At 39.8% G+C, this 72,089-nt stretch overlaps 2 protein-coding genes across 2 annotated transcripts in view; one reads left to right on the forward strand and one right to left on the reverse strand.

Annotated features, from left to right (window-relative positions):
• Positions 1-21,806: 21,806 nt before the first annotated feature.
• Positions 21,807-31,435, forward strand: NDUFB4 (NADH:ubiquinone oxidoreductase subunit B4). The gene is made up of 3 exons (XM_027845234.1): positions 21,807-22,012; positions 28,391-28,537; positions 31,264-31,435. Exons 1-3 carry the CDS (start codon positions 21,839-21,841, stop codon positions 31,324-31,326), a joined length of 384 nt encoding a protein of 127 aa, XP_027701035.1. The 5' UTR covers positions 21,807-21,838; the 3' UTR covers positions 31,327-31,435.
• Positions 31,436-60,124: 28,689 nt separating this feature from the next.
• HGD (homogentisate 1,2-dioxygenase) overlaps positions 60,125-72,089 on the reverse strand; it is a 90,717-nt gene continuing 78,752 nt past the window's right edge. The window contains exons 13-14 of the mRNA XM_027845129.1: positions 67,538-67,719; positions 60,125-60,756 (exon numbers count right to left, since the gene is read on the reverse strand). Of these exons, the coding sequence (XP_027700930.1) occupies positions 60,607-60,756; positions 67,538-67,719 (332 nt within the window). The 3' untranslated portion in view covers positions 60,125-60,606. The remainder of the gene's footprint in view (positions 60,757-67,537; positions 67,720-72,089) is intronic.

The raw sequence follows: 72,089 nt of genomic DNA on the forward strand, positions 1-72,089 counted from the left end.
AGAGGCCATTAATTTGGAAGATCTGCCTAAGATTCAGCTTATTCCTCTGCTAAAAGCCCGGAAAATTAATGCAATCAGGAATTGCACGCTGTTCTTTCAGAAAAGCAGCCAGAACTGTACCCATTCCAAAGCCAATTTTTAACTCCAATGCCCTCAGCATTTTCATTTGCTTAACAAGGTCATTTTATGATATAATTATTATTATTATTATCACTTTTTAAGGAAAAAGTTTCTGCTGGGACACAACATGGTAATGTAATGGAATGAATGTGTATCTTGATGACAGGATAGAAGAAGATCTTTGATGGTTAGAATGATTAGGTGATGAAGTTAGAATCAGAGGATGATGGTTCAAAGCCCAGAGATGTCATGTGCTATCTGGGACTTTGGGGTAAACTACAACCTCTCTTGGCCAGTTTCCTGAACTGTAAAATTACAGGACTAGACTAGATGACTCCAAAGTTTCCTTCCAGTTCTAAATCTAAGATAACATGACCTGGGTTCAAATCCCAGTTCTCTGCTTACTCTCCATGTGACACATGCTTAAATTTAAATTGGGCTTTAATTTCCTCATCTATAAAAGGAAGGGGTTGAACTAGACAATTTCTTCAGGTTCCTTCCAGTTCTAAGTTCCTTCCAGTCTAAATCTATGATTCTGAAGGAATAGTGTGGTAGTAGAATGAAAAAAAAATCATTGGACACATGGTCAGGGAACCTGGTTTCTAGATCTGGCCCTGCCAGTCACTGTCTTTGTGATGCTAGGCAAGTCACTTCTGAGTCTCAGTTTCCTCATCTTTAAAACCAAGTGGTCAGGCTAATGATCTCTAATATTGTCTCCAGCCAGAACATTGAATGGCCTTAGAGTTCTGATCCTTTGGATCTCCTGATTTCACAACAGCCTCCCTCTGCTGATTTCACAACAGCCCCTAGACCAGATGATTCCTAAAATCCCTTGCAGTGATCACAATTCCAGAGTATCTAAGACCAAAGAGAGGTTACAGATTCCTCATTTCATCGGCTATTTTGCATGCAGCTGCAGATACATGTACAGATGACTACTGAATTATAAATATTATCCTTGTAACCCAAACAGGCTGCCCTCTCTCTTAGAGCATGAAAATGATGATGACGGGTAAATTCCTGCCCTAATGTACTGTGATTTTGGTGAAAACATCACTCCTACAATTGCCTTTTTTGCTGACAACAGGCTCAGATTTTCTGACTTAAGTCGCTTGTCGAAATCACTTTGGAGAAATAGTTCCAGAATCCTCCTCATCGCCTGGATCCCCACAGTCCTCTCCTCATTTGTATGCTGACTTCCAGCCTAACAGAATGCATCCTGCCTCGCCATTTCAAACCACTCTCTATGGTTGCCGGCTAGCTTTTCATATTGGATTCGGTGTCTCCTTACTAGCACATTTTATTTATTCTGGTTGTCTGTCTCACAGCAGATTCCCAAAGCCTCCTTTGTGAATCAGTGATCCGATCCTTTTACTGAAATATCGAAGGCATCACCAACTAGCCAGCCTCATCCCGACTCAGCACATCGATGATTTTTTTTCCTTTTTTTCCGCTGATTTCATTACATGTTATATTATTGTTTTTCTCAGAAGAAGAAATAGAAGTCTGCATGGAGAATTGAACTGGAACCTTATTTTAAATTCTCCTATAACAGATTGAGAGGGAGCCATGGTCTAATGATTAAAGCAGATGAGGAAAAATTAAAGCAGATGAGGACTTTTGACACCCAGCTGATTACAGGTCGCTAGGGTTCAGGAATTTGCCCCATCTCACCCTGCTAGATTTATAAAAATCATGATAAATGTGCTGAGCTGTTTTTGAGGATTATGTAAGGTTTGGAAACATTTGAAAAACATTCTCAGATAAAACAATTGGGCCCGGAGAAGGATGAAATATTAGAATGAAAAGCTTTAAGACAGGATCTAAAATTACTTACATGAGGTGTTTGGATTGTCTGAGCAGTTCAGGTACAATGAAATTACCACTTCCTTCTTTTTGGCCACCATAATTCTAGATGTTTCCTTCCTTTCTCCTCATCATAAACAAACAAACAAAAATCATAGAGCACATCTTTTTCAGTTTTCTAGGCAGTTTTCTTTTTCGATCTGGACCTGTTATTTGTTGGTATAAGGATCTTTCTAGTGAGGAAATTGCCCCTACCGATGCATCTTTTTATAAATAAATATTATCTAATTCATAAGACTTTCAGAGTTACCTGGGCAACTAAGAGGTTAAGTCACTTGTCCAGGGTCACACAGATGGTACATGTCAGATATGACCCAGATGTTCCTGATTCTCTAACCACTATAATATGCTGGCTCTCTTTTCCAAACTCATTTTACACTGATTACATTTCAGGTTGCAAGCCACTGTGAAAGACTAACTACTAAGATGTTTTAAGATGTGGTCTCTATGGCTGGGGGAAGTGGGAGTGTCTGTTAGGGAGACTGGATCCAGTGGTCCTCTAGAATGACTTATTTCAGTACACATGTAAATGAATTCAGCTTTTATTTTAAAAAAAAATGTGGTCTCTGTGACAGAAAAGCTATTTTTCTTGTCCATTACTTACTATCGCAGATCAATTTTTTTCGTGTTATAAGATATAAAGGTGGCACACACCTGGAATCCAGGCTACCAAGGATGTGGAGGCTGACGGATCATTCAAGCTCTGCAGTTCTCATCTGCTACTGGGTAAGACAATCCAGAGCCCACCCTAAGTTTGGCCCCAATATGATGAACCCCTTAGAAGGGGTAGGAGAGGAAGTAGTTTGGAGGGATGCCTAAGAAGGGAAGAACTAGCTTATGTTAGGAAAATGGAGCAGGTTAAAACTCCTGTGATAATTAGTAGTGATTATTATGTTTCTATTACATTTCTAGTCGGGGCAAGATAAGAAGACCCAGTCAAAAAAAAAAAAGCACTCCTAAGCTTTGGAAAACTTATTACTCTGGGAGGTTACCTAAGTGATGAGTCATCAGAGAACCAGCAGAGCAGGGCTTGGAAAGATACAATCATCTATGGGGCTCAAGGTATTTCAGTCATCTTTGCTCTGCTAATCAATTGGGAACTAAGGCAGCCAGCAGAATAGAAGCATGAATGTAAAAGATAGCCACTGAATGTTCTAGCAATCCTGGGTCCTTTCATCCTGTTGGGGTTTGAAGGGCATCTTCAATACCAGGATAGTATTATAAATCGGGAAGATTCTCTAGGTCCATGAGGAGATGGGGCTCACCAGAGAGGGAAAGAGTTGTTTTGACTATTTACAGGCTCTGGTGTAAGTACTTAAAGTTTTGTTGCTGTTGGGTTAAATAAAACCTGTCCTGTAAACAATGTGCTGTTAACATGAGTATCTGCATGGGAATTGAGATTTGTTTCCCTTTTGGGAGGGAAACTGACACAAGTCAAATTCACATGTTCCCCGGAAACTCTGGAAGTATGAGCCAAAGAGAGTGGTTTATACGAGAATTCAGTTCATGTAAATCCAGAGCTTGGTTTGGGACCATGGATTATACGAGGAGAACAAATGTTTGTTGGATGAAATGGCTCCTGGGCACTTTTGCCCTCCTCTTTATAGGGCTTTTTTTAAAAAAAATCAATTAAACTTTTCTAATAAATGGCAACCATCAAAATCAATGACTTTATTTTTAACCGTTCCCTACATTTTAGAGCCAACAACTTTTTAACACTAGATTGATTTAGAACTGTTGTAATTGTACAGTTTCATGTCATCGTCATCCTTTCTTCTCGTCTGATAGTTTGACTTCTATAACATCCCTACTCTAATGCCTCATACTAGTGTGAAGATGATTCTGGGTTCTCTAAGCTTATGCCAGCAGAACACAAGTTTTGACAGATTCCACCAAGTGGCCAAAGCTTCAGGTACAGTCCTAGCAGCAGACTGTGTCTGCTGTCTGACAATCAGCCTAGCCAGATGCAGAGAGGAGCATCACCAGAAGTTGGATAAGTAGAGGATCAATTCTTTGGCCACGATGATCCATGAAACAAAAATAGTCTAAATGGGGCTCAGTCCTTTGGGGACCCACTTCAGTTTCTTCCCTAAGAGCCTTCTTTTGCTCTGGAATCATGGCTATCTTGTTAAGTTGCTCATGTTTTCGATGTTGCCATAGTATAATGTTCTCCTGGTTCTGCTCATTTCACTCTGCATTAGTTTGTTACAGTGGGAAAAGAGGCAGAGGATTCTAAGAATCAACTAGTTACCTCCCCCAACATTAGCTTATGTGATAAACTTTGTTTTAACTTCCATAAATAGAACAAAAGAAAGCCAGTACAACACACCCTCCCCTTAATAAACAATAAAAACACAAAAAATGTTATTTTTAAATGCTTGTCCTTGTAAGTGATCATTTCTGATATTTATTTAGAACAGTCATGCCTAAGAGTTTTTGCTCCTCTCCTCTACTTCTGACCCTCAGTTTCAGGGTGGGGAGGGGAGGGAAAGAGAGTACACGTGGGTTTATTATAGGTCAATTTTTCAAAATTCTGTGGGCTAAAGGCACATAATAAGGTGCATGCTGTTTTACAATTAATTTCTTTTCAATTAGCAGGATTTATTTTCTCTCCCTCCCACCCCCACCCCCCATCAAAAAGAAAAACAAAGCTGGAAAAGAGTGTGGCAGAAACTAGGCATAGATCAAAATCTCACACCATATATCAAAATAAAGTCAAAATGGGTTCATGATTTAGATATAAAGGCTGATACTGTAAGCAAACTGGGAGAGCAAGGAATAGTTTACCTATCAGATTTATAGAGAACAGAAGAATACATGACCAAACAGGAAATAGAGAACATTATGAAAAGCAAAATGGATAACTTTGATTACATTAAGTTGAAAAGTTTTGCACAAACAAAGCCAACGCAACCAAGATTAGAAAGAAAGTAGAAAATTGGGAAACAATTTTTTATAAACAGTCTCTCTGATAAGGGCCTCATTTCTAAAATAAATAGAGAATTAAGTCAAATGTATAAGAATACAAGTCATTCCCCAACTGATAAATGGTCAAAGGATATGAACAGGCAGTTCTCAGATGAAGAAATTAAAGCCCTATATAGTCATATAAAAATGCTCTAAATCACTATTAATTAGAGAAATGTACATCAAAACAACTCTGAGGTACCACATCACACCTATCAGATTGGCCAACATGACAAAACAGGAAAATGATAAATGTTGGAGAAGATGTGGGAAAATTGGAACACTAATGCATTGTTGGTGGAGTTGTGAAATGATTCAACCATTTTGGAGAGCAATTTGGAACTATGCCCAAAGGGCTATAAAAATGTGCATACCCTTTGACTCAGCAATAGTACTTCTAGGACTATATCCCAGAGAGATCATACAAATGGGAAAAGGGACTCACATGTACAAAAATATTTATAGCAGCTCTTTTTGTAGTGGCAAAGAATTGGAAATTGAGGGGATGCCCATCAACTGGGGAATGGCTGAACAAGTTGTGGTATATGAATGTAATGGAATACTATTGTGCTATAAGAAATGATGAACAGGCAGACTTCAGAAAAACCTGGAAAGACTTGTATGGTCTGATGCTGAGTGAAGTGAGCAGAACCAGGAGAATGTTGTACACAATAATAGCCACATTGTGCGATGACTAATATTGATGAACTTAACTCTTCTCAGCAATACAAGGATCTAAGACATCTCTAAAGGCCTTGTGATGGAAAATGCTATCCATAAAGAAGAACTATGGAGTTTGAATGCAGATCGAAGCATACTATTTGCTATTTTTTTCCCCCTTCTGTTGTGTTTTGTTTTCTCTTCCTGATGGTTCCTCCTTTGGTTCTAATTCTTACTTACAACATCACTAATGTGAAAATATGTTTACTAGGAATGTATATGTATAGCCTATATCAGATTGCGCGCTGTCTTGGGGGAGGGAGGTGAGGAGGAAGGGGAGAAAAATTTTAAACTCAAAAGCATATGGAAGTGATCGTTGATAAATCAAAATAAATTAATTTTAAAAAAAAGAAAAACAAAACCCTTGTAATACATAAGCATTTTGAGGCACAAAAAAAAAGAAAATTCTCACATTGGCCTTGTTCAAAAACCTATGTTTCGTTTTGCATACAGAGCCTATCTTTTTTCTGTCAGGAGGCAGGTAGCATTCTTTACCACACATCCTCTGGAATCAGAGGACTGTAAAGTTGTCTTGTAAAGTTGCTCATGTCTTCAATGTTGCTATGGTATAATGCTCTCCTGGTTCTGCTCATTTTACAATGCATTAGTTTAGACAAGTGTTCCCAGGTTTCTCTGAAATATTCCCTTCATCATTTCTTATATCACAATTGTATTTCATAACATTCATATACCATAATTTGTTTAGCCATTCCACGGTTGATGGGCACCCCCTTAGTTTGCAGTTCTTGGGCATCATGAAATGACTTGCTGTACATTTGTTTTTAGCATATAGATCCTCCTCCTCTTTTTTTGACCTGTTTAGGATGTGGACCCAATGGTATTATTGATGAGTTAAAGAGTATATATATATAGCTTAGTAACCTTTTGATTGTAGTTCCAAATTGCTTTACACAATGGCTATTTCAATTCACACCACCACCACCACCACCACCAGTGTATTAATGCACCTATTTTCCCACAGTTCCTCCAACATCTGTCATTATCCTTTTTTTTTGGTCAACTTTGCCAAAATGATGGCTGTGAGATAGAAACTCAGAGTTCTTTTGCTTTGAATTACTCTAATTTTCAGTGACATGGAACATTTTTTTTTTCATGTGGCCATTGGTAGCTTGAATTTCTTCTCCTGAGAATTAAAGGAGTTGGTTTCATTGTGTCCCTAAAGGCAACAAAAAGCATCACTTCATGGGACTAGAGATACACTTCAAAAAGTGAAAGTCTAGTTTAGCAATGCCTTCTTATTGCTGGATAAATGGAGAACTTCGTATATGAAGGTCTCACATCTACAAATAGCAGATGCTTCTTCAAAAGAGGCAGGAGGTAATGTACATAATAACTGAACAACGTCACAAAAAACAAAACTGATTTTATTTGAACAGGAAGTGATGACTGACATGGAGTCATTTCTTTTAAAAAATATTTTATTTTCCTCCCAATTACATGTAAAATACTTACTAACATTTGTTGTTTTTTTTAAAGTTTTGAGTTCCAAATTCTATTCCTTCCTCTCTCCTCTCCCCCCTCCCTGAGACAGTAAGCAATTTGATATAAAGTCATTTCTGAATCATCTGTCTGTGTATGGGGTGACTTGTTAGAACAAAGATCAAAATCAATATACAATTGGAAGAAAGAATAAAAATGAACAAAAGATATCACACGCAACTCAGGCAATTCCAGCCCTACCTTATTTAACCAAAATATTTATGCTAAAAAAATGAAAGATGGGAGGATACCAAATACTTGGGGAAAATTACAGACTTTTTTTTACTGAGTAAAAGTTCCTGAGAAAATAGCAATGAATATCAATGTATATCTCTACTTTTTTTAATCCATCTACACAAAAATTATGAGAATCTATATATGTTTCAATTAAGGTCATATTTGTTTAAAGAGAGCAAATAAATAGGCAGGTCTTCACAAATTATATTCTATAGGAGACCACAACCTGACAGTCATATAATTGAGAGAAAGATACAGAGACTATAAAAACTTACTGGGCTTTTGTTGTTGTTTCAATAGTGTCCAACTCTTCATGACCCCATTTGGGGTTTTCTTGGCAAAGATACTGGAATGGTTTGCCATTTCATTTCCAGCTCATTTTACAGATGAGGAAACTGAAACAAACAGGGGTAAGTGACTTGTCCAGGGTCACACAGCTAGTAAGTGTCAGAGACTGGATTTGAACTCAGGAAGATAAGTCTTCCTGATTCCAAGTCCAGTGCTTTATCCTCCGTATTACCTAGCTGCCCACTGGGCTTATTGTTTGACAATTAAAAAGCACTTGCTTTGAAAGAGCAAAATGCAACTTGACTTCTTCTCAGTAAGGTATCTACTGTGCATGTCAAAATCACAAAAGATCCTTGAAAAATATATCAACAACATACTTTTGTTCATCAGCTCTTGGATTATTAATAGAGAAGGAAATAAAAACAGGGGAGTGCATGCTCAATGAAAATGTTTGCCCATGTCATGGTGGCTGTCTAAATTCCACTATCAAATTTGAATCCAATTGGAAAAAGGGTTTCCCTATACATGGTGAGGTCCTCTAAATGTCTCTCTTTGTGTTTGTGTACAAATCCTCTTTGTATTGATTGTATCTATAAAACCAGAATGTTGTGGAGAACCCTAAGTGGGATCCATGAAAATTCAAGAGATTGTTAAACTATCTACGTAGGAAAAACAAAATGGATAAAGAATGCCTATTGTTCAAAATAGCTATTTAGTTGACTAGACAATCAATAGAGCTGGTCCATCAGTGCATGTATCTTGGGCAGATGCTGGACAATGGACATGGACAACGAATTGGGTCCAGAATTGGAAGGAGGAAAACAAACTGGATTGCTTTTAGGAAATTCCTCTAGTATGCTTTAAATGGTCCCAAGCTTCTCCTCAAAACAAACTCATCTTTTTTACATCAATATTCTTCCAGTGATGCTGAATGGCTACAAGTAATAGAATACAACAGTCTCTGAAAAATTAAAGTTTTGTGTCACCCAAAGAGCAATGGAGATGCCCTCGGTAGAATGTGCTGCCAAGGAAGAATTACATCAAAGTGCCATATAGGAGACGGTGAGATACACGATAGAAAAAAGAGGTGAGCTGTTCATGTTGCAAGAGTAAGGGATGACTCACACTCCATATGCAATGTTGGTATCCATAACAGGTCAAGAATTCTAGAGTTAGGCCCCCAGAATGTTGGGTGGACAGTTTGTTGAAGACTTATGGAGAGAGTATGGATAGCAATTGAGCAGGATGAGAAGATGTGACTATATTATAGCCACCACAGGAAGTGGACTGTCATGAATGAGATCCCAAGTCCATTGAAGTACCATACAGTGCTAAATTTGTACCCATCAAATCTGTCAGTCTATAGAAAACATAAAGACTGAGTGCTTTAGGGTTGCTAGAAATCATCTTTGCAATGGGTATTTTGGGCCTGGAGTTTAGAAATATGGAACTTAGTGACCTTTTTCAAGAAAAATTCCCCACAGAATAAGATGTAAAAAAAATTATAATTTCTTTAAGCCAAGAGTAAATGGATTTTGTTCCAAACTTTTTTAAACTATGGAAATTTGGTAACGAAAAGTCAATTATTTCAATTATACTCTTAAATGTCAGTATTATACCCAAAGAAGGAAGCTGTGATATAGTCACAGCTGTCACAGTCTTAACCCTCTTTTATGTTAGTCCAATAAGCCTCAAGAAAATATCATCTTGCACTTGGCTATTTATTGTTCCCTTCATGTACCAGTCTGTGCTTTATAGAAATTACTTTAGTCATGAGAACAGATACATGCTGACACTACCGTACGATTTCCTTCACAAAATGCAATATTCATCAGGTTTTGGATATTGTCTACACAACAGATGTGCTTCAAAATGTACCGTGTATATTGTAGGCAGAGTTTTTTTGGTAAGGAATTGTTTTTTGTGCGGTTCTATATAGAACGCGCAAAATGGAAAGAATGAGCGATATTATTCAGGATGTCCCAAAAGTCTACTTCCCCTTTGATTTATCTCGTATCTTTCTTTTGATCTATTTCCATCAGGTCCCTCCCCTTCTCAAAATTTTTCAATAGTTCGCTATTGCTTACAAAATATATGCAAGTTCATGTTTCTAGAATTCAACGGGGCTATGTGTTACCTGTCTGACTTTGTTTCTTACTAGCTTCTTGTACAATCCTTACTAAAGCCTTGCTAAAGCCAGCTCCTCACTTACCCAGCATACATCATCTTATTCCAAACTTTGTTTGTGTTATTCTTTTTTTCTACCAAATATTCTCCTTTCTCTCTTCTCCATCCCTTCATAGCTTTCACAATCAATTCAATTCCTATCTGTCTTGGGAAGCCTTTCCTATGGATGACAACCTCCCCCTTTTGGTCCTCAGATAGCATTTTTTTTTTTTTACCTCTCTATGTAGGGGCAGCTAGTGGCACAATGGATAGAGTGCTGGGCCTGGAGTCAGGAAGACTCATCTTACTGAGTTCAAATTCAGCCTCAGATACCTACTAGCTGTTTGACCCTGGGTAAGTCACTTAACCCTGTTTGCCTCAATTTCTTCATCTGTAAAATGAGCTGGAGAAGGAAATGATAAACCATTCCAGTATCCCTGCCAAGAAAACCCCAAATAGAGTCACAAAGAGTTGGAAATAACTGAACATTTACTTATTACATAATGTTATAATTATCTGTTTGTGTTTTATCCCCCCAGACTATAACCTCTGTCCCAGACCAGTGCTTAACATACAATAGGCCCTTAATAAGTGTTTATTGAATCAAAATTTTAATATCCTTATTTCTCCCATTTTTGAACTCTGAAAGCATATATCATTGGTATCATTTATTCTGCACTTACTCATATATTATCTGATATGGTTATATCTGTAATGTTTATATCCCCAGCTTAGTACGATGCCTGACACATAGCAGGTACTTAATAAATGTTTATTGATTGGTTGTATGTCTTTTCTACCTAACAAAGTTCTAAGTTCTTCTATAACCTACAATGCTGGGTATATAGTGGGTGCCTAATAAGCACTTATTGAAATCAATTTAATTCACATCTTTTCATAAACTATCTTCAGTTTCCTAGGCTGTTTTTTTTGTTGTTGTTGTTGTTGTTTTTTTGGTCTGAACCTGTTATTTGTTGATGTGAAGAACAGATTTGGTGTTGTTCAGTAATTTTTCAGTCATGTCTGACTTGTAGTGACCACATTTGGGGTTTTCTTGGCAGAGATACTGGAATGGTTTGCCATTTCTTTCTCCAGCTCATTTTACATATGAGGAAACCGAGGCAAACAGGGTTAAGTGACTTGCTCAGGATCATACAGCTGATAAGTGTGTGAGACTAGATTTGAAGTCAGTAAGATAAGGAAGACTCTAGGCTTGACACTCCAACCACTATTCCACCTAGCTTCCCCTCCTAATTCAAGTTGGCGGCTATTTTATAATTCATAGCCTTTGAGAGCTGCCTGGGGAACTGAGAAGTTAAGCCACTTATCCCGGGTCACATAGGCATCAGGGGTGGGAGTTGAACCCAGGTGTTCCTGACTCTAAAGCTAGCTTTCTATCCACTGGAACATGTTGGCTCTCTTTTTCAAACTAATTTTACACTGATTATATTTTAGGTTGAAAACATGAAAGGAAGTACTTTAATCTCCCTAGCAACATCCCTTAAAGTCCCATTCGGGGCTGGATTTTTAATGGATTATCCTTATACTGTAGCTGGCTAAGCTTGCTGGATTCAAGGAATATTTCCTTTTGCTCTCTGGGATATACTGTCCGCCTCCAGACCTTTGCTTCTGGCATTTCTTGGCCTAGATCCTGGGATGTATCTTACTTTGGAATCTATAGCCTTGTCCCCACTGATCACAGCCCTTAACATGAAACTCGTTTGCTATAGATGCAGCATTATGTGATGGAAAGAAGGACTAGAGGCATGGAACGAGCATTTATTAAGAGCCTACTTTGTGCCAGGCACTGTGCTAAGTGCTTTACAACTACTATCTTATTTGATCCTCACAACAACCCTGCAAAGGTAGGTGCTGTTATCATCCCTATTTTATAGTTGAGAAAACTGAGGCAGATAGAGCTTAAGTGACTTGCCCAGGGTTAAACAGTTAGTAAATGTCTGAGGCTGGATTTGAACTCAGATCTCCATGATTCCAAGCCCAGCATTCTATGCACTGTGTCTTCTAGCTGTCTTTAACATTGGGCTGGGAGCCTAGAGTCCCAAATTCTCTAGTTCTGACTCTGCTACTTGGGCTGTATTCTCTGGACCCCAGATTCCTCATCTGCAAAGTGAGGGGATTGGATGAGATCATCTCTAAAGTATTTTCACTGTTAAGATTCTATGACCCTGGCATGAGCTTTTCATATCCACACGGGTACAGTGGAAGAAGAATCTGGGTTCAAATTCCACCTCTATCCTTTATAATCTGTGTGATATTAGACAAATCACTTAACCTCTGTTAGCCTGTTTCATTATCTGTAAAATGAAAGGGTTGAAACAGATGCTCTCTTGGGCCCTTTCTGTCTAGGTCATAGAAATCCACCATCTAGTAAACACTATCTCTTGCTTTTAAATGATACATGTCCAGCACTGTGTTTGAAATGCTGGTCAGATTGTGTCTTGCAACACAACTCTGGACATTTTTATTGGCTGCACATGAAATATACATACATGAAACCCTTTCCCTACTTATCTCCACCTCCTGCCTTCCCTGGCTCCCTTCAAATCTAGCTTCTTCTGGAAGCTTTTCCCAATCTCCCTTGATTCTTATGTTTTCCCTCTGTTAATTATCTCCATTTTTTCCTGTATATAGCTTGTTTGTTTACACTTAATTTCCACATCCGTCTGTCCCATTAGATTGTGAGCTCTTTGAGAACAGAGACTGTCTTTTACCTTTCTCTGCCCCTAGGTACGGTGCATAGTACCTAGCACAGAGCACATGCGTAATCAGTCTTGACTTATTGATCGACTGGTTGGCTGAAATTTCACCTGACTCTAGTATAGTGGGCTGTGCCTGACTAAGGTTGGTTTCCTAGTACAGGTATACTTCGTTTTATTGCACTTCACTTTATTGAGCTTTGCAAATATCTCTTTTTTTGCAGATTGAAGGTTTGTGACCATCCTACATTGAGCAAGAATATTGGTGCCATTTTTCCAAAAGCATGTGTTCATCTGTGTCACATTTTGGTAATTCTTGTTCAAACATTTTCCTTATTATTATATCTGTTATGGTGATCCATAATCAGTGATCTGTTATGTTACTATTGTAATTGTTTTGAGGCATCACAAACAGCACCCATATAAGCCTAATCGATAAACGCTGTATGTGTTCTGACTGCTCCATCAACCAGCACTTCCCTATGTCTCTCTCTCTCCCTCTCCTTGGGCCTTATTCGCTGAGACACAACAATATTGAAATAGGCCAATTGATAACCCTATAATGGCCTCCAAATTTTCAAGTGAAAAGAAGAGTCAATAGATGTAGCAAACTTCATTGTTGTCTTATTTTAAGAAATTGCTACAGCCACACCAACCTTCAGCAATCACCACGATGATCAGTAGGGGCTCTCAATAACAAGGCAAGACCTTCTACTAACGAAAAAATTACAACTCCATGAATGCTCAGATGATAGGTGGCATTTTTTTTTTTAGCAATAAAGTATTTTTTAAATTAAGGTATGTACTTTTTTTTTAGACATAATAGTATTGCATTCTTAATAGACTGTAGTATATTCTTGTTGTTTGTTCTTCTTTCTCAAAGAGGACCATGACATCAGGAAGGTGATGCCATGACAGGCAAGTGAATTGGATTTAAGTGAAGGCTGTGCAAAGTCACTGGCCTCACTCCCTCCTCCTGAAACATCTGGGTCCAGCGGCAAGATACAGATCAGAACAACTGGAGATGGCCCTAGACAAGATCTTGGCCTTTTTAAGCTAAGGTCTTCCCCAGGTCTCAGTTTGTCTGAGGCAACACCCATTCAGTGATTAAGGCTATGTAAGAAATGAGGCAAAAAATGGCCTCTTTTACCTAGTCAAAAAAAAAAAAAATCAGTCTAGGAAGAGACCCTCAGGGTTTCTGGCCAAAAATAGAAACAATTGCTATTTGTCCTCACTCTGAGCCATAACATCTACATGCACTGGGAAAGAGAGCAGGTGAGGGCTGACTTTGATGATTCTGAATTCTTTCCCTTTATGGTTGGCTCTCAGATCCTGGCTGGTGCCATGAGTCTGGATCAACTGTATAGGTTCCTGGGATCACAGATGAAAGGGACCTTAAAAGTTATCAAATCCAATCCTATTACTCCACAGATAAAGAAAAAAGAGGTTATATACCCAGGCTTCAATCTTGGGGGAACCTATCCCAAAGAGAAGCTATCAGACATTTCCTCACTCTTTCAGGCTCAATATGCCCCCATCCAGAGTAGAAAAACAAGGAAAATCTCTTAAATATAACTTTGGTCAGCTCATGTGTAGGGCCTTCCCTAATAGAGATTGCCAGAGTCCCTTCTAGAAAAATTACTCAATATACATACTAGATATCTGGACAGCTATTTATTATCTTCCCACAAAAGAAATATTTAAAACACAAAAATCTCTTAAGTATGCATTAGCATATACTTAAAATTATAATCCATCACCTCTATTATGGTCTCTGCTGGGAAATAAGAAAGATTCTCAGGAAACGTATGAGACCGTTGAACATATTTCACTTCTGTTCTGTCTGCACTGTCTAAGTAGTAACTCGAGGTCCAGATATATTGATCAATTCGGTCAATAGCTTGGGCTTCCAGTTTCTAGGATGACCATGGATGCTCATTTCCTCATCAAAGAAGGGGCACAGTTGCAGAAAGTACCTTTCACCACCAATCATCACCCTGGATCTCCTGAACTCTCAAAATTTTTGAAGTAATCACCAAGGCTAGAAATATCCACCTCTCAGGATCACTTTTTGGTCATTTATGATCAAGGACAGAAACACAAGGCAAAATAGGCAGCGAGGAATTTAAAAACCAATCTAAGGTCTATTAAAAAAACACATTCTCAATGCCATATGGATGTAGCTTCCATAACTATTGCTGGGGAGGGGTGAGAAATCACTTCCCTCCCCTTGGAGCTAGCATTGGCTATGTCCTAACAAAGAGGCTACTTCTTTCTTTATTTATTTATGTATTTCTTTTTTCTTTCTTTCTTTTTTTTTTTTTTATGAGGCAATTGGGGTTAAGTGACTTGCCCAGAGTCACACAGCTAGTAAGTGTCAGGTGTCTGAGGCCAGATTTGAACTCAGGTCCTCCTGACTGTAAGGCTGGAACTTTATCTACTGCACCCCCTAGCTGCCCCCAAAGAGGCTACTTCTAAAGAGAATGGAAGCCATCTGTTGATTATTTCCTATTTATTCAATCTATTGCTTGTTTGTATATAGTTGTTTGCATGTTTTCTCCCTTACAAGACTGGAAGCTCCTTGAAGGCAGGTCTTTTGTATTTCTTCATGTCTCCAACCCTTGGTACAGTATACCTTTATGTACCTATATGTACCCTAGGTACAGTACCTGGCACATAATAGTGCTCAATAAATAATGCTTAAATAAATAATAGCACTTAATTAATTACTGATGAACAACTTTTCTCACTCCTATTGGATGCCAGAGTGGGTGGCTTTTCCTGGCTTAGTCGCCAATTTCCTTTGACAAAGCCCCCTTACCTGTCACAGGGACAAAAGGACCAATGCAGCCTCTGGTTGAGCATTTCCTTTAGCAACAGACAGTCCCTTTGAGAGTAGCCCAACTGTGCATGCCTAGCTTCACCAGAAATATTCCAATCCAACCCAATTAACTTAAAAAGAGGCAATGTGTTACACTAGAGGAAACACTGGACCTGATGTCATAAATCACCTAGCTTTAAGTCTTGCATCTAACACTATCTTTGTGATCCTTGGAAAGACGTTTTACTATTTGCATGCTCAATTTTCTAGTCTGTAAAATGAGGACAATAATACTTGCACTACCTACCTCATGGAATGGCTGTGAGGAAAGTCCTTGGAAAAATTGTTTGTTTTTTTTAAAAAAAAGCATGTAAATGCAGACTATTATTATTCCCTTGTATTTTTAAAGTCATTGGCTGATAATGTGTTCAACTTCTGCTTTTCTTACTAAATTGTATTCTCGAATGAAGGTGAAAAACCTACCTTACATTTCTTTTGTAGATCTACCTGAGAATAAATGTTTACTGACTGACTTGTGTAGTGCTCCGCAAACTGTGAATGCCTTAAAATATTTAAATATGGTATAAAAATATTAAATATTTGATGCTGATGGGCCCTCATCAGTGCAAGCACCTGCAGTTTCTGCCATCCTTCTCTACATAGCAGCCCTTTCCTAACTTACATACAAACACCCACACACTGTCTAATGTTTCCTTGGCTGCAGTACTCATTTCATAAGGAAGGCCCTTATTGGCCCAGGTGTCAGTCTGTTGCCTGCCACTACTGAAGGCCCTAATTCTGAAAGAAAAACCTAGAGTTAGAAGGGAACTTATTTATAGATCCTAAATCCAGCCTCCCACTCAGAGCAAGCATGTTTGCTATAGCATCCTTGACAGATAGTTATTCAGCCTCCATTTAAATGCTGTCACTGATGGGAGGCTCACTATATCAAAAGACAATCTGTTCCATTTTTGAACAGCCTGAATTGCCGGAACACTCTTTGAGAGAGTTGAAATCTGTCTTCCTGTAACTTCCACCCACTGGTCCTAGTTCTGGCCCTGGTGGCTAAGCTGAATGAGGCTTAGATTAAACCCAGAGGGGGAGAAGGAGACTGGAGTTAGCTGTGCTGTTTTTGTTCCTTCTCCTTTTTCCTGGATACAGATTTTTTTTTTTCCAAAAACTTGCTGCCTGGTGGGGGCTCAAACTTCTGGCCCAACTCCAAGGGCTCTCATTCATGGCTCTTGGCTGGTGGCAAGGCTTGAGCTTGTAACTCCAGGACTTACACTTTCTCATTACTCATTGCTTGGAAAATAATTTTATCTTGGCTCTCTCTGGTGGCTGCAGAGGATTAGAAGAACCCCAGGGAGACTGGGTTATGGGACAGCTGATGAGTTCCATGAGCTAAGATCAATCTGCATAGTAAAAATGACATGATGCCGTGGATTTGTCATGGGATGGGGAGAGGGGTTGTACCTTAAATTTTAGGCTAATGAAGATGAATCTTGCTGTTTGGTTACTCAATTCCCCTTTTCTCTCAACTTGTTTTTTACTGTTGCAAACTTAAGAAATAATTGCTAACACTTTTGAGGAGGGATAGGGTGAATGGAGAGAGAGAATAGAATAAATGTGGGGAATAGGATGGAGGGAAATACATTCAGCAATCATAATTGTGAAAAAAAATTTGAAGCAAGTTTCTCTGATAAAGGCCTCATTTCTCAAATATATGGAGAACTAAGTCAAATTTATAAAAATAGAAGTCATTCCCCAATTGATAAATGATCAAGAGATATGAACAGTTTTCAGATGAAATAACCAAAGCTACCTATAGCTATATGGGAAGGAGCTCTAAACTGCTATTGATTGTAGGAATGCAAATTGAAACAATTCTGAGGTACTACCTCATACCTATTATGTTGGCTAATAGGACAGAAAAGAATAAAAATGTTGAAAGGGATGTGGGAAAAATGAGATGTTAATGCACTGTTGGTGGAGTTGTGAACTGATTTAACTCTTCTTTAGAACAATTTGAGACTATGTCCAAAGGGTTATAAAACCATGCATACAGTGCCAATACTAGATCTATATCCAAAAAGAGATAAAAAACAAAAAGAAAAAGGACCCATATGTACAGAAATATTTATAGCAGCTCTTTTCCAGTGGTAAAGGACTGGAATTTGGGAGGATGCCCATCAATTGGTGAATGGCTGAACAAATTGTGCCATGTGATTGTGATGGAATACTATTGTACTATAAGAAATGACAAGCAGGATGCTCTCAGAAAAACTCGGAAAGACTTACATGAGCTGATGCAAAGTGAAATGTACTGTGTACAAAGTAACAGCAATACTGTGGGATGATCAGCTGTGAATAAACTTAGCTATTCTCAGCAATACAATGATCAAGACAACTCTGAAGGACCTAATGATGAAAAATACAGGTTGAAGATTTTTTTTACTTGTTTTATTTTTCTTAGCTTATGTTTTCTTTCACAACATGACTATTAGGATATGTTTTGCATGACTACACATATATAATCTATATCAAATTGCTGACTTTCTCAATGAGGGAGGTAGGGATGGAGGAAGGGAGAGAATTTGGAACTCAAAGTTTTAAAAACCAATGTGAAAAATTGTTTTTACATGTAATTGGGGAATGCTAAATAGAGTTTTTTAAAAAAGAAATAATTGCTTTCCTAGTAAAGTTCTGTTACTAAAGGGCAGCTGTGTGGCACAGTGGATAGAGTGCTGGGCCTGGAATCAGGAACTCACCCTCCTAAGCTCAAGTCTGGCCTCACACAGCTAGTAGGTGTGTGGCCCTGAGCAAATCACTTAACCCAGTTTGCCTCAGTTTCCTCATCTGTAAAATGAATTGGAGAAGGAAATGGCAAACCACTCCAGAATCTTTCCCAAGAAAACCCCAAATGGGGTCATGAAGGGTTGGACAAAGCTGAAAAATGACTCAACAACAACAACAAAGTAAAGTTCACATGTCCCTGACTGGCATTTAAGACTTTCTGGAATTTGGTAAAAGCATGCTTTCCCAACTTATCTCATGTTGTTCCCTCCATCGAAGGCTAAGCTCCAGCCAAACTGGACAGCTCTGTGTCTATGAACATGCCTGATGTTTCTGGGTTTTTATAACTCCGTGCCTCTGTCCAGTCTATTTCCTGTCACTAGAAAGTGCTCGCACCCCTTCCTGGTCTGCTAACATCCAAACTAACCATCATTTAAGGTTAAAAAGTAAGTGCTGCCGATTTGGAACTATGCCCAAGCTACACCTCAAAGAAACCAAAGAGAGAGGAAAATGAGCCATAGGTACAAAAATACTGATAGTGGCTCTTTCTATGGTGGCAAAGAATTAGAAATTGAGGGAGTACCCATCCACTGGGGAATAGTACATGTCTGTCTCTAAGGTCACAAGATGCAGAACTGGGATTCCTTGGTTCTCTGACTCTTCACATTCTCCTGTGCTGCTTCTGCAGATTTATTTTGTGTGTGTGTGTGTGTGTGTATGTGTGTGTGTGTACAGAAAAATAATAGAAAATGATTAAGGGGGATCAAAGAAAGGGAATAAGCATTTACTAAATGGCTACTATGTGCCAGGCATTGTGCTAAGAGTTTTTACAAATATCACCTCATTTGAGTCTCACAACAAACCTGGGAGGAAGGTGTTGTTTTTATTCCCATTTTACATGTGGGGAAATTGAGGGAGACAGCAGTTAAGTGACTTGCTCAAGGTCTTGAATCTAGTAGGAATCTTTGGCTGGATTTGAACTTAGGCCTTCCTGATGCTAGGCCTTCCTGATGCTAGGCCTAACACTCTAACCACTGTACCTCTGCCTCCAGGATTGGGAGGTAGCCCTTTGATGTAGGGCTTGAAGGCAGTTAAGTGGGGAAGTGGATAGAACACAAGGCTTGGAGTCAGGATCTCATCTTCCTAAGTTCAAATCTGGCCTCAGACACTTGCTAGCTGTGTGACCCTGAGTGAATCACTTAACCCTGTTTGCCTCAGTTTCCTCATCTGTAAAATAAGTTGGAGAAGGAAATAGCAAACCATTTCAGTATCCTTGCCAAGAAAATCCTAAATAAGGTCACAAAGAGTCAGATACAACTTAACAACAACAGGGGTTCTAAGAGGTAGAGGTAAGGAGGGTTGTGTGGTTTGTCCTTTTTTCTCAAAAAGGAGCATGACATCAGGGAGACGATGACGTGACTTGCAATTGACTTTGATTTGAGAGGGAGGGCTGTATAAAGTCACCAGCCTCACTTTCTCCTCCAGAGCCATCTGAGTCCAGTGGCCAGATGTGGATCAGGAGGACTGGAGATGGATCAGGATGCAGTGGGAGACCCTGGCCTTTTTAAGCTAAAGTCTTTTCAGGTTCTCACTTTGAGTGAGTCAAAGGCCCATTCAGTGAATATGCTTCTTTAAGAAGTGAGTCAAGGGATGGCCCCTTTAATAATAATTTTTAAAAAATCAAACAGGGAGGGGAAGACCCTCAGGGCTGCTGGCCAAAAGAGAAACAGTTACTATTTACATTCACTCTGAGCAAGGAGGTCCCAAAAAAATAACCATCAAGTGGTGCTTGGGCAGGGACCTATTGTTGTCCAATCCACGAGATCCAAAGTGAATTGGATTTAAGGTGTGGTCTTTAAAAAAGAAATCTAGCCAGTAAACCCCAAGTTAACTAGGCAGCTTTCAGTTATCAAAATGTACCTTCCAAAGGTAAGGAGGGAGTGCGTATTAGACATCGGATATAGAGTCAACTCAATAAGTCAGTAGGTCATTAAGCATTAATTAAGCACCTACTCTGTGCTAGGCACTGTGTTAAGCACGTGGGACAAAAAGAAAGGCAAAAGAAGTCCCTGCTCCTCAGGAGTTCCCAACTGAGGTATGAAAGGAGGAAATGAAATGTCACATATGAAGACAGGAAAGTTTGGTTGGAGCATATGAGATGGAATAATGTATAATCAACTCGAAAAGCTAGGTTGGAGTCAGATTGTGAGGGGACTTTGAATGCCAAACAAAAAAGTTTGATTCCTTTCCTAGCAGCAACAGGAAACCTTCAAAGCTTCTTAAACAGGAGAGCTACCTGGTCAGATCTGTGCTTCCGGAATATCAGACTGACAGCTTTGTGGATGATGAATTAGAGAGGGGTAGAGACTAGGTGAATGGAATCAACAAGATTTGGCAACTGACTCGCTGTGGGAGAGGGGTGTGTGGAGTGAGATGGAGGAGTCAAAGACAAGCTGAGGTTGGGAACCTGGATGACTGGAAGACTGGGCTGTCCTTTACAGAAACAGAAGCATTAGGAGGAGGGTAAGTTTAGAGGAAAAGAAAATGAATTATGTTTTGGACATTTTGCACTTGAAATGCCTAAGGAGAATTTCGGTGGAAAAGTCCAGCAGTATATTGGAGAGCAGATTTTCCAGGTCTTTGTCAAGAAGATTTGGTTCAGAGAAACTTCCCAAAAATTTCTCTCTCAGAAAACAAAACAAAACAAAAACTTTGCATTTAGAATATGTTTCTCGTGGGCAAGGATTACTTTATTTTCGCCTAGTAAGTATAGGTGCTTAATAAATGTTTGTTGGTTTATTGATGATTGCAAAGTAGAGAGTAAAACCCCAATAGGAGGCAAGGTGTTACTGTTGCAGCAATTCTTATAACATATGAGAGGCAGAGGAACACCTTAGGACCATGAGCTCTTGATTTAGAAGGGCCCTCAGAAGTCATCTAGTCCAAACCTATTTTACAGGTGAGGAAACTGAGGTATAGAGTGGGGAATTGATTTGCCTTAAGTGCAATTTTTCTTTTTCAGTATAAATCAGAGGGCTGGCAAGTGGCACAGCCAGGTAGGGGTGTGCTGGCAAATGTTTTTAACAACCAGTTCTCAAAAAATGTATGCACGTCACACTTTTAAGTTCGATCTACATTAAAATATTTTCTCCATCATTTTCTTGAATAAACAATCACATCAATCAAGCCCTGATTCGTAGCATTTGCGATTTTCCGAGGTGTAAATGACCACACTGCAAATTTAACAACCGGCTCTCACTGGGCGACTCTGGAGAGCTGGGGCTCCAATACACTTGTGTCAGAAGTGGAATTCTGCCCCGAGGCATTAAACTGTTAAAGGTGGTATTCGAACTCTAATTCTTTTACGAAGGCGAGATTAAGGAGAACCGAGAAAGAAACGCCCTGGTTTTACGCATGCGCAACCCGGTCACTGAGGGGAGGAGGGGCATAAAGGGGAAACTAAGTGGAAAGAATTCAGAGAGCTCTTTGGCTCAGCCCCGCCCCCTTGCGAGACTCCAAGACACAGAAGCTAAGGTCAAAGCAAGAGAAGGCTGGGGCGCATGCGCTGTTGGACGGAGAACTTCCGGCAGAAGGCGGGCCCTTACGGTTTGCGCAGGCGCTGTTGCCTAGCCGGGCTTCCAAGATGTCCAAGTACGTCCCGTCTCGTTTGGCCACCTTGCCCCCGACCCTCGATCCCGCCGAGTACGACTCGTCGCCTGAGGTCCGGCGGGCGCAGAACGAGCGGCTGGCCATCCGCGCCCGCCTCAAGCGCCAGTACCTTCTGCAGTACGACAACCCTCACCGCCGGGGGATCATCGTGAGTAGCGGGGGCGGCGCCGGGGTCACGGAGGGCGGCCCGGCCTGACCTTGGGCATTCCACCTGCTGGGCCTTGAAGGCCGAAACTGCTCGACCCAGGGGCCCGAAAAAGAGCCGGCCGCCACGTGTGCGCCTGCGCTCCAAGGAGGAGGAGGAGGAGGAAGAGCAGCAGCAGTAGTAGTAGTAGTAGTAGTAATAATAATAATTACTCCACGTTACTTTGTTTATACAGCGTGTCCCAAAAGTCTTAGCGCAGTTTTAAGGATTAGAGGCTTGACTGCCCTAACATTTCTGGGACACCTGTCTTGTTTGTGCATTTGTTGGCCCCTTCATTAGAATGAGAGCTCCTTGAGGGCAGGGACCGTTTTTTGTCTTTCTTTTGAATCTCTGGTGCCTTAGCACAATGCCTAGCACATAGGTGCTTAATAAATGTTTATTGAATTTAATAAGCACAGTGCCTGGCACATAGTATGCCTTTGATAAATGTTTATTGCATTGAGTTAAATTAGTACAGTGCCTGGTGCGTAGTAGAACCTTAATAAATGCTCATTGACAGAGTCCTAAGCAATTCTGATAGCCGCCTTACTATTTCTAGCAGGATGCCCCTCACATCTTAAATTCAATGTGCCCCACACTGAACAGATCATAAGTCCTCCTCCTCCAGTGGTTCTCCCTCTTGACTTCCTTGTGTTGGAGTCTAGGGGTCTAGAACCCTGAAATGCAAGGACAAAGGGCCCGGGTGTACCCGGAAAGAATTCATGTCACTTATTCTGTCACTTTTATCAAATTTGATCATTCTTAAAGCGATTTGGAAGTTAGAGTAGTGACAGTGATATAGCAATGACATAAGTGCCAAATAAAATGCTTGTTGACTTGACTTCTAGAGCATTTTGAGGTTCCCAAAGCAATTTACATGTAATCCACCATCTCATTTAAACTCCTGGACAACCCTTTTAGGTCAGTGCCGTCATGGTTATTATCTCCATTTTGCTGATGAAGAAGCTGACGCTGAAAGAGGTTAAATGATTTGCTTAGAGTTTTAGAGATAGTGAATGCCTGAGGCAGCCTTGGAACCCATGTCTCTGGCTCCAATATGCTAACAGCTGGTGCTTATAAGCTACTTTAAAGTATACAGAAACATTTTGCATACAGAGGGTGTCCCAAAAATCTTAACCCAGTTTTAAGCTTTAAGAGCTTAAAACTCCACCTGCAGTAAAGCTTTTGGGACATTCTGTAGTCTCATTTTATCCCTAAAACAGACCTGGGAGCTATTGGTTCAACCAATTTTGCAAATGAGGAAACTGAGGCTTCAATTGGAAATTAACTTATAACTGCAATAATAACTGATGTTGATGTGGTGCTTTCAAGTTTGCAAAGAATGTTGCACATATACAGGTATCAGAGCTGAGATTCAAACCCAGGTTACCTGACTTCAAAATTCCACCTCTCCACTAAACCAGGTTGATTTTAAACAAATGTTTACAACCCCTGGAGCCTCAGTTTCTTCATCTGTAAAGTAGAGATGATAGTGTTTACACTGCTGGGTTACTGGAGGAGAAATGCTTTGTAAACCTTAAACTGCTTTTAAAAATACTAATTATTACCTATTTTTTTGTTGCAAAAATAAAACAAGATGCAGCTTTTGCCATCCTAGAGATATCACAGAATCATAGAATATTAGCGTTATAGAGGACACTAGGTTATCTAATCTTTCCCCTAGAAAACTGGGCTGGAGGGATGAAGTGAGGTGGTAATGGTCATATAAATAAAGTGGCAGAGCCAGGACTTTAACCCACAGTAAGTCTTCTGCCTTCAGGTCCAGTGTTTTTCCCTCTATACTATGTTCTCTGCTCCCTCCAAAGTTCTTGTTTCATCCTTTTCTGAGATACCTTCAAAGTCAGGAAGGTAGCATACCTTCCCATTTATTGAGGGAGAGAACCTGACTTGGATTGTCAAAGTGGTAGTAATGGCAATAACACATTTTCTAACTTGTCAGAGTTTATGAAATGCTTTCTTATCAGCAGCTCAGTGTGATAGATAGTATAAATATTATCCCTGTTTTATTGATGAAAAAAACAGAGGTTTAAAGAAAAGTGATTTGCTCAACATTATAGGACTAGTAGGAGGGAGCTAGATGGCTCAGTGAATAGAGTGTTGGGCCTGGGGTCAGGAAGACCTGAGTTCAAATCCATCCGTAGACACTTACTAGCTGTGTGACCCTGGGCAAGTAAGTCACCTAAGCTCAGTTTACCTTAATCCACGGGAGAAGGAAATGGCAAATCACTGCAGTATCCTGCCAAGAAAATCCCACGGACAGTATTGGCATGTGTCCTTGGAGTCATGAAGAGTCGGACGTAACCAAACAACAAATAGGGCTAGGAACCCTAGCCTTATAGAACCAGTGCGAGGATCTTGGCCTTCTGGTTCCCTAGGCCACTATTTTTTCCATTATACTGCACTGCCTCCTCCACCTAGAATGAACCACCCAGGCATATTGAGGGTTGAACTGGGAGAAAACTAGGGTATTTGAACTCCTGTGACAGCTGTGTATTACCAGCTTCCTAGTTGCAGGAAAAAGAAATCCTTCTCAGACAGGGGATGTTTGGGAAAATCAGTTATAAAACTCTCAAATTGATTAGTTTACTTTACATCCTATTGTAATTATAGGAAAAGAGCTCAACATAAGCATAACAATACTTATTTTCTCAGGCATCATGACTTTGGAATCATAGATTCTCATGAGTACATTTACTTTCCCCCTCTTCGTTACTAGTAAAGTGTTTTGAGAATATTTGCTTTATGTATGCAAATTTTAAAAAAACATATGTGTATAGTGTATTTACCTTATGTATACCATAGCATTCAAGCTTCATTTTAATAAAGCTCACACATAGCAATTTCATGCCCTATCAAGATTATGAAAGCAGGAATTTACCTATATATACTTATATTTAAGTATTGCAGAGGATATTTTTGACATTTTCTTATTATAAGGTCTAACCTACAGCCTCAAGGCCACATATGGCCCTCTAGGTCCTCAAATGCAGCCCTTTCACTGAATCCAAACTTTACTGAACAAATCCTCGTAATAAAAGGATTTGTTCTGTAAATCTTGGACTCAGTCAAAAGGCCGTACCCAAAGACCTGGTCTGTACTGACTACTCCAATCTTTTAGGATGTCATCCTGAAGTTACTGATTTGACCCGGTTCTGGAGGTGGCATGGCAACTTTACATAGTAAAGTCATGTTAGAGCTAGTTTTATAGATAGAAGGGACCTCAGAGGGCCTCAGGTCTAACTCCCTCCCTTTTATGGATGGGGAAACTGAGGCACAGAGATTTTAAGTGACTTGCTTGAGGTCATATAGATAGTAAGTATCTGAGGCAAGATTTGAACTCAGGTCTTCCTAGCTACAAGAGCAGCATCCTCTCTGCCACACTGCCTGGACTGTAAGGAAACAAGGAATATACAAGTGAATTTTTCCATGGGAAGGTGGAATATTCCATTGTAAGTGTTCCCTTTATATCAGTGCTCTAGTTGTTATTCTCCAAAAGGATGATTTTTGTTTAGATTAAAGTTAAATTCCTAGACAGACCTAATATGACCTTCTGTAGTTTGTTGCAGACCTTCTTCCAGCCTCATCACTCACCTGAAACGGCTCTTTCCAGAGTTGCCAACGATCTCAAATCTGTTCCCAAATCTGTCTTTATTTTCTCAGCCCTCATCCCTCCTGACCTCTGGGCAGCATTTGACTCTGTTGCTTACCTCCTCTTCCTGTGTACTTCCTTTTCTTTGGGTTTTCATAACACCGCTTTCTTGGTTTTCCTGCCTGTGTTACCTCTTCTTAGTCTCCTGTGCTGGATCTTCATCAAGGTCTTCTTCACCAACTCTGGGCTCTCTTGTCTTTTTCTTCCTATACTGTCCCACTTGATTTTCTCATCAGCTCCCATGAGTTTATCTCCTAGTCTCCATGAGGATGATTCCCAGATATGTGAATCTGGTCTGCAATCTCACATCACTGACTACCTATTTAAATATTTCAGACTAGATATTGTACGGGCATCTCAATCACATGTCCAAAACAGAATTCTTTCTTCCTCCTTCCCCCTACCTTTTGTTCTTTCAGACTTCACTATTACTGGTGAAAATACCACCATCTTCCCAGTCACCAAGGTTTCACCCTTGGTTGTTGCCTCAGCACCTTGCTCTCACCTCACATATCCAGTTCGTTGACAAATCTTGTCATTACTATCCTCACATCTCCTGTATAAGTCCCCTTCTTTATTCACACAACTATCAGCCTAGTTTAGGCTGTTATTACCACTTGCCTGGACTATTGCAATAGCCTTCTAATTAGCCTTTCTAAATTGAGTTTCTCTCCTCACTCTTAAGAATGCTGTCTTTGTCTTTCCTCTTAGAATCTCTGGCTTCTCAATTTGGAACCATGCCCCAGAAGTTACTAAACTGTACATGTCTTCTGACCAAGCAGTGTTGCTATATACCGATATCTTAGATCAAAGGGAGAGGAAAATGATCTATGTGTACAAAAAATATTGGAGACTAGATGGACAAATTAGAGTATGTAAATGTAATGGGAATACTATCATGCTATAAAAAATGATAAAAAAGTTATTGTTTCAGAGAAACCTATGAAGACTTGTAAGTATTGATGCAAAGAGAAGTTAGAGGACAATTTATATAGTAACAACATGATAAAGATAAACAGCTTTGGAAGACTTGAGAACTAGATCAACACAACAACTAGCCATAGTTCCAGAAGTCATATGGTGAAACATGCTATCCACCTTCTGTCAGAGATGGATTTAGGGTGCAGATTGAGATACATATTTTTTAGACATGGCCAATGTGGGAATTTGTTTTGATTTTCTGTGATTATGCATTTGTTCCAAGGGTTTTGTTTTTCGTTTTTCTTTTTTTCCACTGGGAGGGAATGATAAGCATTTAATAAATGCTTGTTGATTGGTTGATTTAATGATGTTTGTCCTACAAAATCTGCATTGTGTTAAAACCATAATATTTCATTATGTGCACAAATCAGAGATACAGATTAAATTTTACAACAGCTTATTTTCACATTCAGCTAATTTGCAAATGTTCTACTTCTGGAACTGGTGATTTGGTTATTTTATCTGTCAGTCAATTGAAACAATTACTTGTGAAGGCATGTGGGAGTGAACTGTTTACGTTTCAATACTTGTAATTTTATGTAATTGTTACTATGCTTTGTTAGGGTAGTGTTCACCAATCAAAACAACAGACGTTAAGTTTGTTTTATTAACAGTTTTGTGGGCTATGGACACTTTTCTTCAACAAGCAGATATAATGACTTAAAAGGCAAACTTGTATTTTAAATTTTTTAACTTTGTAATTATAAGTAATTTTGTAGGGGGGGAGGAACCCCATTAAATGTCAGCCAGACCACCGTAAGACACTTAAACTTTTAAGTTATTTGGTAGGTTCAGTTTTTACTAGCCTGATTATGTGCTGCCCGAGGGCAGCTAGGTGGCCCAGTGGATGGAGCACAGGGCCTGGAGTCAGAACTCAGATACATTAGCTGTGTGACCCTGAGTAAGTCACTTAACCTCTGTTTGCCTCAGTTTCCTCATCTGAAACATGGAGATAATAATAATATCTGTCTCCCAGTGTTATTGAGAGGATCAACTGAGGTAATAATTGTAAAGACCTTTATTCTATGCCTGACATATAATAAGGGCTATATAAGTGTTAGTTATTCTATGCTGGAAAGAGCAATTAATTCTGGTCATCATTAAGAAAAGTATTAGAAACAAAATTGTAATCTTACCCTAGTACAAAGCCGTGGTTTGCCTGCATGTTGAGTACTGTGTGCAGTTACAGTTGTCACATCCCAAGAAATGTATAAGGCAACTTAGGAAATGTCTAAGGAAGAGGAAGATAAAATGTGCTAGGGAGTGGAGTGACTTCTCTAAAAAGATAGACTAAAAAATTGAGACTTAAACTTGTATGAATTGGGTGAATGTTTCCTTAGTCACCACAACTGGGAGACAATATTTGAACCTAATGTAATTTTAAGAAAACTGAAAGGAAATACTGCATTGTGAGTGTCAAGTGTGTGGAACTCATCCTGAGAAGTTCAAGTAGGATGAAAGTACAAGTAAGTGCTAAATGGCTTTAGAAACTAATGAATGAGATGCACATGCTTTTCAAAAAGACTTTAGAAATATTCAGGGTAAGTTCCTAATCTATTTGACTGACATTTTAGGAGCAGCTGTCATGTTTCCTCGTAAAACATCTCTTGTGCTATCATTAGAGACAGAGTATCAGGCTAGATGGAAATTGTTCTGATCCAGTTTGGCAGTTTTTATGTTCTTTATTTTAGGAAGATCCTGCTTTGCTTCGTTGGACCTATGCAAGAACGGCAAATGTCTACCCCAATTTCAGACCCACTCCCAAGACCTCATTCTTAGGCGCTCTGTTTGGAATTGGCCCCCTTGTCTTCTGGTATTATGTTTTTAAAACTGATAGGGTAAGTTATAGAGTGTAATATTTAGCTTCATAAATGTTGAATTGTTGAATATAGTATGTTGTTAACTTCTAGCCTCAGCTGTGGCTCTTTTTCCTTGAAGACTGCATAAGCAAATGTCTTGGTAGCTGCACAGTCCATGGATCAACTATGGCTCCTTCAGTCCATAATTCAGCATCCAGATTACAAGCATAGTAAAAATTTGACTAACCAGCCTTTTTTTTCCCCTCTTGAATTCTACTTTTATGAGACATGACAAATTAGTTGGGATTTTTTATTTTTTAATCAGCAAGCAGTCTTTTAGATATATGTTAGGATAAGTATACACTTAGCTGAATGTCTGTTATCTCATATCTACAGGTCAGGAAGCCCCCAGGTTTAATTCTTTGCAGATCTGTTGTTAAGAATTGAGAAATCATTCTCCTGTGGAAATAAGAATGCTAAGATTATCTAACCCACTGCATACCTGAAATACTGTACATTTACGAATAGAAAACAGTAATGTTGCAATATGAATAATTAAACAAGATTGAGAGTAATGGTTTTCTTGAGTGCCAGTGTGTAAGGATATGTGGATACCCTCCTTTTCTGAGGCTTCCTTCTTTTCCTGATCAGATTAAGGCATTCTGCAGCCTTGGATTAGGGAGAGGTCAGTCCACTAAGCCCTGATTCTAGATTAGTTTAGGGTTTCCATTATATTCTACTCCACTTCTTACTATGCCTCAGTTTTTCCTCCTGACTCTTGAAGAAAGGAGTTAAATATGAAGCCCTTTAGAGCAAAGTATTTCACTTAGTTCTTTCCTGGTTAGCCCTTCTCTCCCCAGAACTGGAGTAGGAAGGAGTCAGGAAGGTCTTTGTCCCTGTCCTACACTCCCAAACCATAGCTTCTTTCAGAGCTCGGTTCAGGTGCTACCTCTTCCATGAGGACTTTTCTGGTTTCCCCAACTATGAAAGCCCCTTCCCTCTCCACTTTAAGAGCAGGAAGCCTTTCCTTGGTTGGTTGGTTGGTTGATTGATTGATAAGAAAAGGAAGTCTGCCATAAACACTCGGCTTCACTTAGCTATTGGCAGGGTTAGCTGCTCCTGGAGGAGGCAAGTTGACAAGAGGATTAGTTTCTTCCTTGGTAGATGTCGAGAAGGGCCTGAGGAAAGTAAAGCCCCTAAATTAATAGGGAGCATTTACCTGCAGCTACCAGATATTTCTTTGTGATTGCTTTATTTCTTTAAGATGTTTCTAATTCCTGATTTGTTTAATATAAAACTATGTCAGTCATTTGAAAAATCAATTAATGGGGAAAGGAGGAGGGAGGGAGGGCAAAGCCAGATGGCTGACAGAGAGAGGCTGGTATACTAATAAGAACCCCTGGCTGCCAATACAAATCCAAGGTAATGGCTGCTTCTAACTGTGGTGGGAGATGGGTGGGGGTGGGATAAAATACATCCTTCCCTGATCCTGACATGGTGGGTAAGCCTTTCACTGCTGAATTCAGATATACTTCCCATAATGTTTTTTGTAATTAATTGCTTTAGGTAGGTAGATTGAAAATAATTTATGGAAGATTTATATTTTGAGGATTTCTTGTACTGTTCAGAATGATGGTTCAGTAATCAGAATGCCAATCATAATATTTTTTAAAAATTTGTTTATTTTTAGTTTTCAACATTCACTTCCACAAGATTTTGGGCTCCAAATTTTCTCCCCATGTCTCCCCTCCCCCTACCCAAGAAGGCACGTGTCCTCAATACCCCTTCCCTCAATCTGCCCTCCCTTCTGTCAAACCCCACCCTTCTCTTACCCCTTCCACTTATATTTTCCTGTAGGGGAGGATAGATTTCTGTACCCCTTTGCCTGTATATCTTATTTCCTAGTTGCATGTAGAAACAGTTTTTAACATTCGTTTTTAAAACTTTGAGTTCCAAATTTTCTCCCTTCCTCCTTCCCCACCCACCCTCATTGAGAAGGCAGGAAATTCAGCATGCAAAACACCTCCGTAATAGGTATAGGCATAGGTATAGAAAAAATTTTGACAAAGTTACTGTTACTCTACCTAATTTTCCATGTAAACAGAAACATCACTTTAATCAGGGTACCACATTCTCTCAGTATCCTAACAGATAGAAGCTTTGTTGTATTTAGTAATTCAGAGTATTTTTCTGCTCCCTAGGTCTCCCAAGTACCCTGTTGTGACATCCTACCAGATCTACCTTCTGTCTTAAGTGTAGCATGCTCTGAAATTACTTCTCTTTTTCTTTACTTTCAATGAGGGGTAAGGGTTGGGAGAGCATAATTTTCATTCCTGAGGAAAGTTGTTAGGTCTCATTAAATCTCATCGTCTAATTATCTGTTATAGTAAAGTGTTAATGATTTATAGGTCTAAAGGAGGTTATGTAGACTTATCAATAATAATTATTTAGCTTCTATTTTTGCAGATCTAGTGTGGGTGGTATGGTTTGTTAACTCAAATCAGTCACTGGTTGGTACAATTAGAGGTGTGAGAAGTCTAAGGAGGGGGGAGGTTTCTGATTCTTCCTTGCTGACTCTGTACTTGCCCTTCTATTCCAGAGCCTCCTCAGGGTGTCTGGGACTAAAGTTGTAAATATTCAAACTTTAGTTTGTGGATAAAAATATGTTTATTTTTGACATTCTTTGACTCTTCCTAGAATTGGGTTTTGATTTGTATTAGGGTATATTTATATATTTAATGTGTATTTCTTTTCTGTCTTTATAGGACAAGAGAGAAAAACTTATTCAAGAAGGAAAATTGGAACGACCACTGAACATCATTTATTAAGTCTGTGGAAATGTGAATAACATAAGATTGCTATGTATTTAAATCACTGTATTGCACATCTTGTCAAAAGATGGATTCTTGCTTAAATAAATTTTATGATACTCATTAAGCAATCTCTTTTTCTTAACAGTGCCTTCTATTTTTCTTCAGGGCTTTCTCCTATACTTTCTCATTTGTTTTTCCTAATAATACTGTGAGGGAAGTAGGGCAGGTAGTATTCCTGTTTCATGTGATTTTTTTGTTAAAGTCATATAAAAAGCAAAGGCTAGAGGCTTACTACTCTCTTTTCTATAACTCTTCAATTTGAGGGTGTTCCAACATACCTCGGGAAACTTCCCAAAGTCATACTGCGTGGTCTTGTTGCTAACTCCCACAGAATAATCCTTTTGCTATAGTACCTTGTCTGCCTTATCTAATATGACTGCAGGCTAAAAGAGTCCCTTTGAAAAGTCTTGACCTTGTGGCAAATTCTTATTACCGATAAAGATGGTACTACTTAAATGAGTAGCACTTCTGCTGCCTTGGCAGCAGGGAAAGAGAACACCAATAGCATTCTGGGAATGAAGACTTTGAAAATATTTCAAATGATTCTTAAGAGTTTTGATGGAATCTTGTATTTGGGAGCTTGCCTTTCACCCTGTGTGCCCCCCCCCTTTTCCCCCTTAGTTCCTCTGGGCTGATAAGTGTAGGCTGCCAGAGGGAGGAGCAGAATTGCTTCCATTATGGTAATTACCCTTCCCAGGAGAATGACGGCTCCTCGCTAAATATAGTTCAGATAATTTTTTACCTGAGAGAAAGTTATGGACAGAAATAACTACCTATAGTAGGAACATAAAATGACAAGGTTGGAAGCAGTTGATGTGGTCATCCTGGCCACTGTCATGACCCAATATATTAATAGTCCCTTTTTACCACATCCCAATCAGGAAGAATATTCCCAAGGACAGGGAGCTCACTACCTGGTGGGACTGTTCCATTTTCAGATAGTGAGTTCTTCCTTATATTGAGCTAAAAGCAGCATGTCTATAACTTCCATTCATTAGTTCTAGCTTTGCTCTCTGGAATTGGACAGAGCAAGTCTAATCTTTGTATAGTTATTCAGATATTTGTAGGGTTGTTATATCTTCCCCACCTCCCAGGTTTCTCTTCGTTAGCCTAAACATCCTCAATTCCTTGAAGTGAACTCAATATTGGTTTAAGTTCCCTTTGCCATCATGGTTCCGTCTGCCTTCCGTTTTGTCAAATTCTTAATTCCTGTCTGTGACTTTGTCCACTATTTTTATTAAATTTGACCTGTCATTGCATTCTGATTAAGAAGCAGCCAACTCCTCTACTTGTGGTCTCCTTTGAGAGCTTGTCTTTCTCTCTTTCATAAATCTTCGTTCACTCCCTATCTATTGGATCTCCTTGCTGTCTACAAACACTCAAATCTATCCATACTTATAAAGCTTTCACTTTAACCTGCCATCGCTTTCAGCTATCACCCTATATCTTCCTTTCCTTTCATAGCAAACAGGAAAAACTGTCTACATTCATTTCCTCTCCTACCACTCATGTCTCAGGCCCTACCCCAGCCATATCTGGCTTTGGAGCACACCTCTCAAGAAACAGCCAACTGGGCAGCTAGGTGGCACAGTGGATAGAGCACCGGCCCTGGATTCAGGAGGACCTGAGTTCAAATCCAACCTCAGACACGTAACACTCACTAGCTGTGTGACCCTGGGCAAGTCACATAACCCCAATGGCCTCACCAAAAAGAAAAAAAAAAAAGGTAGCAAACAAACAGACAGCCAAGATTAGCAATGATCCCTTCACTGGTACATTTGCTAGCCTTTTCCTGGTCCTCATCCTTCTTGACTTCTCTGCTATGTTTGACACTATTGACTATCCCCTACACCTCCACACCATCTCTCTGGATTTTCATGCCATTACTTTCTTCTGGTTCTTGCACCTGTATGACTGCACCTTCTTTGCTGGGTCATTATCCGTGTCCTGCCCACTGTGTGTGGATGTCCCTCAAGCCCCTTTCCTGGGCCCTCTTCTCTCTACCTCTCTGCCTCTCTACCTCTACCTCTTCTCTCTACATCCTCTCACCCAATAATCTCATCAGCTCCTATGAATTCAAGAAATAATCATTGCCAGTTGACTCCAAGATTAATATATCCAGCCTATCTCCTGAACATTAGGATCCAATATCCAATTTACAATCCAGTTTGGATCCAATACAAATATCCACACAACCTATTATTTAAGTAGGGCATCTAGGTGGTGCAGTAGATAGAGCACCGGACCTGGAGCCAGGAAGACTCATCTTTCTAAATTCAAATCTGGCCTCAAACACTCCTGAACAAGTCCTGTCTCAATCCACAAGCATTTATTAAGTACTGTTATGTACCAGGCACTTTGCCAGACAGTGGGGACACAAAAATAAAATTGTCCTTGACCTTGAGGAGCTTGCATTCTACTGGAGGAAATGGCATGTACGTGCATAATCAGTATGAGGTGGAGGAGCCAATGGAGCGAGGGCATCAGGAAAGACTTCATAAAGAAAGGTGACATTTGTGCTGAGCTTTGAAGGAAATTGAGGACACAAAAGTGAGGGGGGAATGTCTTGTAAACATGGAGGACAGCTTTTGCAAAGGCACAAAGATAGGAGATGGAATGTGGTGGGAGGAATAATGAATCAAGTTGGATGGACTAAAGGGGGTAGGAAGAAAAGTAATGTGCAATAAGCCTGGAAAGATAGGTGGGAACCAAATGGTGAGGGGCTTTAAATGTCAACCAGGAGTTTGAATGTATTCTAAAGGTAAGAGGGAGCCACTAAGGTTTGCTGAGCAGGGGATTGACAGTGTCTGGTACGTATTTCAAACTCAACATGTTCATGATGGAACTCTAGCTTGGCATTGTAGCCAAAAAAGCCATATGTCACTTAACATTCTCTGAACTTGATGCTTCATCTCCTACTCATACACATTCATACAGACCATCCACTATACCTGGAATTCGTTTTGTTCTCACTTGTACCTCTTGGAATCCCTAGCCTTCTTTAAGACTTAGCTGGTACCCCATTGACAGAAATTCTTTCCTGTTCTCCTTAGCTGTTTTCCTCTTTCCATTTTCAAATTATCACATATATACATGATATATATATATTTTACCTGTTTACATGAAAATTGTATGAGTGTGCTGTCTATGTATTCATCCAGGACATTAATAAAAAGCTCTACGACACAGGGCTAAGGAACAGAGAATTCTTTGGTGCATTACTAGAAGCCCCCTTCCAGGTTTTCATCATTCCATTAATCAACACTTTGAGTCTGGTTGTTTGACTAGTGATGAACCACTTATCCAGCCTGCATCTCTCTATCCTGTCTATGAATATGGCATGAGAGACTGTTTAGGACTTTGTCAGAGTTTCATTCTTTCCCCAACTAATTTGAGACTTGTAAAAATTTAGACATGGCATACAGAATTCTTTTTGAATTAAAGTTTGAAGTAGTGACCTAACTTTTGAGGCTTATCTTTGGTATATTATGTAATGTAAATCTATTGTGTTGTTGTTGTTCACTCACGTCCAACTCTTCATGACCCCATGGACATGTCATGTCATGGCATGGCATGTCAGGCCCTTCTGTCCTCCATTATCTAAGTTCATATTTGTTGTTTCCATGACACTATTTATCCATCTCCTCCTCTACCATCCCCTTTTCCTTTTCCCTTCAATATTTCCCAACGTCAGAGTCTGTGTGTTCTTTAAAAGTTATGAATAAATCCAATAGGATCCAATATCCAATTTACAATCCAATTTGGATCCAAATATGAATATCCACACAATCTATTATTTAAATAGGGCAGCTAGGTAGTGCAGTAGAGACAGCGCCAGGCCTGAAGCTAGGAAGACTCATCTTCCTGAATTCAAGTCTGACCTCAAACGCTTCCTAACTGTGTGACCCTGGGTAAGTCACTTAACTTTGCCTCATTTTCCACTCCAGTATCTTTGCCAAGAAACTGCCCCAAATCCCAAAACACTAAGATTCAGACACAACTGAAAAACAACTGAACATACATTAGTTAAGTAATAGATTCCTAATTTTTTTTAAAAAATTGAGATCCTTAATCTTTTAATGATTAAAAAATAATTTAAGACTGAGCAAGAAGCCACTCCCAGTTGGCAATAAATTCTGGGAAGTAGAGCTAGAAGAGGCTTGGGTTAGGATGTGGGAAGCTGACCAGTGATAACTGCTATGCCACTATTGGAAGTGGCATGCTTTGGTGAGCTGGAGAACTCAGATTCTCAGACTGACACTTGGGTCAGGGCAGGCCTCTGGAGGGTATCAGGGCCAGGAAGTCAAATGGATATGCCTGAGAAGAGTGGATTGCCTTGTCTTAGCTTACTCTAAATTGCAGGTCCACTGTCAGAATACCAGGGATCGGGATGGGGCTCTGGGTGGCAGAGCAGGGTTGAGGGTCAGACAGCTACTTGATTTGAGTGTAAGGTGAGAAGGAGTTTGATGGGTAAGTCTTAGGATATTCCGTATTTGGGAGCTGAGGAAATAGCTGATGGGGAAGACCCAGATGTCCCCTAAAGACTCAGCCACATTCTCTTACATTTATTGGTCTGAAATACTGCCACTTCAGTCACTTCTGCTCATGTCCATTGCTGCTGACCCCCTTACCCTCATCCTCTCACCCCTTGCCTTATCTTTGATTTTAGTCTGTGATTTCATCAGTACTGGGAATTCCCAGAATGGGAAAGACTTCCACTGATGCAGACCTGTAAGTAGTCTTAGGGAATTTTTTGGTTCACTAAGAGATTATGATTTGCTCATGGTCACACAGTTTGTTATGTACAAGAGGCAGGACCTAAACTCAAGTCTTTCTGAGGCCAGTCCCTCATCCCCACCCCATTAACCCATTTATATCTTAGTTTATAATTATCAGAAGCCATGTGGTATATTGGGAAGAATTCTATTAGAATCAAAAGAATGGAATCTTAAACCTGCTATTTAATACCTATTTGACCGGGGCAAGATTTTACACCTCAGTTTCTTCGTCTGTATAATGGAATTATATAACATTCAAACTATTTGGTACTTAATAGGACCAAATAAGATAAAGATCATAAAGTGCTTCCTTAAAGCCCTATGTAAACGTGCATTTAAAAGTACTAACATTATATTTAAAAATGTTCTGCAGTTCTGACTTTTACCAAGTCTAGACATTGCCCCACCTTGTTTTCCTGAATTTATTAAGTTTTACTATGTTTTTATTAATATTCCAGAGGTCCCATTTGTATTGGTGACTGGGACCGGAGATAATTTCCCATCATTTTCCTTCTGGATGCCTTGCCTCTGCCCCTCATTGGCCCAGAAAGAACCTCTTCATGCTTGATGACTCTTGTGGCCCTGGAAAGAAAGGGCAGTCTGTCATTCTTCTGCATTGGTATTTCAGGGCTGTCCAGCCTAACCTTCTTCTCTTATCACCTGAAAAGCACATGGTGCCTCTGAACACTGAACTTCAAGCCTCCAGCACAAAGGAAAACAAAATGAGAACTTCCAGCTTCTGAAGGCTAGTGGAGAGCTTCTGAGGCTGCAGAAATAAGCCTGATATACCACATACAACTAGCACATCCTAAACTCTTCCCTGTCCAAAAGACTTTCTCCTTTTCAGTGGGTTCATTTTTTACCCAACTGGGTCTGGTGCAGAGGGGAAAAATGGTTCTGGGGTATTATTTTTTTTCTAAAAAAGTATCTTTGACAGTTTATCTTGGAAAAATAGTTTACTTCTTACCAGATTTTAATTTGCATCCAAGTTCTGAGATGGTTAGCTCTGCCACTAACTAGCACTGTGACCATAAGTCCCCTTAGTCTCTCTTCACCTATTTCCCTATTTGTTAAAAGAAAAAGAGGGGGAAGGGGTTAGCCTGAATAAAACTCTTAAGATTTATTCAGGCAACTACATGACACACTTGATAGAGCTCTTGGCCTGGAGCTGGGAAGACCTGAGTTAAAATCTGTCCTCAGAAATTTACTAGCTGTGTGACCCTGGGCAAGTCACTTAACTTTTGTTTGACTTAGTTTCCTCAACTGTAAAATGGGAATAATAACAGCACCTACCTCCCAGGTTGTTATAAGAATCAAACAAGATAGTAATTGTAAAGTGCTTAGCACAGTGCCTAGCACATAGTAGACACTATATAAATGCATTGTTGTTGTTCAGTAATTTTCAGTTATATCTGACTCTTTATGATCCCATTTGGGGTTTTCTTGGCAAAGATACTGGAGTGGTTTGCCATTTCCTTCTCCAGCTCATTGTACAGATGAGGAAACTGAGGTAGACAGGGTTAAGTGACTTGCTCTGAGTCACACAGCTAGTAAGTGTCTGAGGCCAGATTTGAACTCAGGAAGATGAGTCTTCCTGACTCCAGGCCTGGCACCCTGTGCACTATGGTGTCACTTAGCTGCCCTATAAATACTTATTGCCTTCTAAGGTCACTTCTGGCTCTTATGTTCTCTGATGCATTAGAGTAGGAAAAGCATTGAATTTTGAATCAGAAGACCAGGGTTTGAGTTCCATCTCTGACTTCTCGCAGCCTCAGTTTCTTCAACGGTAAAATGACCGTAATATTTTGCACAACCTATCCTGAAAGGGTACTTTGTAAACTGTCAAGCGTCATACGGTCTGTCCCTGAAAACAGGGGCAGATCTCCTCTCACTCATATATAGACCCACGGGCCATTCCACGTTTGTCTCAGTTTGACCCCACCTCATGAATATCCATAGATTTGGTTTTAATGGTTGAGGTGGATTAATCTTGAGTCCTTCTAAGACTGAGAAACCCACCCCTCAAACCCAAAGCTTCCAGGCCCTTAATATTTAAGGGACCTTGTGAGTTCCCTCAAGTGATTCCTATATAAATAACCCTCCTCTAACAACAACATTCTAGCCAGGCTCTTAATGGCAACATGTAACTGAGGGTCCCTTGATCACTAAAGTCTCCTACCTGGGAAAGCTATGCCTTCCTGTAGGACCCCTGCAAATCAAAAACTCTGTAAGGGTCATGGTGGAGTGAGAAGCAATGGACGCAGAATCAAGAGATCGAGGTTCTAATCTTGGTTTTGCCACTTCTTCAATGTGTGACCTTGGGTAAGTCATGTGACCTCTCAGGGCCTTAATTTCTACATCTGTAAAATGGGTGGAGTGGCAACAGGAGTTAGACTAGACAATCTCTGAAGCCCCTACCTAGCCCCCAAATCCTGCTCGTCTATAATATTCTCTATGCTTGTTTTCTCATACTTGTTGCATGAGTTATTTATTTCATCTGTCCAGAAGAGTATTTATTTATTTTAAGTTTGTAAGAGGCCCTCTGAGCAACTGGCCTCCCTCTGAAAGTGTCAGATGGAAGGAAGGACATTTACCTTTGATGAAATGACATGGTTTGTGATTCAATTCCCAAGGCCACAAAGAGAGAACAAACCATTACCAGCTTTGTTCCAATGCATTTTTATTTCCAGGGTCGAGCCTTTTATGAAGAGAGTGTAAAGGTTTTAAACTCAATGCACCACCAACTGCTTTCATCCCACAACTTCTGGCAGAGAAAGTTGAACTCTAAAGATTATCTTAACCCTATCCCTGAAATAGGGAGTCTTTGGTCCATAAAACAAAATAGAATCATTGATTTCTGAGACAGAATAACACTTATTAAATATGATGTCATTTAAACTTAAGCAGAAATTTAAATACCAGCTTGGGGGTGAGACCAGGGGAAAGAGGTCATTTGTAAAAGGTTAACAAGATCCAAGATCCCTTCTAACTCTAAATAATCTACAGTGAGCACTTCTCTCCCCTTCTCCCTCTCCCCTCACTCACCCTGTTGGTGAGTTCCTTAGATGTATCACTGTATCTGGAAAGGTTTTAACAATGTCATCTTTCTTACCTCCCCCCAACTGTTTTTTCACCAGCTGTCTTGCCTCCTTGTATGGACCCTTCTATACTCTCCACTTTACTCCACTTTCTAGTTCTGGAACCATAAACAAATCAATGCAATCATTTTTATTGGAAATAGTGTCTCAGTCTACACTGCTGCATCCTACAACTTTTGAGTCCATTATATCCCTCCTTTTCCATAACCCCATTATATGTATTGTCTCCTCCATTAGAATATAAGCTCCTGATGCTGGCGATAATCTTCATTTTTGCATTTGTATCCCCAATGCTTAGCAGTTTAGGTCAGAAAAAGCACTTATTAAATGCATTTTCATTAGTTTATTTCCTCTAGCCTACTGTTTTAATTGCTACTTAAAAGGCTAATGAACATAAGTTGGGGCTAGGAGTGGGAGGTGGTGTCAAATAGGAATTAGGGACTAGAAGAAAAGCAGGAAATACAGTTGCATTATAAGAATCAAAGCCTGAAATTTTATGCAGAAAAATTCAAAACACATGGTTCCAGATTGTCAGGCAAAGGAAGACATGACCTCTTTCCCCTGGTCTCACTCCCAAGCTGGTATTTAAATTTCTGCTTAATTTTAAATGACATCATATTAAATAACCTTGTACTCTGTCTCAGAAATCAATGATTCTATTTTGTTTCATGGACCAAAGACTCCCTATTTCAGGGACAGGGTTAAGACAATCTTTAGAGTTCAACTTTCCACTCAATGTAGGAATTTATCTTATAACATCCCTGAGAGATATCTGATGTTCATCATCTCATCTCTTTAATCACTTTTAGTGATTGGAGAGGGCATTGGAGAGGGGGTCGATTAACCTCAGAAGGCAGTGTTTTCCATCGTCAGACAGTTTTGGTTGTTGGAAAGTTCTTTCTTATGATGACTGTAGCATGTTTGTTGCTCAGTCATTTCAGTCATGTCTAACTCTTAACTCTTTACGACCCCATTTGAGGTTTTCTTGGCAAAAATACTGTAGTGGTTTGCCATTTCCTTCTCCAGCTCATATTACAAATGATAATACTGAGGCAAACAGGGATAAGTGACTTGCCCAGCTAGTAAGTGTCTGAGGCCAGATTTGAACTCAGGAAGATGGGTCTTCCTGACTCCAGGCCTGGTACTCTATCCACTGTGACACATAGCTGCCTCCCACTGTTGCTTCTACTCATGTCCAAAAGGTCATCTAGACTGGTCTTTTGGAAGAACATAAATATAAATACAATGACCATTTTAAAAGTACCCACTTGGATATAGATCATTATGCTACAAAGTTTATACAAAAAATTAGTCCTGCTCTTGAGGGGTTTTCAATTTAGTAGAGGAATGAGACGTCATCCCATATAGCTATAATACACGTTACACGATAAGTGTATCAAAGTTACAAAGCAAAAATACTATGTGAGGTCTGAGGGGGAAGGTTAATACCAACTGGAAGAAATCAGAGAAACTTCATTGGAGGAGGCAAGTTAGGAAATCAACAGGCACAGAGATGGAGGAAGGATAGTCCAGGCATATGCAACAGCGTGATCAAAGGTCCAGACGTATGAGAGTACTGAGCTAGTGCTTGGGAATGAGGCAGAGGGGGGTGTCCAGATTCGTCCAGTTTGTCTGCAGTGTAAAGTGTGGAGAAATGGATAATATGACATAAAACTAGAAGAGTCAGGTGGCATCAGGTGGTGGAGGTAAGTACCAGGAGTGGGGGAAAGGTCTAACTTTATTCAGAAGGAAATAGGAAGCCACTGAAAATTTCTTAGCAGAGATATGAACAGATCTATCAAAAAAAAAAAAAGATTATATTGCTTGTGAGAGTATCGACAGATTGAATGGAGGAGAAAGTGGAGATGAGAAGAAAGGAAGGAAGGAAGACAAGAAAGAAGGAAGAAAGGAAGAAAAAAGAAGGAATAAAAAGGAAGGAAGAAGGAAGAGAGAGAGGGAAGGAGGAAGGAAAGAAAGGAAGACAAAAAGGAAAAGAAACAAGAGGAAAGAAACAAAGAAGGAAGAAAGGAAAGGAAGAAAAGAGAAGGGAAGACAAAAGGAGAAGGGAGAGGAAGGGAAGGGAAAGGAAGAATATATATTAACCAGAATTGAATACAGTAATTCATATGTAGTCGGATATGGGCAGAATATAATAGGGATATGGCTTCCTATGACATAGACACTATCCTTTTATTAAGACTCTGAAGATGATGAATTCGCATTCTGTTGTTGGTTCCAATTAAGCTTATGGTCAATTAAGACCCCTCAGAGTTTTGACATGAGCTGCTGTTAAGCGAGGTATTTCTTATCTTGTTCTTAAGCAATTAATTGTTTTAGCCTGCAGATGTGACTTCACACTTATCCCTGTGAAATTATCTCCTGTCAGTTTTTGCTCCGTGTTCTGGCCTGTCAATATCACTTTATGCCTTGATTCTATCTTCTGGTGTATTAATGACTTCTCCTAGCTTCCTGACATCTACAAATTTGATAAGCATCTCTTTTGTCTTCATCCAAGTTATGGATTGTCCTGTTCGGCATTGTCCTGTTCAACAGGACAGAGCCAAGTACAGATGCCTGTGGCACTTCAGGTTAATATGGTCATTAATCAACGATTTTTGGGTGAGGTTGTTTAACCATCCTTGAATCCACTCGACAGGGCTGTCATTCAGCTCGTATTTCACTATCTCATGCCCAAGAAGCAGCTTAAAAGTGACTATTTTATTTCTGAAGATTTTTAACTTCTTCCAAAATCAGTTTAAATTTGTCCTCTTGCATCTTCCACTGCGGCATTCACAGTCAGACCTCTTTTAGTATCTGGTAATCATTCATTTAGAATCTCATCAAATCTTAAAGGCAAGGACAGGGGAGGCATAGGCTAATAGAGGCTTAGGAAGTGAAGTGATTTCAAACCAAAGGAAGCCAGTAGTAGACTACCATCATTGTCACTATTGAAGGCTGCTCATAGTTCTAATCTCTACCCCAATCTCCCTCCACTTACTTCCATAATGATTTAACAGATGCCCTCATGACACAGAAGGCTCAGATACTTAATGAAAGACTTCTCACTTTTCTAACTCTTTGCCTTAACCCAGAGAATGGGAAGTTTGTCTATGATACTGTCATGAATTCCCCTGTAAGCACATGGCTCATAAAGCACAAAGAATGAACAAGTTTATTTGCAAATGAATGAAAACAAACAGAATTAACTCCATGAGAAATGACTCCTGTATATGAACAACATTCTCCAAGAGACTTGTATAACTTCAATCACAGTCTTTGCCTTGGGTAGGATTTGCAGTGGGTGTTGCCTTTAGCATGGCTCTTCCTTATGTACTTTTTGCAGAGGACCCTAGCATCATTCCTTGTCTGCATTCTCATTTGTGTGTCCTCTTAGCAGCTTCACAGAATGGCCTGCCTACACTTCTCTTCAGCTCTAAGCACACGGCATCAACTGTTCCTTGTCCCAGGGAAACAGTTCTTCATCATGAGCACCATAGTAAAGTACTTTGGAACTCCTGTCATGGCAGCTTATGTTACACTTCAAAACATATCTCTATACCAGAATCCATTCCACTAAAACCTTCCCTTATCTACAACCTTGTCTCCACACAAAAATTCTTCCAGGAGCCAGGAATAAAATTCCCTTTGCCTCTTCCATGTGAATCTTCATCTCCAACATCAGGTTAGCTTGGGGTGAATTTCAGTCTGAAAGACTGAACTGAAAGAAGAACTTTCTCTTCTGGGGACATGCCTCATCCCCACACCAGCGCTTCCCTCAAGTTTAGAGTACTACAAAGTTCCCTCTCTAATTAGAACCTTTCTAGGGTCAACTGGATTGCCTCAGATTCTTTGCTATTCAATATGAGGGAATGGGACAAAGGAGGTTTGGCTAGATACCCCAGAGAGATAACATTTTACTGTCACCACTACACTGAGTTTTCTTCCAGTTTTAGAAAGGAAGGTGGGCTATTGTAAAAGGTGTATTCCTTGGATTTGGAATATAAAATAAAATCCTTTAGAAAAGTAGGCAAATTATTAATTAGAGCTTCACTTTGCCCATTTATCTTGGTGAAGTATGGGCATTTGGGACTCATTTATGCACGTACCTCATACATATGAGGAAGACTTTAGACATTTTGCCAAACTTCCAAGATAATCTGAATTTGTACAATGCCAAGAGGAAGTGGCAGCCATGGTAAGCTTCTAGAAAGGGAAGCTGTGGCGTTTAAGGGCCAACATGGCTTTATCAAAGGCAGATCATGCCAGTCTAACCTCTTTGACAGACTTATTAGATTTATAGATCAAGGATACAAGGATACATTGTAGGCATAGTTTACCTGGATTTCAGCTAGGTATTTGACAAATTATCTCATTCTAATCCAGAAGTCAAGATGGGCAGAGATGTGGGCTAGGTGATAGTATAGGTAGGTGGATTCGGACCTGAATGAATGACCAGACCTAGTGAATAGTCAAGTCATTGATGAGTTGATGTGCTTGGGTCTTTCTGAGTTCCCTAGGAGTATGTCCTTGGCCCTAGGCTATTCAATATTTTGATTAATGATTTATAACGTGGTTATGGAAAACATCCTTGTAGATTGCCCAAAGTTTGGAGGGATAATTACCATTTTACGTGACAGATTCAAAATCCAAAAAGACCTTGATAGGTTTATAATAATGGACCAAATGTAATAAGATGACATTTAATAAAGATTAATATAAAGTCTTATGCTTAGATTAAAAAAAAAATCAATTCACAAGTACAAGATGGGGAAGTGTGGTTAATCAACAGTTCACATGAATAATGCCTGCAAGTTCCTTGACCATTTCATTATTATCTTGGTCTCCCTAGGGAAATTTTCTAGGGGTCTTCAAGAGGCGGAGAGGCTGTGTGACCATTTGTTGGGGATGTTGTAGAAATATTGAGCTCCTTGGAATCCATTCGAAGCATAGCGATCTTATCAGTGTCTCTCAAACTTTTTGATCTCAAAATCACTTTAAATTCTTAAAAATCATTGAGGATCTCCTCCCAAAAATCATTGTTCATATCAGTTATATTTATTGATGTATTCTGAATTAGAAATAAAAGCAGCTTAGTATTATTATTATTAAAATATTTTGACCTCACAAGACCCCTGGAAGTGCCTTGGGGACTTCCAGCGATACCCAGACCACTCTTTGAGAACCAGTGCTATAAACAGCAGATGAATGTCATTAGGATATGCCCAAGATTCCTAGAGTTCTATGTTGAAAAGAAAGAACTTTGGAAATAAAGAAGCAGATAGATCCAGAAGGAAAGAGATGGCTTAAACTATAATGAGGTACCCTAAAGCCAAAGGACCTAAGCAACCACTGTGATAAGCTTGAAGTTATGGTGATGGGTAGAGAGGCACTGTGGAGGGGGAACGGAAGGAAAAAGAGAGTGTTTAAATAAATTTCCACTCACAAAAAACAAAGAACATTTCAACATCCCACAAGTTGGAGAAAAGCATAATGCTTCCAGGTAGCATCAATGCAGATCTTAATGTTGTACCTCAATTAAAAAATTATTTGGGAACAAAACTCCCTTCAGCAACAATCCCTTGCCACCCTTCAGATACCCTTCTACTCTCTAAATTCCTCTCATAAAGAGAACTTGATTTAGAATCAGAGAACCCTGGTTAAAATCTATTACTTAATTACCAATGTAACCTTGGGCAAATCACTTAACCTCTATAAGCATCAGTTTCCTCATCTGTAAAATGAAGGGTTTAGACTCTATGGCCTCTAATATTCCTTCTGATTTTACATTTATGATCCTATGATTCACCATTAAGGGAGAAACAGTTATACTAGTTGATTAAGTCAATGATTACAATCTAGCATCTGCCACCGACTCCCCGTGACCTCAAACTAAAAATGTGACGTTTCTAGGTCTCATTTTTGGATTGGTAAAATGAAAGGATTGGAATAGATAGCTTTAAGGTCCCTTCAGTGTCTTAAGGAAAATGTCTCTGCAACATGTTAACTCAACCAGGTATTTGCATGTTAGGTCTTTTATCTTTAATTATATAATCAAAACCAGTGTTGAGGAACTGCATTAGGATTTTGATTCCTGCTGTTTCCACTTTACACCATCTTTCCATCTCTTTCTAGCACAGTGGCTAGCCAGGCACTGCTTGGCTGAGGCCCGAGGAGTTGGCAATCTTCACCAATCCCTATCCTTTACCTGCCCTTCGTGTTTTGCCTTCTATTCATTGCTCTGGGGTTGCCTGTCTTCTCAATAGGGGAACTAAGCCTCTTCCTCTAAGAAATGTTAAAAAAAAATTTCACATCTAAGAATACTGGCAGGGAAAATTGATGAGGGAGAGAGGGGACCCCAAAAATCAGAATACTTAGATGGCTGGCCTTGAAAAATGATTTAGTGCACCTATTGCAAATAGAGTGCAAAGGGGCAGGAGTGTCAGATAGAAGAGACCATGTTCTTTCTCCCTCCCAAGTAGCCTCCTGATCCTTTGAGGAAACACCCAAGGCCAAGAGACTGCCCCAACTCAATTGCAGTTTAGAAACCCCCTCCCCAGTCCTTCACTCTCTTTGATGACTCTTTCATTTATTTGAACCATAAACCCTTCTTCTCTTCTTTCTTCCTAAGCCTTCCTCTCTGAACACATATAAGGTCATCTTAATCCCACCCTTTTTTTCAACATACTTCATACTAGGAGTGGGGTTCCTTCCTTGATTTAATCCTTATAGGGAACTCCTCTTACATGACTTTATTTTGTTTTTAAATGTTTATTGATATCTTTTGCTTTACATTACTTTCATATCCAAAAATCTCCCTCCCTACTTGTCTATCCAATAAGCCATCTCTGATAACAAAATAATGAAAAAGAAAGGAGAAAAAACCAATTCAGCAAAACTAAACAACATAGCCACTTGCTACCCAGGTGACATTGGGAGGTGGTATAGTGCAGTAGAAAGAACATTGTCAATCAACTGGCTTGGGTTTGAATTTCATCTCAGATGCTTACTATCTGTGTAACCACAGACAAATTAATTATTCTCCCTAGGGCTCTCAGTTTACCCGTCTGTAAAATGAAGGGTTTAGATTTGCTGACCTCTGAAGTCCCTTCAGATCTAGATTTGTGATTCTATGAGCTATCAGCCTAAATCCTTTAACCTCCCAGGACCTCTGTCTCCTCATCAGTGAAATTATTCTAATGTTTAATAAACTCTAAGATCCAAACTACTGGGTTAAAGACATCCTTAAAAATAACTACTAGATTTGGAGCTATACCTCAAAAACTATTAAATTGTGTATGCCCACTGACCCAGCTATATGGCTATTAGGTATATATTCCAAAGAGATTAAAGAAGGAATAAAAAGACTCATCTGTACAAAATATTTATTGCAGCTCTTTTCATGGTGGCAAAGAATTAGAAACCGAGAGGGTATCCACCAATTGGGAAATGGCTGAACAAGTTACGGTATCTGAATGTTATGAAATACTATTGTGCTATAAAGAATGATGATGGGGATGGTTTCAGGAGAACCTGGGAATACTGGTATGAAGTGATGCAAAGTGATGTGAGCAGAACTAGATGAATATACAATAACAACAGTATTGTAAAAATAAATAACTTTGAAAGAATCGGGAACTCTGATCGATACAATGACCAACCACAATTCCAAAGGATTCATGATGAAACTTGCTATCCACCTCCACATAGAGAACTAATAGACTTGGAGAACAGATTGAAGCACATTTTTTCTTTTTTGGACATGGCTAATGTGACAATGTTTTGTCCAGCTATATGTATTTGTAGTGGATTTTGTTTTTCTTGCCTTCTCAATGGGTAGGGCAGAGGGAGGTGGGAGGGAGAGAATTTGGAACTGAAAATAAAATAAAATAAAATAGATTTTAAAAACCAAAATAACTTCTGGGAAAACTAGAAAGTGGTCTGACAGAAATTAAATTTAGAGTCCAGGGGTGGGGAACCTGCAGCCTCAAGACCACATGTAGCCCTCTAGGTCCTCAAGTGCAGCCTTTTGACTGAATTCAAACTTCACAGAGCACATCCCCTTAATAAAAGAATTTGTTCTGTAAAATTTGGACTCAATCAAAAGGCTGCACCCAAGGACCTAGAAGGCCACAGGTGGCCTTGAGCCACAGGGTTCCCTACACCTGGACTAGACCAACAACTTACACCACATACCAAGATAAACTCCAGATGGATACAAAAGGTCACCTCATAAACAAATTAGAGTGGCAAGGAAGAAATTACCTTTTGGATCTATCAATAGGAAAAGAGGTCATGACCAAACGAGGGATAGAGAGGATTGCAGAAGATAAAATGGACGGTTGGACAATTGTCATTATATTAGGTTAAAAAGTTTTTACATAAACAAATCCAATGGTGCTAATATTAGAAGGGAAACAATTAACTATAGGGGAAAATCTCGGCAGCAAAGTTCTCATTTCCTAGATCTACATGGAATTGATTCAAATTCATAAGAACAATACTCATTCCCCAATTGGTAAATGGTCAAGGACATGATCAGGCAGTTTTCAAGGGAGGAAAGCTATCAATAGTCATATGAAAAAAAATGCTCTAAATTGCTACTAATTAGGGAAATGCAAATTAAAAGAACTCTCAAGTTTCAATTTATACCCATTGCATTGACAAAACTGACAAAAAAAGGAAAATGACAAATGTTGGGGGGGATGTGGGAAAACAGGCACATTGATGTACTGTTGGCAAACTGGTCCAGCCATTTAGAAGAATGCCCCCAAATATACTAAACTGTACATACCCTTTACTCAGCTGTACTACTATTGGGTTTATACACCAAACGCATTAAAGAAAGAGGAAAAGGACCCATATTTACAGAAATATTTATAGAGGCTCTTTTTGTGGTGACTAAAAACTGGAAACTGGGGAGGGGTGCCCATTAATTTGGGAAAGGCTCACAGATTATGGTATATGAATATAATAGAACACTATTGAGCTGTAAGAAATGATGAAATAGACAGTTTCAGAGAAACCTGGAGAGAATTGTATGAATTGATGCAGAATGAGGTAAGCAGAACCAGGAAAGCAATTTATATAATAGCAACAGTGCAAAAAAAAAAAAAAGATCTTCTCTATCACCATAGTAGCTATCTATGGTCAGATTCTTTCTTTGTTGTTTGCTCATTTTAACAGCCTATTTCTTGGTGGTTAACTCTTTGTTAGGGCTCTGGTTCCTGGCAGGGGGATAATGTCTCAGGCTTCAGGGTTTTCATGCTATTGTTTTCTGAGCTCTATTTGGAGGTCTTTAACTTTTTTGGTTTTTTCCAATGTTCTACGATCCAAGGTCAATTGTGATCCGTACTCGCCCAGTTCATGCCTTGGTCTATAAGTGACCTCAGGTACTCTCCTCTGCCCCTGAGCCACGACTAGGGCCCCATAGGGCCCCCAATACCACTGCTACCACAAAAGCTCTTGCTCCCTGTGCTTCCTTAAATGACTAAAAGCACAAGCTCACCCCTCTGCCCTAGAACTAAAACCAGGGACTCCACTCTCCTGTGAGAGGCCCCTGGCCCTCTGTGGACCCCACTTCCAGCAACAGTGAAGGCCCCCCACTTGTCTCCTGATCAGCTGCCCAATCTTCACACTGTTGGTGGGGTGAAAGTTCTGGAAGCTGAGGCTTCCACCTACACAGGTGCTCCTAGGACTTGCTATTTGTTGACTCAAGGGTATCTGCCTGGCAGTATCTGCACTTCACTCCATACAGACTACCACCCTAGGAGTTGGATCTTTCCTAACATAGTCCCGTGTTGTCTAAGGCTGGATGACTCCTTTACCCCAATTTTTAATTATTTTGTCACCCTAAAATTCACATTGAGGAATTTAAATTATGATGGGGGGGAGGTAATTTGGGAGAGCCAGATAATTTCCTGCCTTATTCTGTTATCTTTCTACCAACAATTTTCATTTGAGCCCAAAAGCACACAAGTCATTTAGATGAGATATTTTCAGGAAAGTCTCTGTGGATAGTCTCTTGCTAGTTCCCTAGTTATCATCTGTCCACATTTTCTATTTAATTTTGCTTTTCTAAGTATTTTATTCTCTGAGAACTGTATTTGGAGTTAGGAGAGCTGGGTTTGAGTTTTGTCTCTCCTATTTACTGTGGAACTTACAGCAAGTCAGATCCTCTCTCTGAGCTCCATTTTTCTCATTTGCCAAGTGAAGGGCCTGGACTGGCTGATAGCCAGGTGGGCCACTTTCTGGAAGATTTAAGATGGAAGGCAAAAGTAAATAAGACTCCTACCTTTTTAATATAAGCATGGGAACTGTTCTCAAAGCATACTTCTCCCCTACCACCAAAGAGATCTGCTCCTTAGTCTATATTCTTATTTCACTAAGCATGTATAGGTAAAAAAATAACGGAAAAGACAACTTGGCTCACCTACACCCATCCCAGCTACCAGATCAACATGGCTTTCTGGATGACAATTTTAGCCAAGGGGAAAACAAATTAGAGGATGCAGACCTGCATGGCTTAAATTTTTCTGGAATTGGGAAGCTTGTAAGAGTTGTTATTATTAAGATAAAAATCATGTAAGATTCACATAGCATGGAGCTCCCAGCTTGGGGAAATCCCCAGCATTTTCAAACAGGAGATTTAGATCTCTGCCTTGTTTCATCTCTGTATAACAAAGCATTCATTGACTCACTATGTTGTATGTTATCACTGCTTGCAGTTTCAGATATATACATATACAAAGAAGTAAAGACCAGTCATAACTTTATATGGAGAGTAAGGTAGCTTTAAAGGCGCTACAAAAGTCAGGAATTATGAATAATTTAAAGAACAGTGAAATCTTGGAATGAATGCTTGCCATCTTCGGGAGGAGGGGGAAGGTGGGGGATTTAAGCACTTCACCACTCTTTTGCAGATCTCAGCTCCAATCTATTTCACGCACATCCCTTCTTAGGAATTTGAAGGCAGAGGCAATGAACTGGGAGAGAACTCAAGTCACTCTTGACATCCTAGTCATAGTCTCCCATTATCAAACATTTGTTGAATTATCTCTTTCGCTCTCTCCTTAACCACCAGCCTTCAGCCTGCTGCTGTGATGCTGCCTCTGTATCTCCATTCCCCATCCTTCTTCTGCTTCTAGTGAATTCTTCCTTCCAGTCTAGGGGACTGTCTGTCTGGACTACAATTCTTATGTAGCAAGGCTCTGGAAGCCTTCGCTCTCTTCCTGCACATTGGTCATTTTCCCTAAGACCCTACTATACTCTGGTCCTATGATCTGATATTACTGTTATCCTTCATTAGACACAAAACAGGTTTTGCCACTCTAAGGCCTACATAGGAACTAAATAAAATAGCACTTATTTTAAAAATATAATACTGGATACTGTACTGAAAAATACAACAATGATTATATGTACTAATTATAAAATGATTATAAGATATAATTATAATTATGCTATAATTATATGTGATTATGCATCATTAATACTTTTTATATTTTTTATAATTTTATATTATTTATAATTATTAAACAACTTAAAAAAAGAACAAAGTCCACAAAACTAAAACCATGAATTGTGGGACAAACCCTCAGATGTTATGGTAATGGGTATTAACCCACCCACCAGGAGGCATCACAATCATGTTCAAATGTCAACACTAAAGGTCAGTCTTGCCAACTCAATTGTAAAATATTCAACAGAGAAGGGAAAATGTTCAACAGAGGGATAAAATTCCTCTCAAATATTGGGGCACATTTCTCAACTCTAGCAAGTTACAGTATACAAATATCCTAGTGGAAGGTACTGGGATATTTGCTCCTTTCTTTATGCATTCCTAACTGCCTAAATGAGAAAAATAAAGTACTACCCCAAAGGATAAGCATGGTGAGGGGCTGGGCTGGTTACTGTGAGAGACTGAAGAAGAGGAGACGCTTATGGGAGAAAAGCAGTGAAAAACCAGAGGGAACTCCTAAGTGAGCTATATTTTTTCCCCTTTTCTTGCACCAGGAAGATGATATAAAAAGACAAAAGGGTACTATAGGCCCATCCTAGCCTCATCTGGGAAACTAATGGACTGTGGGTTATAGAGTCATGAAGATCAGCTGGAAGTCAGAATGAGAAAAAAGAGAGAAATGCTATTATCTCATTGATCTTGCCTTCAAGCAGTAGGGAGCACTGGCCAAGACAGGACTTGAGCAGGTGGCTTCTGCCAGATAAGGCATTGGACTCAAGCCAATGACTGAGAATTACATGTATTGGTGGGTACTCATTTAAGAATTTCTGCTTTGTTTCTTCCTTTAAAAAAATCACCTGTATTTTATATTTTCTGCATTTTGAGCCATGTGCTTACAAGTGAGAAGCAGATCTCAGCTTGCTAGGGAAGTACTGCTCTTATGCTCTGGCAGGTTTCCTGATTCAGGGCTGTGAGCCAAGAAAAAGAAAAAAAAATCATTTCCTATGTACCTGGGCATTTTGCATCATGAGAAAAATAGCTGATATTTCTATAATGCTTTAAGGTTTGAAAAGCTTTTTATATACATTATCTCATTTGATCCTAACAACAACCTTGTGGGAGAGATGCTACTGTTATTTGCATTTTATAGCTATAGAAAGGGAGATTGAAAGAGCTTATGTTATTTGCCGCAGGGGCACAGAGCTAAAAAGTGTTAAAGGCATTATTTGAATTCAGGTCCTCTGACTCATCGGTCCAGGGCTCTTTCTGCTGTGCCAACCTAGCTGAGAGTCTCTGACGTTGGTGTTACATGCTCTTAACATTTAGCCTTCAAAAGCTACGGACTTCAGCTTCTTTTCAGAGAAAATGGTGGTGGCCATCTTTGCAGAGCTGGTGTAGTGGTAAGAGCTTTGGATCTGAAGTCAGAAGATCAGAGTTCAATTTCTTAGCTATGCTACTTATTATATGCTATGTAACTTTCTTCTCTTTTATGGCCAATAAGGTATTTTCTAGCTGTTAGGGGTGGGGAACTTGCATCCTTGAGGCCACATGTGGCCCTCTAAGTCTTTAAGTTCGGCCCTTTGACTGAATCCAAACTTCATAGAACAAATCCCCTTAATAAAAGAATTTGTTCTGTAAAACTTAGACTCAGTCAAAAGGCCTCACCCAATGACCCAGAAGGCCACATGTGGCCTTGAGATGGCAGGTTTCCCACCCTTCCCAGACTAGCTGGCGTACCTTCGAGGCATAATCACTGGAAGGAGGAGGTGCCTCAAATGTCATTGTGACTGTGCTTCCCCAAACCTCTCTGTGATTGATCACAACGTTGCTAGGTTCATTTTTTTTTGTTTGTTTCCTGAAAATCTTCCATGATTCTTCTGTAGATTTTTAGTGCCGCTGACTTGGGCTCACATAGGGGAAACTGAAGCAGTTTGTAAAAGAAGACATTATCTTCAACCGTTGCTAGTAGTAACATGGTTGCTGAAGTAACATTGTTTGCAAATCAAATCAGTTTTTCTTTTCCTGTGGGAAAGAGAAGGAAGCTTAAGCTTTTCCATTCTTCTCATAAGAAAAACAACAGAAAAATGCTAGGATAAACTAAAAGAAAAACCTAGTACTGGAGGAACCTGGGGTGTGCTGGTAAATGTTTAACAACTGGGCCAAAACAAACAAACAAAATGCAACAATATCTGTACATATACTTCTAAAGTTTAATCTGAATTATTAACATTTTCTCCATCACTTTTTTTTTGAGGCAATTGGAGTTAAGTGACTTGCCCAGGGTCACACAGCTAGTAAATGTCAAGTGTCTGGTCTGAAACCAGATTTGAACTCAGGTCCTCGTGACTCCAGGGCTGGTGCTCTATCCACTGGGCCACCTAGCTGCCTCTCTCCATCACTTTCTTAAGTCTAGACAATTAACAAAACAATAAATCAAGCCTGACTTTTTTAGCGTTTGCTCATTTCCAAGGTGTAAATACTTACACTGAAAACTGGGCACACACCTGGGAGGGTCCCAAGTCCTCCCCCCCCCCCCATTTTAATGCCTCCCAAACATAGGGATGCTTCATCTTTATGGAGAAAAAGAAAACAAAATACCTTAGGCAGGAGAGGGTTGTAAATACCGGAGATCTTTCTAGTTACTCTCCCTCCTCATCTCACCTATTAGAATGCTAGCATCTTCTCAAGACTCAGCTTAGACCACTTTGCAGGGGAGGACTTTCCTAGTTCCCCTAGATGCTAGTGCCTGCCCCTTTGTTTCTTCTCTGTATGAATTATGCAAGTACATGGTTGGGTCCAGGTTGGCTTCCCTATTAAAATGGAAGCCCCTTGAGGGAGGGACTCTTTTTTGTATTTTTCTTTGTATCCTTAGCACTTAGCAAGGTGCCTGACACATTTGTTGTTGTTCAGTCCTGTCTGATTCTTTGTGATCCTGTAGATCATATCACACAAATACTGTCCGTGGGATTTTCTTGGCAAAGATACTGGGGTGGTTTGCCATTTCTTTCTCCAGCTCATTTTACAGATGAGGAACTGAGACAAATCAGATTAAGTGACTTGCCCAGGGTCACACAGCTGGGAAGTATCTGAGGCTGGATTTGAACTCAGGTGTTCCTGACTCCAGGACCAGTGCTCTATCCATTGAGTAACCCCAATATCCAAACATAGCTGCTTGACACATAGGGAGCTGTTAATAAATGCTTGTTGATTGATTGGTAGTTGATCAGAGACAGAGAAAAACACACTAAAGCCTTCTCTTTGTCTAATTTAAAGCAGCTTAGACAGGGAGAAAGGATGGTATGTGACTGAAATATAGAGAATTCACAGCTGGCAATTGAAAGATGATTTACAGCAAGTGAGCCTGAAACCAGGAGGACTCCACAACCCCCAGGAAGGTTTTGACACCAAGCTTAGAATCAATATGAGTTACAAGGAACATTTCAAACTCTGTATGTAAGATTTCCAAAGGGAAAGGAAAGGACCAATGATTGTGTGTGTATATTGTATGTGTATAATATATACATACATGCATATGTACATTCGTGTATTTTAGTGTTTATCTGATTAACAGAGTTTGGTTTTCAGGGAAAGTTTTTTTTTCCATAATAAAAGAAGTGAGAAAGATACATTCATCTCTACCTCAATTGAAATTTCCTTATCACCTAACTCTGGTTCTCTCCTTCCTCCTCCCTCCTCTAGCTACCTTGTATTTAATTCCTGTGAGTAGGAATTATTTCATTCTCTGCATTCAAACCTCCATTGCCCAGTAGCGGGTCAGGTAAGTGGTAGGTGCTTAATATATGTTTGTTAAATGTCTAATGTGATATGTTGTGCATATCTACACATATTTGTAATTTTTTGGCCTTCTCAATGGATAGGGGAGGGGACAGAAAGAATTTGAACTAAAAATAAAATTGAATTAAAAAAATTAAATGCTTGTTGATTGATTGACACATCTTCGGTTTTTGTCTTACAGCATGGCTCACGTGTCCATGGTAGACTACTGTCACCTGTTGGCAGTGTATCTCAATTATGGAAGAAATAACCAAAAAGAAGGTAAAAAAAAAAAAACAACACCTAGCCTCTTTGATGCTGAAACTGCAAAACCAAAGTTAACAGCATATAGCCAGTATTAAATTAATATTTCTGTAATGATGTCAGCAGCTTTGGCAGAGCATCTGCAGAGAATGGAGAAGTCCCAGGATCCCAATTGTGTAGCAATGGGAGAGATACTGACTGGATGACAACCCAATTATTGGGGGTAGTGACAACCTTCCTCCAGGGACAACATAAAGGGATTGTTTGCTGGAATACATTCAGCCATAGAGTCAAAGAGCAGTCATGTATTGAGTTTGCCTATGTAATAAAAGGAGTAGCTGCTAAATGAAGGGAGTTTGGAAAAGGATAGCCTTATTTTCATGCCATGCTCGATTGCAAGGGCCACAGGTCTCATAGCAAACTCAGCTATAGGTGGCAGGAATAACAGTGATTATCTATGTGTCAGAATAATAATACAGTGATGTAGATACCGTACAATAATTTGGAATTATTTGAACAACTGGACCAAAAGAATGGTGATTAGTGGATGTATGTCACCCCGGAGGGTAGTCAAGGACAGAGGACTGTCCCAGGGCTCTGTCCTTGGCTTTGTTCTTATATTTTTATCAATGTAATCTATTTGTTGAACCTATGACTCTGACATGATAGGCCCAGGTAGAATTTTGGGGGCTCTGCCATATACAATCTCATTGGCCTGGGCCCAGAGAAGCTCTGGAGACATCAGTCCCTGGCTCACGTTTTCCACAAAATCTCTCTGCTTTTGGCCCCACCTATTGAAACTCTGAGAATTTTAGTATCTGGTTTATTTTGCTTATCACCCAAAGAACCTTCAGTTATCTTTGGAGCACTCAAGGCTAACAAATATTAAATACAAGACAGCTTTTATTTGACCTGACAGAAAGCACAGAACAGGCTCGGTGACCAAGCTCCTCAATCCTTAGGAAAACTTTCCATCCTTTTCTGGAGGGCTTCTATCAACCCTCCACCTCTGGTAGTTCCCATCTTCCTCTAGGACCTCACCATCCATCACTCGGGACACAAAAGGATAGGTCTGGGTTACTCCTTGGGCCCCTGCTATATCCATAAAAGTACAGGATCAGAGATTTGGAGCTGGAAGAAGCTCGGAGATCATCTAGTTCAAACCTCTACTTTTATTCAGGAGGGAACAGAGGCCCAGAGAGGTTAAAGATTTGACCGAGGTCACAAATAATATGTGGCAGAGATTTGAACCTAGGTCCGTTGATTCTAAATCCATTATGCCATGTTGCATTCTTCTTCCCCTCAGAGATGTGCAGATGGTGCAGCCTACAGGCCTCTATCTAGGTCTAAAAGAACCTGGCCATCTCTATCTTCTCTCTTGCCTTCTGTCATTCAGGTTCCAAATCTTTTCCTTCTCTCATCAAGGTTTTGAACCATTTGCCTCTTGTTCTCACTGAGGTGCCATCTCTCTTGGCTCTGACCATCTTTTCTTTCTGTTTCTATTTTTGCTTCTTTCTCTGGTGCCTTACCTTGCTCCTCTTTGCCTATTACATTGAATTCATCTTTTAAAAGCCAACTTCACCTCCACTTTCTCTGGAAGACCTTCCCTGATTTTCTTTTAAACTTCACATAACACTTTGTTTTAAATGCACTTCTAGAGAAACTATGCTGTTATTTATTGGTGGGGGGAGAGTTGTGGGGAAGGAAGGGAAAGAAAGGAGAAAGAATAAGATCACCAGCCTTTGTAGTCTTCTTCAACTAGTTCCTCTCTTGTCATTGACATAGAACAAAGGAATATTGTGGAGGAGGATTAAAAGTGGTTTCCTTACCAGTTTCATTCAGCACTTTTTTTTTCCAGTTTGAATAAATAGAGCTCTGAGAATATTTGCCTAGCTAAGTGGTAATAAAATGACATAAGACTTCAAGGGATCTCAGACCAAAAAACAGATGATATTTAGACTGAGGGACCCAGAGGACACAGCAGAAAAAAATTATTCAAAGAAGAGCTCAAAGAGCAGATGTTATCTTTTTTTTCACAGTGTTATCTTTATTATGTATACTAATAAAAACAAGCTATGCGTAGTAGAGATTCATAGTGTCATCTCCAATCTTCTTTTATTTTTAATGAGTAATTTAGTCACTTTATTTGCATAATTTCAAATTGATATCCAGAACAGCTGGAGCACCTTCCAGTTTCAACAATAGTACAACAATGTGCCTTTCTTTCCACAGCACCACCATCACTGACTTTTCTTAGATTTTGGTCATCTTTGCCAATTTGGATTGTATAAAACCTGAGAGCTTTAATTTGTATTTCTCTAACTATTGTCAGAAGCAGAGTAGCTAGAGTGCCAGCCTCAGAGCCAGAAAGACCTGGGTTCCAGTCTTGTCTGGAACCTAATGACTATTTGGCTCTGAGGAAGTCACCTAACCAATTAGGCAAATGTTATCTTGGCCTGGGCATCTGTTATCTTTTGTGAACAATCTGAATTAAGGGAAGAGCTTCATTGCCATTAACTGAGAGGATTTCATAGACATCAGCTGAAATATTTCATCACTATTGACTGAGAGAGCTCATTAAAAAGAACTGTAGCCTCCTCTACCCTTTCAGGAGAGACTCATTAACCACAGCCCCTGGGAGGTAGCACCTCACCTGAAGACCATCACAGAAGCACAGTGTTTGTGTGTCGGGGGTGGAGTAAGGCTGAAAAAGTTGTGGTCCTCCTTTACAGGGAGAGGCTTACTAATCATGGCATTCCTGATAGATGGTGAATAGGCCATTAGGTAACTCTGAAGGTAACTGGATAAAGACTGATTGGAACAGAAAACTGGTGTCCACTGTGGAGCAACAGAAAATGATACCCAATAGGGAGCAGACATAGCAGAGAGTATTCTTTTGGTGATGTCACCAGAAGACATCAATGACTTTGCAGTGTTAAAGGCTTGTTTCTCTTCTCTGTCTGTGTTCCCTAGCCATATATGTTTTCTTCATGTGTGCCCCTCCACATAAGTACCTTGGTTGTATATGTTCTCCATGTGTATAAGGCCATAAATGAACCTATGTAAACCTACTTTTCCAGCGAAAAGCCTATATATAAGGAAAAGCAAGTTTTAGATTTACTGGGGAATTTTCTGGTATTCTGTTATTACTATGCCATTGCAATAACCATTTTCTGTGAACTAAATTTGTTCTTCAGCTGAATGGTAAGAGTAAACACATAGGTGGGGGTTTGGAGAGGATTTGAATTCACAATGTCCATCCTGAAGTCATTGGTCCTCTTTGAGAATGAACACCAATCTGGATTCATAATGTCTAGAATCTGGGGTAGTTTTCTGGAGGCTCTGGGTATTACATAGTTAGAAGATAGGGATTGGACCTGTGATTTCACTGGTAAAGGAACTCACTGGTGAGGGAACTCCCTCTACTAATGTAGATTGACACTTTCTTTTCAACCTAGAATTTTAAAGAATTATCTAGGGCACTGAAGGCATGGTTGGCCAAGAATCACACAGCCACACATGTCAGAGGAGGGACTTGAACAAAGGTCTTCCTGAGTCTGAGGTCTGCACACCATGGTACATGTAATATGGGTATTGTGTGTGTGTGTGTATGTATGTGTATGTGTATGTGTGTGTGCGTGTGTATCCCTTATCCCCCTACTTGATTCTGAGCTCCACAAGAACAAGGACTTTGACATAGCTCATGTTAGCTTCTCCTCCAGGACTCCTATCATATTACTCTTTATTCAGTATATAATTAATATTTGCTATTTTTGCTTTTTCCTGCATTGATAGAAACATAATGTCTAGAACAAAAGCAGTCATAGTCCTGCCCTGGTCAGACCAATTTGTGTTCAATTCTGGGCATCACATTATCATAATAATTATTATATTTAGATAGCTCTTGTTATGTGACTAGCACTGTGCTAAGCACTTTTTACAAATATTATCCCATTTGGTCCTCACAACAATTCTGGGAGATAGGTGCTATTATTACCCTCATTTTACAGATGGGGAAACTGAGGCAAATAGTGATTAAAGTGATTTGCTCAGAGTCACACAGCTAGTAAGTATCTGAGGCCAGATTTTAAAAGGAGCATTGACAAGTTGAAACTCACCCAGAGTGGGGCAACCAGGATGAAAAGAGAACTTTGAACTCATGTGAAAGGAGGATCCTTTGAAAGAACAGCCTCAAGAATAAATGAATTTGGGTGGAGGGGAGGACAGAATGAAGAAGGATGGTAGAATGGAAAGAATACTTTCTAAACTCTGAAGACTTGGGTTCAAATCCTTCTGATGCTTTCTACCTGTGTGCAAACCCTTTAACCTCTCTGGGCCTCAGTTCCCTCATATATAAAATGGAACCCATGTTCTCTGACTTCAAATACAGTGCTCAACACCAGTAGGGTCAAACTTAAAGAGAAATGAGAACCACTAATCCATGCATAAGAGTCCCTGAGGGCCATATATTGATTTAGTTTTAAAATGTAATGTTATCTATGCTTTTTTGTATTTTTATATATTTTTGTTAAATATTTCCCAATTACATTTTAATTTGATCTGGATTGCACTTAGGAATGTCATGGGCCTGGGGTTTGATATCTCTGCTCTGTACAATATAGGGGGTGTTTTTAAAGAATCTTTCTGTGGTATTCCACTGGAACTATGGTTGTCCTGAGCAGGCACCCCATGACTTCATCAGAGAATGTTCACCCTCAATGATTGGTCACTATTTGCATGTGCATGAATGAAATCACATATAAATCAGGCTAAATGAAAGTTTGTGATGAATATTTATGCAGGGTTTCCCTAAAGTCTTAGTGCTATCTTAAGCTTCAAGTAACTTAATAAAATGGCTTTAACTGGTTTAAATAAAAGGCAGGAAGACTTAGAAAGATACTCTATATATCAAGGAAACTTTTTCATAGAGGGCATTCCCTTCCCAGATATTGCTCACAATCCCTGGGTGCCCCTTTGTGGAAATACAACTCCTTTTGTGGGGGAAAAAAAGGAAAAGATAAAGAAATCACCTAGTGGCCAACCTACTGATGAGCTATAATGGATATGTCTATTGGCAGTTCTGATCTCTTTCCCCTTTGATCTCATGTATGTGTTTAGGAGCATTGTCTGCTATTCTTCTTTCTTTTAAGTCTTAAGATACCGTGGTCTCCCACAGGTTGGGTCCTTCCCAGCTGTGCATCTCCTTTTAGACTTTTGCAGATCCTCTGTCTTACCCCTGCCTGGATCTTAGCTTCTGCTTTGGCCTCATATCTGTCATTGGAAGAATAACCTTCTAGCCAGGGATGTGCTGGAGCTAACTTTTTAAACTTTCAGCGTAAGCATTTATACCTTGGAAATCTACAAATACTACAAATCAGAGCTTGATTTATTGTTTTATTGATTTTCTAGATTCAAAGCAATAGATAATATGTTAATAATTCAGATTAAACTTAAAAATGTGTTGTAGGTACATTCCTCCCCAAAAACACTGCTTACAAAATATTTATGTACCACTGCTCCTAGCTGTGCACCCACACCCACACTCCCCTGCCTTGTATCTTTGGCCCAGACTTGAAGGATTCCTGCTAGATTTCTACTTCTCTCTTCAGACTAAACTACCTGCCATCCTGTGATTGTCCACACCCTGGTCATTAGGTTTGTTATTTCCACGCACTGCAGGAAGGCTTTTATTGGGTAATTAAGCTTATTATAATGGCACTTGCAATACACTTTTGCACTAATTTTCATGGGTTACCTGGGTATGGGAGGATGGGTAATTATTTTAACCAACTACAGGCTTATACAACTATATGCAGAGACCCTGACTTTTCCAAGAAGGGCCCTAAACATAAACTCTTCAGGCTCATTTATGTCCAGTGGGGTTTCTGAACTTGGGCGTGAAGTGGCTCCTCAGGGTTTCCCAACACTTGTAATAGTTCCCATCCAAACAGTTGCATGTCTTGAGACCCCATTTGGTGACAGCCAAACTGAGCGAAGTCTCAAACATAAATGCCTGGTGAAAATACAGAAAAAAGGGGGCAGAGACAAGGGTAAATATCAACAACGGAAGTCTAAGGTATAGGAAAATAATAAAATAGCTAGCATTTACATAGCATTTTAGGGTTTGCAAAGTACTTTACAACTATTATCTCATTTTTATTCTCAAAATAATTTTTTTTGTGTGTTTGGGGAGGGAGGAGGGAGAGAAAAGAGTTTCTCATGGTGTAGGCTGAGCCAGTGGGAGCTAACCCCTGCTTGGACCAAGCCCCCTGGTCCCAGCAAGGTGTCCCCAGTTTAGAGCCTTGGCTATGATCAAGCCCAAAGGAGTACAAAAGGCAAGTTATATGTGTGCTTCGGTTTCACCCCAAAGCTGGATTCAAAGAAGTGGAAGGGAGGAGGGAGGGAGACAAACTACTCCTTACTAACCCCTCATCCTTTCCCCTGAGAAGTTCCCATCAGCTTTTTCCCATAGCCTCAGATGGCAATTTTAGATCACTCAGAACTCCATCCACCCAAATCACAGAAAAAGGAAATGCTTCTGGGCCCCATTTGCTTGAAGATGAAATGCAGCTTCCTGCCACCTTTAGCAACTCGAAGCCTGGGCTTGATAACAGACCAAATTTTGCTGACGGCTCTTATAAAGAATGCCCAAGTTCATGGCTCCCACTGGCACCTGGCTTCCAACCTTCACCAGTCTGGAAGGACCAGGAGAGAACTCCATGAATTGGAGACCATGAAATTGGGACATTCCTGGCCACACTTCACGTTCCCCCCCCAAAAAAACTTAAGTCCTGGCCAAAGAAATTTTCCTGAGCCAAAAATAAATGGAATTGAGATACGTACTGCTTTTGTCATGTTTATTGATGGGGCAGTTAGGGCAGGGGTGGAACACATTGCCAGGCCTGGCTGGCTAAAAAGTAGAGGGGTGGGGGAAAAGCTGATCAGGGATCAAGATAAAGGAACACTTCTGTGGGAGGTGTCAAGCCCAGAAAACAGAAGGCAGTTCAGGGGGAACAGTCACTGTGCAACAGAGGAGAGACAGAGATAGGGGATAGGGATAGCTCATAATCGGCAAGGAGAAATTCAACCTGAAAATTTCCTGAGGTGGGCCCTAACTCCAGAAAATAAATGAGAGAGTCACCTTCTTCTAGAAAAAGGGAGTCACCAAACTATTACTCAGTAGGAAATCAGCTTGCCTTAACTTGCGGCAGTCATCTGAGTGTCCAGGGAAAACAATCCTGGGAGGTAAATGCTGTTATTAATCCCATTTTACAGATTAGAAAACTGAGGCAGAGAGTAAGTGATTTGCCTAAGATTGCACAGCTAGTAAGTGTCTTGGGACTTGAACTGAGGTCTTCCTGACTCTTGGCTCTGGTGCTCTAGCCCAGTGGTGCCCAACTCAAATAGAAACACAGGCCACTAAACCATGTATAAGGATCCCCAAAGGCTATTGACTCAGAAAACCACATATTAACATTATCTATGTTCTATTGCATTTTTATTTATTTTGTTAAATATTTCCCAATTACATTTTCATCTGGTTCATGCTGTCATTATGGCCTGTGGCAGTGTGTCTGAAACCTCTGTTCTTGTCCCTGTACCACCTAGCTGCTATTATCCAGTGTGGCGTCTAAAACAGGGATCATGAACTTGGATGGCCAAAAAAAAAAAATCACATCTTTATTTTCAATAACCTCTCACTGAAATTTAGCATCTCCTTTGATTTTGGATGGAGGCAACAAGTCATTATTGGGAGAAGGGGTCCTTCAACTTCACCAGATTGTCAAAGGGGTCCATGATGCAAAATTTAAAAATCTCTGGTTTAGAAGGACATTTTACTAGCTGCTTCACTGTACTATTGATGTGCGTGTATTGTTGGGTGGGGGGAGAACTACAAGTGACAACTTCAGTCTTGATCAAGCCCTGAGTTCTAAAGTCAGGGAGAACAGGGTAAGCTAGGCATTTGTTGTTAGGTTATTTCAGTTATGTATTACTCTAATGTAACCACATTTGGGGTTTTATTGGCAAAGATACTGGAATGGTTTGCCATTTCCTTCTCCAACTCATTTTAAAGATGAGGAAACTGAGGCAAATAGGGTTAAGTGACTTGCCCAAAGTCACACAGCTAGTAAGTGTCTGAGGTCAGATTTGAACTCAAGATGAGTCTTGTTAGGCCTAACACTCTGTCCACTTCAGCTGCCCCAAAGCTAGGAGAGTCTTAGACAAAATGCTGGCCACTAATCACCACCCCTAACATACTTAGTAGATTTGAGGAGAGAGATGGAACATAAGCAGGGGTGTAATACAATTGACTTGAAGGGGCTGAGCCAATTGTTAAATTTTCAGTGTGAGCATTTAACACTTAAAAATCAGCAAATTTGTTATAAATCCATTTATTGTTTTGTTGGATGTCTAGAATTAAGAAAGTGATGGAGAAGATGTTAATAATGAAGATTAAACTCAAAAATGTTTCCTGTGTACATCCGCCCCCCCAGAGCTGGTTATTAAACATTTACAAGTACATCCCCGTACACCTCAGATCATTCCATGTAGGTCACGAACAGCCTGGGACAGTGTAAACGAAGTACTAGATTAGGACTCAGATAATCCTGGCTCTAACACTCTCTAGCAACATGATCTTGGGAAAGTTGCTTTCCTTTTTCTGGACTTCTGGAAAATGAGGCAGCACCGTATTGTGTGCAATGTCCTGGAAGTCACAAAGACGTGAATTCAAATCCTGAATCAGATGCTTATTGCTGTTGCCTGGGCAAGTGCTTAGCCTCAGTTTCCTCATCTGTAAAATGAAGGGAGAGAGCTGGACTTAATGGCCTCTAAAGTCCTTTGTAGCTTGATATTTACAAGCTTGTGATGCCGAAAGGCAAGGCAGTCACCTAAGTAACTAGGTAACTTCTAAGGTCCCATCCAGTTCTGACATTCTAGGGCCCTATAGCTTTCATCTATCTACCCTGGCCCTGAGGACTGAGTTTGGGTTTAGCTCAAAATGTGAATCCTATGATAAGTTTCATGGTTCAGTTCACTTGCAAAGTGAATATGTCATCAAGCAAGGCATATTGTTGTTTTTGAACATTAGATAGCACTTAACTTACTGTTCTGTTCTTTTTTTAAAAGCTAATTTGCATATGATTTAGAATAAACTTAGATCTTATAGTTAATAGACCCTACCTGCAAAAATATAATAAAATCAAGGATAGCAGCCTACTACTGCAATTATATGCAATTGAATATTCAGAGCACAGCGTACAGGAAATGTTCAACAGATTTTAAGAACCAATCGGTTTTCTTCTACACCAGAGGAGAAAGAAAAGTAATGCAAATGAAAATGTGGTTCACTAGCTCAGGCTTTGATAAGACAGGAGCTTCTGGACTCTCCTTGGTTCAAAAACATAGTCAACAGGTACCATTTTGCCTCACTATAGCCCTGGTCCTGGGAGCTTGCTTTGCCCTAAAAAAAGCCAGGGAGACAGAAGAGACTTGGACAGACTAAGTGCTCTGGGCCATGAGGAAGGGAGAAGAAGTTCAAGAAGGCCTTTAATTTAGCATTAGTTCTTTTTCTCTCTGTCCCCAACAAATAGAAACAGGACAGCTGATGGAGCCCACAGTTTAAGCTGGGAAAAGTTTCATATTCTTTCAAGACTCAGCCCTTTTAAAATATTTGGATCCTTATTCCGATCCTTCTAAAGATAAGAGGCTATATTTCTGGGGCCTGAATAAGCAATAAGTTGACTGGTTTGTTGAAATGATTTTTTTTTTACAATGGATGCTAGACCACCAGAATAACAGTTATCTATCCTATCTATCATCATGCATAGTATAATAAAAACTAGCATTTATATAGCACTTTAACATTTACAAAGATATAAACCTATAAAATATATACATTTATATATATGTGTATATATATATATATACACACACACACACACACATACACACATATATACTGTCAGGATCCAAGATCACCCCTCTCTTTTTAGAAACCTTATTTTCCAGAGCTAAGGCCCAGCAAGCAAGCTGTGCCCTGAGCTTGGCATAACAACAATCCTTTGTGCTCACCTCCTGAATGATCACTGCTGCAACAAAATTACAGAATTGTTGGTCCCTGAGCTCAGGCAAGCGCCAACCAGCCCAGACATGAAGCCTGCTATGAACGGACTTTTTGTCACTAGACAACCTTGCCTCAGTGTTGCTGTTGTACCTCACCAGTGTTGCTATACTACACTGTTTGATTCTTTATCTAGCCACAAATATATAAATTAAGGTTTAGCCTCACTGCCTCAGGCCTCCTACTAGAGATGGCCCCAACACATGTGTTAAATTTCTGTCCCCTAGCAGAATAAAGAGAGCTTTTTTGCTTTTAACCTGTGTGAGCTCTTTGGTATTTTTGGAGTTAACAGTGGTCGCAAAACCTATGTGACTCTTTGGTCATTAGCGACTAGAGAGTTGACAATATACATATATATATACATACACACATGTATATGTGTGTATACATTCATACACATGCATGCATACATACATATGTGTGTATGCATGTATATATATGACATATATATAAATAATTTGACCTTTACAACAGCCTTGTGAGGTAGGTGATATTATTATGCCAATTTTAAAGTTGAGAAAACTGAAACTCAGAGTAGCTAAATTACTCGCCCAAGGTCAAAGAACTAAAATATTCTGGAGACAAGATTTGAACAGAGGTCTTTCTAACTCCAAGGCCAACTCTCTATCCACTACACCACCTAGTGAGGGTCTCCCATGATCTCAAATTGTTATCTATACCTCTGAGCCAGTTGCTATTACCCCAGCCACACTCCTACAGAGAGATCCATCATCTACTAATCTCAGTTTGTTGGGATTCTCAGCAGGAAGGGCACCTTTCTCCTGATCTGAGACTTTATAATCAGCAACAGTTCCATTCCTTTCTCCCCTCTTTACACCCTCCCTCACCATCTTTGAAGGGTTTGTTGTTAATAACTGTTATGTTTATCATGTTAATCATAAAATGATTCTTCATTTTATTTTATTTTTCATTTTTATTTTCTCTCTTCCACTCACTCCCCAGTTCCCATTTAAAATTAAAAGAAAAAGAAAATTTTTGTAATAAATATACGTAAACAAATTTCCACATTATTCATGTCTGAAAATTTGTCTTACTCCTCTCCTGGTAGGGAGACAAGATCAAGGCAAGAAAAATGAGAACTGAAATAGTACTTATTTCTTCATGGTAAAATAGAGAAGAGGTAGAAGTGTCTCCAACCCCTCACTTTGCATATATATCATATATAGATATATGTGTGTATATGTATACAAATATACATATAATTTTATTTACATACATATCTAACATATATAAATAAAAATCAATAAACAATTTATTAAGTCCCTACTCTGTGCTAAGTACTAGCAATACAGAAAGAGACAAAAGACAGTGCAGACAAATATATACAAAGTAAGCTATATACAGAGTAAATAGGAAATAATTAACAGAAGCAAGGCACTAGAATTAAGAGGGGTTGGTTTCTAATAAAAGATGAGATTTTAGTTGGAACTTAAGGAAGCCTGGGATGTTGGTAAATAGAGATGAGGAGGGAGAACATTCCAGGCATGCAGGACAGCTGGAGAAAATGCCTGGAGCTAAGAGACAGTGTCTTGTTCATGGAAGGGCCAGTAGGCCAGTGTCACTGGATCAAAGAGTACATAGTGGCAAGTATGATGTAAGAAGACACACACACATATCTAGATATACACATATATACATAGATTTTTTCTTCCCTGTAGGTGAAAGAGGTAATTTTTTTTGCCTCATTTCTTACCTAGCCTTAATCATTGAATGGGTGTTACCTCAGGCAGACTGAGGTTTGGGAAAGATTTCACAAGAAATATAAATTTCTTGAAATATAGCTCTGGAAACCAGGCATTGATAAAGCCATTGGGATTCAAATGGAACTACTTGACTATGCCTTAAATCCAAATCACTCCACCTCTCACTGTTTGGCCAATAAGTCCCAGCCCAAGCTTCTGCTGGTCATTGTTGGGTTTTGATGGCTCAGAGTGAGTATAAATAGCAATTGTTTCATTCTGGCCAGAAACCCTGAAGGTCTTCCCCTTCCAGATTGATTTTTTTTTTGAGTAGGTAAAAGAGACCATTTTTTGCCTCATTTCTTACCTAGCCAATTGCTGAATGGGTGTTGCCTCAGACAAACTGAGACCTGGGAAAGACCTTAGCTTAAAAAGGCCAAGGATTTCCCACTGCATCTGGGACAATCTCTACTCGTCCTGATCTCTAGCTTGCCACTGGACCCACATGACTCTGAAGGAGAAAGTGAGGCTGGTGACTTTGCACAGTCCTGCCTCACTTAAATCCAATTCACTTTCTAGTCAAGACAACACCTTCCTGATGTCATTGGTCCTCTTTGAGAAAGAAGGACAAACAACAACAAACAACATATATACATACATATATACATGTGTATACATATATACACATGTGCATGTATATATATATATATATATAATGTATACACACATGCTTACATGCATAAATACATACATATACTTGTCTCTCACATTGGAATATAAGTCTATAAGCTCATTGTAATTAAGTATTATTTCATTCATGTGTTTGTATCCTCAGTCCTTAGTACAGTACTTGGCACACAGTAGGTAGTTAATAAATACTTGTTGATTGATTAATGATCTCAGGGCTTTGGGGAGACGAACGATGAAGTTGGGGCTCACTGAATGATAATACTGGGATTTAACATGCTTACCATGGTTCCATCTGCAATTCTTTCTGGCTCCAGCTTGGCCTTGCTTGCCTTCCCAAAACAATCCCCGTCTGGGCCATGAGGTGTCATGGCACTATGCAGGCTGCCTCCTCCAGACTGGAATCCTTCTTGCTTTGCTTCATAGTGCCCTTTAATTAACCCCATGAATTCACTCATGCAGTTCCCTAGGGGATTGGAAATTTGTTTTTTATAACATAAAGGAAAACAGTTATAGTGCTTGAAACTACAGTCCCAAAATACTTCAGAGAAGGGAGGGTGGGCTTTAGAGAATGAATAGAATACTAGGGAGGAAATACAATGATAAGATCCTAGCTCTGGAGTAGGAAGAACTGTGTCCAAATGCCACCTCTGATTTGTACTACCTGTGTAGTCTTGGGCAAGTCACTTAACTTCTCTTAACCTCTGTTTACTGATCTATAAAATGAGGAGTGTGGACTAGCTGGCCTCTAGATCTTTGACCCTTTGATTATAGATTACAGGGCTTCAATCCTGGAACCCAGCATTTTACTGAGGTAGGTGTGAATTTGCCCAGGACTTGGGTGTAAGATCTTAAAGAAATGAGGCTAAGCCTAAAGGAATTCAGTCTGTGGCAAGAAATTTTGATAAAAATAAAATTTGAGCTGTAACTGTACTTTTTACATTATTGGTCCAGAAACATTTAAAATTATTGATCCTGAAACTTTCTTCCCACTTGGTTTCCATGACACTGAATCTTCCTTGTTCTGCCAAGGCTTTTTGGTCTCCTAGGCTTACTACCCATCCTCCATCCCTTTTTCCCCAACTCTGGATTTTCACCTACCAACCTTTTGTCCTCAAGTCTCTTCAGTTCTATATCTTCACTCACTCATTACCGTTGTGAACTCATCTGCCTTTATAAGGCTTCAACTATCACCTCAATGGGGATGACTCATGAATCTCCACCTCCACTCCTCCTCCTCTCTAGTGTTTCCAGCTTCTTACAAGACATAGCCACCTGTCTGTCTTGTCACAATGCTATCTTATTCCTTTCTGATTTTGACCCATCACCTCTGGTGACCATCTTCTTCAAATAGAGAAAGAGAAAAAAAAAGAACAAACAAAAAAAGAAAATCAATTAAAAAACAAAACAAAACAAAACCCTAACAGCTTGTGATCCATTATCCTCTCTCCCTACCCCATCACTCTGCAGACAAGAAGCTACAGAAAAGCAGTGAGAGTTAAGGACAATTCCATAGACCCTTGGAGAGAAGGGAGCATTTAAACATCCAGGAGTCCAGGGAGTAGGGATGGTTGAGGGCACCATGACCTGTTCCTGAAGATCTTCTGAGACAAGATCTGGTATTTTCATGACTCCAGCCTTTATCAACCTCCTTTTCACCATGATTCTTCCATTTTTCTGTCCTGGACTGCCTTGGCCCACATCTTTAGAGCTCCTCTTTGGGTCATGATTCTTCAATGTATTTGACCTGATCTGATCTTAAATCTCATTTTTGCCCAACCCTCACTTACTGTTACTTTTCAGCCTTAGCTAGCTCAAATCACTTTGGCCAGTTTTTATCAACTGTTTGGAAAGTGGCTTCCCAGACCTACTATTATTTACTGTTATTCTATATACATCATCCTTAAACTTTTTGGTTTAGGACCCTTTATATCCTTAAAAATTATTAAGGAATTTCCCCACCCAAAGAGCTTTTGTTTATGTGGGTTATATCTATCAATATTTACTATATTAGAAAGTAAAACATCTTATTATTATTTTGAAAATAATTTTGACCTCAATGACCCCTTGAAAGGATCTCACAGACCCCTGGGGGCTCCAGGACCACACTTTGAGAACCTCTGCTTTTCGCCTGTGCTCTTTCCCCTGTGTCTGCAGCTGTAGATAGGAACCATAATCAGCATTATCTTCAGAAGTCCCTGCTCTCCTCAAGCCCTTCCCAGAAGGCTATTAGCTGGGAATGAAAAAGCACAAAAGCGATTTCTCTTTTTATAAGCCATAGATAGATAATTGAAGGTTTCTTTTGCTAGCAAGGATTAAAAGCTACAGAAAAGACATTTACAAGAGCCTTTTGCTAGAAGGCTACTGTGAAGTCCTAAACCTCTAGCACCAGACATGTAGCTCTGTATATGTATTGGACAAACCTTTGATTAAAAGAAAATGTTCAGGGTTAGTTTGAAAGTTTAGGTCTACTGAAACCTTTGTAAGAAGGTTGGGCCTCTGGCTTACTTAATGTGACCCTGGGCAACATCCCTAACCACTCTGGGCCTGTGGGTCCATATTTGTCAAATGAGGACATTCAACTAGATGGTTTTAGACCCTTCCAGTTCTAAATCTATGAAATCTATGAGTAAATCAGCATGGCTAAGGGTTAGTGAATCATGTGCCTAATTATATTTAGGTGTATATATTTCTTTAACCCTTGCTTTAAATTCTATGCTTTCATGATTTACTGGATCTATGATTTCATCAGTGTGGGTACTTCCTCCTACCAGATTATGTAACAACCTCTCTACGCATTTTATAAATTCCTCACATAAGAACCACTAAATGTGTTGAGGGCTCTACCTTGATTCTTTTCATATCTTAATGGAACCAACGTAGTTTTCTATTGCCTCAATCTTAAGCTGAACTCATCTATTTGTAGTGTCTATCCAAGGTATATACATATATACACACACACACATATATATATAATATACACACATGTATATGTGTATATATAGAGAGAGAGATAGGTGTATATATGTACATATATATGCATATATATGTATGTATGTATGCATATATATGTATGTATGTTAGACAGAGAGATGAACTAGCTCAATGAATGGATTGCCCACCAATGACATGTCCTAATCCAGGAGAATATAAGCCCCTTGAGGTCAGGGAGAGTTTCATTTTTATCTTTGTATGCTTAGTACCTAGCACATAGTAGGTACTTAAACGCTTATGGGATTGAATCTAGGCAATATAGGTTTTTCATCCACTTGGGTTTTCTGTGTGGATAGGTCCACGATCTCTTTTGCATAATAATGGCTTTCACTGATGAGGTTTGGTAATATCCCAGAGCTTACTGCAGTTAGTCCCATGAATGACACATCCAAATAAGAATATTTGGAAAACCTCCTCATCCACATAGAAGTCCTTTTCTGTGTGGACTCTGTGTGCAGGACCCTCTTCATGACACTGGCAGACACCTCAGGTGAGCATGTTTCCAGGGCTTATGCCTGGCTTGATGCTCACAGTCAGTGAGTTGATCAAAGCGAACTCCGTAGGTACATCTGTCATAAAATCCTGTATTATTTTAACATATGCGTGGGAGATATCTTATTTGAGGAGAACCTTTAAAGCAGTTGGATTGTATATCATCTTTTAAAATGTCATGATCAGCCATTGTTCGCTTCACAGTTGGAGCAGAGAACCCTCTTTTTATAGAGGAGGCATTTGCAAATGAGAAAATGAACTTTGACCTTTGCCTGGGTCCATCCTGCCTGTGGCCTGTGCTTCGTTGTGTGGACAGTGAGGCCATCCACTTGGTGGCAGCTTATCCAAACTTAAGTTCTCAAAACCAGAGGGAAATGTACAACTTTGCAAACCAAACCTATAAAATGCTAGCCAAAGACACATCCCCCTTCTCTCTGTGTGAGTCCTAGCAAAGTGCCAAACCTTTTTCTTCTTTTTTTTGCTTGGCTCTGCAGCGATTCTGCTCGAGGCCCTGAGGAGATGAATGTGGCAGAACCCGACAGGAGGCTGGGAGTGTGACAGCCACAGCGGGGAAGGTGAGACTCTCATCACAACTCCACTCCTTTTTTCCCCCTTAGAGAGGGAATGTAGGAAATGGAACAAGTTTTCACATAAAATTCACATGTCTAAAAGGCAGCCTTAAGAGGCACTGTGCATAATGATTAGAGAGGTAGCCTCAGAACCAGGAAGGTTCGGGTTCCCCTTCCTCTGACACGTACTGGCTGACCCAAGGCAAATGGCTTAACCCGGGGTGGGGAACCTGTGGCCTCGAGGTCACATGTGGCCCTCTAGGTCCTCAAGTGCGGCCCTTTGACTGAATCCAAATGTCACAGAACAAATCCTTCTATTAAGCGGATTTGAGGTCCTATTTGTTTTGCAAAGTTTGGATTTAGTCAAAGGGCCACACTTGTGGACCTAGAGGGCCACGTGTGCCCTTGAGGCCGCAGGTTCCCCATCCCTGGTTAACCTCTTGGGGTTCTTGGGAGCTCTCTAAGCCTCTACACTCTGACCTGCATTGGTTGAAGGAGTTTCCTTATCTTCATGTTCCCAATGACATTGAGATCCTTCTCCCTTTGAAAAAGTATAGACTCACAATGGGAAGAGAACTCAGAGATCACCTGCCCTCAATCCCACTTCAGTCTATATCCCCTCAATGATTACCTCCATAACTGATTATCCAGCGTCCACGTTCAGTGACAGTGAACTCAATTTTGCCTTATTTGACCCATTTTACCTCTGGTCAATTCAAGTCATTAGAAATTTTTTGTTTATCCTGAACTGAAATTTGCCATCCTTTATCTTCCATGCATT

Source organism: Vombatus ursinus, unplaced genomic scaffold, assembly GCF_900497805.2.
Source record: "Vombatus ursinus unplaced genomic scaffold, bare-nosed wombat genome assembly UNPS02014959.1, whole genome shotgun sequence".
NCBI classification, from domain to species: Eukaryota; Metazoa; Chordata; class Mammalia; order Diprotodontia; family Vombatidae; genus Vombatus; species Vombatus ursinus.

Bases quoted from the DNA above. Each gene is read 5' to 3' on its own strand.
- NDUFB4 (XM_027845234.1), top strand. From the start codon at position 21,839: ATGTCCAAGTACGTCCCGTCTCGTTTGGCCACCTTGCCCCCGACCCTC. The intron at 22,013-28,390 runs GTGAGTAGCGGG...TCTTTATTTTAG, and splicing joins CTCACCGCCGGGGGATCATC to GAAGATCCTGCTTTGCTTCG. The intron at 28,538-31,263 runs GTAAGTTATAGA...CTGTCTTTATAG, and splicing joins ATGTTTTTAAAACTGATAGG to GACAAGAGAGAAAAACTTAT.